The 72089-nt window shown below is 41.4% G+C and overlaps 1 protein-coding gene across 2 annotated transcripts; it reads right to left on the bottom strand.

Annotated features, from left to right (window-relative positions):
* Window positions 1-39518: 39518 nt before the first annotated feature.
* Window positions 39519-57701, bottom strand: LOC147462412 (uncharacterized). 2 transcript variants are annotated; one of them, XM_086526123.1, is made up of 2 exons: window positions 57275-57696; window positions 39519-39933 (listed from the first exon to the last, which is right to left on the bottom strand). In XM_086526123.1, coding segments are annotated over exons 1-2 (390 nt in total). In that variant the 5' UTR covers window positions 57664-57696; the 3' UTR covers window positions 39519-39932. The 2 variants fall into 2 exon arrangements, with proteins under 2 accessions (XP_086382249.1, XP_086382244.1); XM_086526118.1 differs by lacking the exon at window positions 39519-39933 and having other exon boundaries at window positions 57271-57701.
* Window positions 57702-72089: the final 14388 nt, after the last annotated feature.

Here is a 72089-nt window from a genome sequence, read left to right as displayed (position 1 = left end):
CCCAATCTAAGCCCGAAAAGGCATGTAAGTCTGGCGGCAATGATCCCCCCTTGGGATAAACAAGCCAAGATGTAAAGTGCCACTAAGGTAGCGGAAAATACTCTTGACAGCCTGCCAATGCTTAGACCCTAGGCTATGCATAAATCTGTTGACATGTGAGACTGTAAACTGAATATCCGGCCTCGTGTTGCATACATAAATGAGGCAACCAACAGCAGTTTGGTAAAGAGTGACATCAACAGGATCGCCAACATCATGTAGACTCAACTTCAAACCTGTTTCCATGCGAGTGGCAATATGTTTGCAATCCTCAAGTCCAAACTTACATAGCATGGCAACCATCCAATTTTCTGAATTTGTGCTTCATCAAAAGACAGAGGCTCCGCAACATCATGTAAGCTAGACACAGCTAAAGCATAACAATCTGATGCATAAGATGCATGGTGAGAGCCTGAACGAGTACGAATAGACAAAGGTGCATCCAATTTACTATCACGCAAAGTGTGCACCAACCATTTTGGCATACCTCTAGCCTGCTCATTTTTAGCCCTTTCCTCATCAAGTACATCATGTATATCTGTATCAGTAATAGGCTGATCTGTAACATTTTTGGAAACCCCCATAGGCTGTACATTTGCCTCATTGGAACTTACATTCGTGTTTCCACCACTGAAAAGAGGCAACAAAGTGTCATAAATGTCCTGTGAGCTTACATTACTGTCTCTAGTAGATGACCGCAAGGGCTGAACAGAATCTTCCACAAACACTACATCCCATGAAACCAGAATACATTTTGTTTGCGGATGATACAACCTGTAACCTTTGCTTTCAGCACTATAACCAACAAAAATACATTTGACAGTCTTATCATCCAATTTTCTGCGTTGTGTTTGTGGCACCAAAGCATATGCCAAATAGCCAAAAACACGCATGTGCTCAATAGAAGGCTTTCTATCATGCCATGCTTCACATGGAGTAATAGACTGCAAATCTTTCGTAGGACACCTGTTTAGTACATAAGTGGCACACATGATGGCCTCAAGCCAAAAAGAATGCGGCAAAGCTTGACTTTTGACCATACGTCATGCCATTTCCGTAAGTGACCTGTTTTCCCTCTTAGCAACACCATTTTGCTGAGGTGTATAAGGCACTGTACATTGGTGTTTTATCCCACGACTAGCCAAAAATGCACTGAATTCATGAGACATATACTCCCCCCCTCGATCAGAACGGAGGGCGCCCATAGTACATTTCGAGACATTTTCTGCCATAGCTAGAAATTGTTTGAAGCACATAAATACTTCAGACTTCGCTTTAAGCGGAAATACCCATGCATGTCTGGAGTAATCATCAATGAAAGTCACGAAGTACAGGTAATTGCCCAAGGACGAAGTTTGCATGGGCCCACAAACATCACTATGCACAAGCTGCAACCTGCATGTGGCCCTAGCCGAACCATCCTTTGGAAAGTTAGAACGCTACATCTTACCCAAAATACAGCCTTCACAAACATGTTTGATAGGTGCTTCAAGAGGCAGCAAAGAAGCAACCATATCAGATTTCTGCAAACGCAGCAATCTGGCCCTTGAATTTGCAACAGCATTTGCAAAGTTTTGCATCTGAAATAGCCCTTGAATTTGCAACAGCATTTGCAAAATTTTGTCCACACTTGTCATACAAAGTGAGCTTATACAGCCCACGGCACAAAAGGCCAGATGCAACAATTTCATCACCAAAACTGAGATCATGAACTGTACATCTGTCATCCACAAATTTGACTACAAGTCCAAGTCTAGCAAGTGCGGATACAGACAAGAGATTCTTCTTGATCCCAGTACATAAAGTGCATCAACAAGTGTGAAGGAACTGCCATTTACAACAGTAAGCACAATCTTTCCAACTCCCTGAATTGGATAAGAGGCATTATTGGCACAAGTGACTAAATTCCCATGAGGGACAGACTCGAGAGAGGTGAACAATTCACGATGTGAGGTAATGTGCTTTGTAGCACCACTGTCGAAATACCACACATGTGAATCTGCAGCAGCAACTGACAAGCATGCATCATGGACAGCAGGATTGTAAGTGCACTCTACGCTAAAAGCCCATTCTGCATCAACATCAGCAACACTATCTCCTTTCACAGAAGATTCAACAATGGCTGCATTTGTAGTAGAACCAGCATTTGCAGTGGAACCACCCTCTTCTTCTTAGCAAAAATATTGGCTGAATCCTCTTTAGTTTAATCTTTGGCATCATTTGTGCATTTCTCTGCAACCCTAATTCCAACAATTGGTATCAGAGCACGTTGCGTCCTCCCGGGCTTAGTCGCCAGCAGCTCTAGCACGCGCCTGCTCACTTTCTCCGATTTCAGTGAGCTTTGGCGAGCGTTCTTAGATTTTTGATTCGGGCTGAATCCTCTTTAGTTTAAGCTTTGGCATCATTTGTGGAAATCTATGTCCGAATTGTTGTGTTGTGGTCTCAAGGATGATTGGTGCACTCACACTTGGCTAAAATGACATAGAGATTGGAGTAACCTTATATGTATATCTTTCTAGGTTAATTGGATCAAAAAGTTTTTACTCTCATCCATATTTATCTACCATCAAAACTTGCACTCCTTAGGCATCTGTATATGTGAATGCATAGAGGTTCTTATGGTTTGTCAACTCTCCAACATTGGGTTCTACACACTTGTAGAAGGTATGTTGATCCCCATTTGTGAACCTATACAAGCCCTCATGAGTGTAATCCATTAGAAGTCTCATGAATTTGCTGGTTTTGATGAATCTCATGTTGGGTTGTTGATCAACGGATGATTCTCCTCTAGGTCTTCTCCCATTCCCATTGTTGATGGCATTGCAATATCGATTGTGATCTACATATCTCTGATTTGAGTAGAAAACCCTATTGGGGGATGATGTGTCATGGTTAAATCTCACTCAATACTCTCAAGATATTCTTTGACAAGCCCACCTTGGCTTAGTGTAACTTATCCCTTGTTGTCCCTGGTTAAGTTTCTCAATGACATGCCTTTGTGACCCTTTGGTTTATGGAAACTAGTTTTGGGTGCCCTAAAAGTTTGGAATTAGGAAACTTGAAAAAATTTGTCTTTTCTTCAGGCTTTACCTAACTCAATTTGGAGTTCTGTATCAAAAGTTAGAGAATTTTTGGTGAGCTGCACTTAAAGCAGTACTCAAATCAGTCTCAGGATCAGGACACGAGAACGTTTGCTTGTATCTTGGTCTCCAGAAGGTATTTTTGGCTCAAACTGCCGCTTGAGTGTACATACACAAAGTTCTTCCTTCTCCAAAAGATAAGCTTCCCTTTCACACTAAAGTTATTTTCTTTGATACCTAGGGCTTTCTAAATGGTTAGTGGCTCTCTCACATGGGCCTTTTACACATATCATGATATAATTACAACTCAAGAAATCGACTTTGAAATTAGATTACACCTAGTGTAGCTATACTAGCTCACAAAAATAACAAAGTACAAATACGTTAAAAATATGGTGTCTAGCTAGGTGGGCCCTCGTATGCTGAAATGGCCAAATAGTGTGCACCATCTTTTGGGCCATTCATTCTTGATGCAATTAGGATTGCAGGGATGCGCACACAACTTGGAGAAGATAAAAAGCTGAGGGAACATAACAAAGAGTGTATTGTTCAGTGTGCAAATAGAAAGATAAGTTAGTCCTAGAGTGATGGAATATATACAATGCACGAGGGGGAAATTGTCAAAATTGATGATGTGGAAGCATGGAACCAAGGAGAGACGCTATGTGTGTGTGTGTGTGTGTGTGTGTGTGTGTGTGTGTGTGTGTGTGTGTGTGTGTGTGTGTGTGTGTGTGTGTGTGTGTGTGTGTGTGTGTGTGTGTGTGTGTGTGGGTGGGGGGTGTGTGTGTGTGTGTGTGTGTGTGTGTGTGTGTGTGTGTGTGTGAGAGAGAGAGAGAGAGAGAGAGTTCTAAACTAAACAACCTTGGCAATGAAATTAGTATCCTTTACAATGGGGGCTAGGTGTGTTTATATGCTCACCTTAGCAAATTGACCTACCCAAGGTTTGACAAATAAGTAAATTATATACCTAAAGCCAAAATAAATATTGCAATCACATTGGGCTATTCACTTGAGATGCTACAAACCTTAACACGCTCTCTGAAGGTCATAGTGGATATAAATGGTGAGACCAAGTCGATGAAGAAGTGATCATGGACAGTCCAAACAATAGATGAAGAAGCGACCATGGACACTCCAAACAATAGATGTCATGCTAGTGGATACACCTCAAATTTTCTATTATCAATGTGTCACGTAAGAAGAATGCCATCTTGAGTACGATTTGCCTCATAAAAAGTTGAATTGTAGACCACACTATGTCCAAGAATCTCCATTCGTGAATTGTGAAAACATCACATCCAAACTTTCCTAGATAATGAACTTTGAACACGTCGTGTTTATAATCCAGCCACCAACAATAATGAATTGGCATGCACATATATAGTGTTTTAGATACAGTGCATTTGTTCCTTGCCAAATGCATGTGCTTGAACTTCGAGCCACGAGTTCAAACAATGATAACTTGACCTCCAACACATGGGTCCAAATCATTTATAGGGAGCACTATTTTTCCCTCTCTGCTACTCACAAGCCTCTCCCTTGCTACAGCTAGTGGTGGCAACACCACCCACTTGACTAGCAGGCTAGAGCCCTTACCACTATAGTCACACCAACATACTCCTTATTATCCTTCCCTAAGTCACTATCACTACTTTCCACATCATGATTGCCTTTGCCTTTGTCCTTTGTAGAGCTTTTGACTTTGCCTTTGGATCTGCAATCTTTAGACAAATGACCACGCTTCCCATAATTGTAACAGCGGCTATTGGACGTCTTTCTAGAATCGGAAGCAGTAAGTGCTTCACCACCTTTGTCAAAACTCAAATTTTAAATTGAGTCATTAACATGCTATCTCTTCAATGAGAAAAAAGTTGAGACCATCAAATTCTAGCTTTTCCTTTGTCATTTGTAGTCGTACTGTCTTAGACAACGTTTCCTACTCCTCATGCAATTGCATGAGTACCAAAGCAACCAATTCATTACTCATCAATGCACTTTTCATAGATGAGAGTTGATCATGAATAACCTTAGCCTTCATAAGAAAAGACTACATGGAACTTCCGATTGGAGGAAACTTGACGTCTAATAATTGTCCAAGAAGGGTGACCACTCGCATCATAGAATCTTGATCAAACACTTTGACAAGCCATAACCACATATCGTTGGTAGTCTTCAAAGTCTGTATGGCTAGATAAATTTTTTTTATAAGAGATTCTACAATGGGCGACATTGCCTTTGCATTGCTTGCATCCCAATCAACACATGATTCTTGATGCTCTCATCTGAAGGTGTGTGTACGTGTTTTTTTTGGGTCCCGTAAGCCTTTTCACGTGAACCAGAGTTGCATGATCAAATTCCAATCGGCGTAATTATCACCGTGCAGTTTGTCATTGGCACTCAAGCAAGGGGGGGCATGTTGCAAGTACAAGATCTGGAGAAAACTCGTCTACCTTCTTGCACTTCAAAAGGGATACATAATTCCCAAGCCACTGCACATCACTTTTACAACTCCTTTCCCACTTTTGGGTTTCACAACTCATCCTCAAGTCGCTAAAGAAAAACTTCCTTGATGCCTCTTTACTATTCTCCAAAGTCCCAACGCAAGCCCAGCGAGGTTTTGTAGTTTTTGGCTACAAGCAAGTGGAGAAGGAAAGTCACAATGGGGGGCAGGGGGTAGGGGTTGTTAGAAACACTGTTGGCAAGGGAAGCAAGGAAAGTGGAGCATTTTAAAATGATACCCACATGGAAGAAAAAATGCGGTCTCTACAATTTTGTGGAACAACCCCTACCATTTTAAAATGCTACCCACAAGGAAGACAAAAGGTGGTCTCTACCTTTTTGTGGAACAAGCCCTTGCATTTTAAAATGCAATCCTGGCGGGAATAGAATTCACTGCCAGTGAAGCGAAAAGGTGTTGCTTGCATTTCAAAATGTTGTGCTACTTCCTCCTTCAATGGAGCCCGTCTAAGAACACCACAAGATCATACCACACAAGGTATGCCTACATTTCAAAATGCTACAAGACATCAAGTAAGAAAACACTACGTGCAAACTGAAGCACCTCCTCTTCAAAATTTATCGTTGCTTGACATTCTCCTCCACCTCCAAAGCTTTGATACCGCATCAAAGTTGATGATATGGAAGTGTTGAACCAAGGAGAGAAGCATGAAGCATGAAGCATGAGAGAGAGAGAGAGAGAGAGAGAGAGAGAGAGAGAGAGAGAGAGAGAGAGAGAGAGAGAGAGAGAGACACTTTTGAACCAACCAATCTTAGCAATGAAAGTAGTATCCTTTACAATGGGGCCTAGGTGTTTTTATGTACCGACCTTAGATAATTGCCCTACCAAATAAGCAAAATAAATACCCAAATCAAAATAAATATTGGGATCACTTTGGGCTATTCACTTGAGATGCTACAAACTTTAACAAAAAGCTCTAGTGAGGGGAAATAGTGCCTTGATGGTCCTAAGTGTGTTCACATGCATCAATAACATATTTATGGTTACAAGTCCCTCTGGGAGTGATGTAGTGAACGAGAGCTAGCATATAGTGTATTAGAAAGTAACAAGCCCTAAGGACATATCAATCCACAAAGGGAAGCAACCCCAAAGTTTTTTGGAAAGCTTTGAAATTATTACAAGGCAATACATTCGTGAACAAATCTGCACGGTTGTCCTACATTGTCACATAAGTTAAGCTGATCTCTCCTGTTGAGAGTCTCTCCCTCATAGTGATAATGAGGTGATAATGTGCCTCAATGTTCTTTATGCGAGCATGCAAAATTGAGTTCCTTGTAGCTGCCAATGTGCTTTAATTGTAAGTGTAAATGATATTGATGGTGTCATGTCCAACACCCAAATCGGCCATAAGGCGTATGATCCATACACACTCAACCGTAGCTGTGAACATTGCCATGTACTCATATTTACGATTGGAAGTGTCCACGATAAGTAAGTTTCTTCTTCCTCAACCATGATATGCATGGATTTCCAAGCATGAAACAAAAACCACTTGTGGACATTCATGTGACATAACAACCAGCCCAATTTGAGTCCAAAAAAGCATGAAAATCTGGCAATTATGATCCCCTCTTGGGATAAAACAACCCAAGATGTAGAGTGCCACTCAACTAGCAAAGGATCATTCAGGCCAAAATGATCCTAAATCAAACTTCTGAGCACACACCGAGCTTGACAAGCTTTCCGTAGTAGTACTTGACTTTTTGAGGATACACCTTCTCTAATACCAAATGTTCGAATTAGGGTTGCATGGATGCACACAAAAGCTGGAGAATATGAAGAAGATCAAGGCACACAATAGAGAGTGTATTGCTTAGTGCGCAAATAGAAAGATAAGCTAGCCCTAGAGTGATAGTGCATATACAATGCACGAAGGGAAAGATCTCCTAGTGAGGGAAAAAGTGCCCAAATTGTGTTAAGTGTTTTCACACACATCACTACCACAATAAATGGTAACACTTTTTGCAATTCTCACTAATGTTGCAGAGGGGAGGAAACCCCCTCTTTTGGGCCTTTCTTAGGTGTTTTCCTCCACTCCGTGTGTTCAAAATAGGCAAGGTGGAGTCATTTCTTAGGTTTTATGGTGTTTTGGATGCAATGATGGTCTCAAAATCAGCCTTTTATTAACAAAAAAAACACCTTTGTCAAATTTATTCTAGTCATTCATACTATCTTGCATTAAGAATCTTAAATAAAGCACATCAATTAAAAAAATGATGGCTATGAGGATTGTATGCAAGCCATTCAAGCCACTATGGTGATTATAATGTAGAGAAAAAAAGGCAAACATAAGTCTATACCTAGATTGCATAAGGGTGTATAACCCAAGGGTGGTGTGGGTCTTTGAGTGAGCTTGATTTCCTCGTATGAACAATACAACAAGTAGTTTAAGAGAGGAGAGATATTTGACATGCAATATAGGAACCAATTGAACTTAAGAGAAAAATCTTTACAAAGAGTCATTGGAGAAACCCATTAGACATAGGGAACCAATTGAGCAAGGCCCTTTTCAAATTACTACAAGCTTCATAATATCTTAATTACTCAACTAAGCATGTTTTGTTTAAGTGGATAATTACTCCTTTGTTATCTTGCAAGCTGGGGTGATCAAAAGGATTCATTTGCACCCCTAATACACAAGAAAAAAACTTCATTGAGATAACAATCATGGGATAACACATCAAAAATGATGTTTTTGATAATGGAAAAACTATGACAATAAACTATAAAATTTTATTGGTGGTCTAATTCAAAAAACCGACATTCAAACACAATATTTTTAGAGATCACAATCAATGCAAGACTCTACTTGACTTGAATGGATCAAAAGGCCCATAGCTTCCTTGAACATCCCTTTCTAGGTGTATCCTCCTATAAGGACATTCCAAAATCCCATTGGGACAATCCTTATAGAATGATTTCCTACTTAGCAATTCAAAAAAGTTTTCCCTCTTAGCTCTGTCAAAATCCTCCTTGGAGAGAGGTCCTTGAGGCCCCCTAGTTCTCTTAGATTGCTTCCTATCTACAAGGATATATTTTAGCTCTCTCAAAATCGTCATTGGAGAGAGGTACTTACAGCCTTCTGGTTCTCTTAGATTGCCCACTATCTACAGGGAGGTATTTTCTCTTATGAATCCTATGATATGCTACACGAGAATATCACTTACTTCTTGAGCTCACAATCTAGACCTCTAGAAAAGACATGCATTTCTTATAATCCTCTAATCCATCAAGTTTGTCAATGACATCTTAATAATGAGAGTTATATTGGGTCATTGATAATGAGAGGTCCTCAAGGCCCCTTGGTTCTCTTAGATTTATTGCTAGCTACAGGAGGATATTTTCTCTCATGGCTAGTATAATATGATGCATGTGAGATATCACTTGCTTCTTGAGCTCAGGATCTAGACCTCTGCAAAAACCACAGACTCACTCAGAATCCTCTAATCCATCATATTTTAGAATGACATCTTGATAATGAGACTTATATTGGGTGAATGATGGATGATGTATCATTGAACATGTATCCCAATATGACCAATTTCTATCCTTCTCATTAGCATGGAGGAACTTCTTGCAATATGCACTCTCAAATGCAGCCCGCATCTTGGGATGAGTGTATGGTTTATATGTCATCCACCACTTGTAGGCCTTGCCTTCAAGTGAGAGACTCATTTGCAATCACATGATGGCATTTAGAGTATGAAATATGGATATATCTCCACTTGCTGGGAAATGTATTCATTGTGTCTTTGTTATTGTCTCTCTCCTCACCACAAAAATGAGGAGGCTCCATACTTGTGAGTAATTTAGCCACCTCTTTTGAGATTGCAATAAATCAATCTCATGGGACGAACCTACCCCTTGGGTGTATTATTTTGAGGAAGATTCTCCTTGCGCATTTACTCCTTGGCTACCCTATTTGCAGCTTCTTGATGCATAAAATTGTCTATCAAATCCATGAGATGAGTCATGTTATCGTTAAGTGTAGCTAGTTAAGCCTTTAAAGCATTTATATCCATGTCTTGCACATTAAAATCCTTGATTTTAATCAAATCAAATCATTGTCATATGTAGCATCCTTATTTTTTCTAGCTATGCAGGTATCAAATGGAGGATCAAACCACTCAAGAAGTGGTGAGCCTTGCTTAAGTTAAAATGGGGAGTTGAGACATGTGAAGCCATGGTGCATAGTGTACCGATAAATAGTAGAAAAATCTTGAAAAAACTGCTCCTTGAGAGATCTCAATCAACATGGAGTGATTGGCAGAGGTATCATCAAAGAAAGGTCCTCGTGCTCTTCTCTCTCTCTCTCTCTCTCTCTCTCTCTCTCTCTCTCTCTCTCTCTCCATGACTAAGTATATTGCTGATGCTAATTAACAACAAAACATGCTATTACTTTTATTAATTCTTATACATTTCTCTTTTCCAACCTGATTTATTAATCTTTGTAGATCTTATCACCCGCGAGGTGTTTAAGGCCTTGAGATTGAGTCATATGAGTTCATTGTTGATAAAGTATATTCACAACATGATGTCAAATTCTAGAGTCTCCATCTTGCTAATTTGATTAGCAAGAAGTGTGATTAGCATTGTAAGTAATCACATGCTCTTTGGTTAAAGTGAGTAGTTAATACAAAGTCCTTTCAAAGAGGGGGTTAGCTCGAAAAATTTCAACCTTGAACTAGTGTTGAATTTTGTGTGTGTGTGTGTGTGTGTGTGTGTGTGTGTGTGTGTGTGTGTGTGTGTGTGTGTGTGCGCGCGTGCGCGCGCGTGCGTGCGTGCGTGATTGAATATTGATGAAATTGTGCATGTCTTTGCAAAATGTTATGTTACAGCATGTTTAGTTATAAACAAAGTAACTAATCTACAAATTAATATATATTTTTCCATTTCTATATCATCAATACTCTAACATTGGTAACGCGCGCGCACGCGTGTGTGTGTGTGTGTGTGTGTGTGTGTTAAAGTATGTTTAGTTATAAACAAAGTAATTAATCTACAAATTAATATATATTTTTCCATTTCTATATTGTCAATACTCTGACATTGGTAATAACATATCTTTTCAAGGTTATTCTTTCTTTTTAAAGAAAGGAAGGTTCTTGCATTGAGCATGAGAGGTTGAGCCTATGAATAGACAGGATAAGGGAGACAAGGATCAATTAACTCGTACATAATAGATGCTTAAAAACCTCGGATTCTGTAGTCTTAATAGTGGACTTTACGGGGTACCTAAGGTTCTACCTCTATCGAGTTATCAGGAAGCTCAAAAGGATCTTGCTCACTAAAAATGGGAAATGTCATGACCCTCCTTCTCTAATCTGATTAATTAATTGAGTTTAAACCAAGAGTGTGTGAAATCCATATGTCATAAAATCTAATATCTAACCCACCAAATAATTTTCTCATATTAAACTGGGAGAGCTTACGGGTCTATCTCAACACGGGGCCAAAGGTAAAGGGGTCCAAATGACAGATGATTTGTCAAATAGAAAGGCTAGCCAATGGAGCTTAAATACCTTAGGTTAGCTTCATTAAAGACCTCCAATGGATTGTGTTAAAAGTCCTTTGACGTTAGGTAAGCTAGGGTTGAGCTTGAGGTGGGAACCGTGTCGAAGCTTGAGGTGCTTGTCATACTTGCTGACTAAGATGCTTGAGGTACTTGTCGTGCTTGATGACTAAGATGCTTGAGGTGCTTTTCGTGCTTGCCGACTAGGGATCTTGTGGGAATACTACCCAAGCTTGAGGTGCTTTGTCGTGCTTGCTGACTAAGGTGCTTGTGTTCCAAAAGACAACAAAATCCCTACAAAGGACAGGGCGAGCCCTAAAGCTAGGGGGATGAGAGAGAACACATACACACACAAACACAGAAGGTAAGACCAAGCCTCAAGAGGCAACAAGGACACAAGTAAATCCCCTACCCATGTTTCCCTCAAGGTGTGCCTGAATCCTATTGGATAGGCTTAAAAGGGGTCCAATGAGAATTTAGATTAATTAAATAATTATCTAAGCAATTATCAAGCCTCTCTCCCTCAAAGGGGAAAGAAGGACACTTGACCAAAACCTACCCTTGTTGTTTGATATGCCTCTTTCATGTGATTGGCTAGGCCTGGAGGGGTCCAATGAGCTTCAAGCATGAGCTACAAGGGGGGGGTCGACCAAAGAGAAGCAAGGGGTGTGCTTGGGGGGTATACTCCCTCATACTCTCTCTCATTTTCTCTCATACTTCACTTGGTTAAGGGCAAGAACTCCATCTCTATCTCCTCTCTCTCTCTCTCTCTCTCTCTCTCTCTCTCTCTCTCTCTCTCCCCTTCTTTCTTAGTGTGCATGTTGACTTCGGATCCCTCCTCCTTTTGCATCTATCAATGATAAGCAACCCGCCCACCTCCCTTCTCTCTGTTTGTTGTGCAGTCCCTACCTTTGTCCATGCATGCTTGACATCCTGCCACCTCTATTTTTTTGTGTTTCCTTTTTTATAAAGTTTATTCTTATTTAATTTTATTTCATTAATTTTTTAATATTTCTTGTTCCTTCTCTTGCTTCCCACATGTATCAGACACCCCGTACACGCACCATTCACGAGCATTTACGCTTGATTATGCACATTTATAATAGACATGTCCGAAGAGTTTGAATTTGCCATATTAGGTCCGATTTGATTAGATTTGATGAGACAAATTGCACGCACAGATCCTATTATTACACTGATTTTGATTTTTACCTACATTTTGCATGTTGATGAGCTTTAGAGCCCATTCACGTGCAAGATTTTGACTTGGTTTGATTCTAAGTGTTGATCACATACTTGTGTATAGTCAGAGCTTGATTTGGTACATTAATTGATTTCTTACCATGACTTGGGCCTAGATATGATTTTTAGAGCCAGTTCACATGTAGTAACTCCACGTTAGCCCTTGGCTAGCCTTTGATTGCTAGATTATGCACGCTAGCTAGTGCATTTGCTTATAGACTTCCTTGACGCTAGATTTGACCTAGATTGACAGAGTTTGGAGATCAAGATCTTGAGGCCCTATTTGACACGCTATTGTGGGTTCATGGTGAGCTAGATGGATTGCATATCTTCACAAAAGTAGACATCCAACATGGATATATCCAACTTTAGGCCACAAATAGTCAAACACCTAGGTTCCAGATACTTAGGGCCTGAGCACATCTGACATTACTAGAGCACCTTTTGATGGTTTTACTACATCATATAGACACATGACGGGGGATAGTCCAGAGCATATTACGTTAGCTCTTCATGAGGATCTCCTAGACACCCTTGATCTTCTACATACTAGATCTTTGCACTTGTTTGACATTGGACCCTTGTACTCTAATGAGTATTAGAGGATGTACATGAGAGAGACAGCCAAACCTGGAGAGTATCCTCCCTACGGCACAGTTAGCGCTATCCCACTAGGTTCCTTACGAGATTCCTATAGGAGCATTTATGATAAGGCTACCTATATGTTGTTGTTTGGACTACACTATTTTTCTTCTGGATTAGTATTGTTGAGCCTATGGTAGACCGATGAAAGGACCGCCAATAGAGCCGGCATGACTTAGATCACCTCCAGGATTCACATCATCCATGCCACCACCTAGGAGACAAACCTTTGTTGAGATCATGGTAGAGGCAACGATTGATATGGAGCACATGAGCCAAAGCCTTACCACTAAACCGCCAAAGTTACCATGCCTAGAGAGGCTATAGAGATCACACCACACACTATGAACACACTAGACACGGAGCTTTCTAGATCACATGCATCAAATATGTTGATGAGTCATAAATCACCACCTAGAGACACAATGCAGGTACCGCTTGAGGATAGAGTTTCCATGATGAGTAGAGAGCACCATACAGAGATTATGTTATTTTTCTTAGGCTATAGAGTAGTCATACCTTGGTTTGTTGACCTTGATGGACATAGGCACCTTCTCAGATAACATTGACCCTTCAATATAGTAAGGAGTCAAAGTTCATAGACGTCACATTTGCTCAACCAAGTTCTTTACTGATGAGCTCAAGGGCACATATATTTCACAGTCGATTAATCCCATATGATGTTGTAGATAGTGCAATCCAAATGATTGTTTGGACACCCAAGGATAGTGCAACTATGTAGATTGGAGCACACATTGACTTATGTTGATGATGTGGATGTAGATATCAACAACAACATACCACAAGAAATTTTGAGCCAATGATGAACCTTATGGTATATCTTGTTGGAGATCCTCGTGATAGGAGTTATAATAACATAGATGGTACTATTTATTCCATGATGATTAGATTTCCCTATTCTCTAGGGCATGGCCAAGATACCATAGTTAACGACCACACAGAGTCCATAGACACCTTCTAGACAGACTTCCCCTACTAAGTCAGCTCACAAAACTTTATCACATGGATAGATCTTGCCTCAGAGCACACTTGATCAGTTGAGATCTAGAGTGATTGAGATGAAGGAGACAAATGCCCAAATTGACAATAGGATGAGTACACCAGAGAGCACTAGGGTGAATATTCTAGAGGTTGTTACTTGTTCTCTAGAGGACACACATCCTAGTGAGATTACTCCTATGCTAAAGATGAGTATTGAGCCATTAGAGAAAGATAGAGTGTTGGATTCTACACTAATTAATGATTCTAGTGCACCTATCATAGAGGTAGATATCCCACTAGAGCCTATACTTGAGTAGATTGCATATGCATATTACCACAAGAGTGATGACCTTATAAGTGAGTCATCAAAGACTAAGATACCTATAGATATGATACAAATAGAAGCTTCCATTGAGACACATGCTCATGGGTATCAATGACTAGATAGATCTAGGCAAGAGTAAACCATTAAGGGATCCCGAGACACTTAGTTCATTGACCACACAATCACAGGATGATGTCATCCCTAGGCCCATTAGTTATGCTATAAATTTTACCATCCATATGGAGCCAGGTGCTAGTCAGTCAATGACTATTAGATAGGGAGCTAGGAGATTGCAAATTATTTTTTTTGGAGAGAGTTCTCTTATCCCTCCTAGTTGCACTAGACCCTTAACTTGTACATATTGACTATGGTGCACTAGAACTATGCCCATATACTAGAGGCACTTTTTTCCCTTTGGGTTTTTCCCTCTAAACATCCAGGTTTGAGACCTTAGTATAGCATTTATTTTTATTTTTATTTAGGTAATAAAACCTTCAATTCTATGTTGGCACATCTTTCTAGGTGGTAGTGTTTGGTCTTATGATTTTGTAGCATAGATGGACTTCAATTTTCATCGTGCAACATGGATATATTAAGCTTCAATAGAGCAGGTTTATTTCCACATCTATTGAGGAGATACATCATGTACCTCCAAGTGTACTACTTTATATGCTTCATGTTTGTGGACATTTATATTTTTTGATTGTGGTTTTTTATCGTTTGATTGATTTAACTTAACTATGTTTTGTTAATGTATAAATTGTCTTTGCTTTAGTTAATCGACCTAGAGTTTAGTCTTATCATTGAGCCTTGAAGTTAGTAGCCCGTGATTTTAGGTTAACACATTCACTTGACTTCTAATCATAGTTGGTAAAATTATTTGAATGTTTGAGACCTTAGGAGTGTTTTAAGCATAGAAAATCTTGCTCATTCAGACAACAAAGAAAATGATAAGCACACATTAATTACATTGGTGTTGGCCTCTCCAATCACAACATGCCAATCAAGGCACTTCATCAAAAGCTACACACACAAGGTGAATGGTGCTAGAGTTTCATAAAACCCATCCACACACAAGGTGAATCGTGCTAGATGTTAATATTGCAAATCGAATGCTCGTAGAAGTATAGGAGTGGTTAATAAGTAAGAGTCATCACACATACTCAAATCTAGAATAATGAGAAAGGTGAAACTACTTCATGACATAATGGAATAAAGAAGAAGTAGATTAATGAAAAAAGTAGAGACTAGATTAATAATGCTTCTCTAATTACAATGGATTAGCACTAGCTTCTTAAGCATGGGTATTAAGCTCAAAGCTAAGCTATCCATAGAGTGAACACTCAAGAGAGAGAGAGCTCTCAAAAGTGGATCCTCAAGAGTGGACATTCAAGAATGAAGCGTCCTTGCTTAAAGGCTTCCTTATAAAGGCTTTCACCACAATCCCTTCTACTATGGGTTTAAGTTTGAGCCCTCTAGCTAGCATATACAACTTTGGAACTCCCAATGAGCCCAAGACCTTATACAAATGTGGATAGGAATTGCTATGCACATCCATAGCATATCTCCCGCTTGATGTATCATTCGGTGTAGCCTGTGTTAGCGGCTACTAACATTCTCCCCTTCCTAATTTGGCACACGTCCTCGTGTGTCGGTGAAGCAAAACACGGTGACATGGTAGAAAGCAAGTCCGTCGAAGAATGTTGAGCTGCATATCATAAGAACAAGAAATGATCATCAAAGGCCAACAAGGATAAAAACATGAAGTACAATGAACAATCATGCAAGTGATTTTTTTCTTCTAAAAGATGGGTGAATCATAGTAAAAAACTAAACAACACAAAGAAAAAAAACACTACACTATTGTGAAGATTAAACCACTTGAAATTTGAGTTTTATGCATGAAACACAAGCAATCAATTATGACGCTAGGCTAATGCAAGTTCATAAACCTACTAGCCTAAAAACTATGTGACCAATATTAATAAATCATTTAAGTCTATCATGTCTACGGGCTATAAAAAAAGCTCATAATCTATTAGTTCATTGTCATAGATTTTTGAAGCTCATGGAAGTTTTTTTTTTTTCATCCATTGAAAAAAGTAAAACACGTCACAATGCTACCACCCAAGGCAAGTCTAGGCGCAACTCTCGGCTCCTTGAACCCTCAAAAAGGTGTTTCAAAAGCCTACTAGCCTACCAAGGCGACGGCTAACCCCTATCAGACTAGGGCATCGGTTTAGGGCCTTGACCAAGCCAGCCAAGGTGATTCCCCTCGCCTGCCAAGTGCCAATAATGTGCTAGGCCTTACAAGACACAACATAAGATAGAAATTTTCTTTTCATGTGTCTAGTAGCATTTTTGCTACTTTTTCTTGACACTTTTTTGCTTCATTGTTTCAGTTTTTAGCACTTTTTTATTGCTTCCAACATGAGAGTTTTTATGGCAGATGGACTAAAGGACTAAAGCCTAATCATAGCCCTAGGTCATGTTAAAAATGAATAAAGTATTAAGACTATCACTACGAGTATAGGACTAGCAAGAAATGAATCTACATTAACCTAAGGTCAAAGCCAATTATCTATGATTAGCACACATAAAACCTAATTTTTTGATGAGTTAATATTCACAAAGCAAAGTGTTGAAACTTTAGTATGCCTAGCTTTTGAACATGAAAGAACCATAGCTTAAAAGAAAAAATTACTTAAGCCAAGCATAGAGTATGGAGAGATGAACAAAAGAGAAAAATCATGGAAGGATTTCACCTATTCATGCTCTTTTGAGCATCCTTGAGCAATCATCCACTTTGTGTAGAGAAGTCTCTTGATCTATTCATTACAATCCAAGCATTTTGAAGCTAAGTGTAAACACAAGCTACAAAAGCCATTTATTGAAAGCAAAAAGCACACAAAAACAACTAATGAAAACCTAAAGCTATGGTCTTACATACTTGAATTTGCCAAAGGAAAAAAATCCAACGGAAAAAAATGCCTTTGGTTATGCACATGATGCTCTTTAGTAGCAAGTCTATGCATACATGTCAAAAATGAGAGAAAAAATTGCTTGTAAATAATCACATATTGCAATGTTAAAACCTCTCATGCGTAATTCAAAAGTTGATTAGATACTAGCTCAATTGAAATATGGAATTTAAAACAAGCAAAGAGCTAGAAACAATACAAATTGATGAAATAAAGTGACTCTTGAAAGTCAAATTTTACATTTTTAAAGCCTGCCAAAAGGGTTGGCTAACAACTAGCTCACATGAAATTTTACAATTTAAGAGCAAGCTATGAGCTAGAGATGACTTCAACTTTTAATGGAATGAAAGTACATGGCTCTTAATAGCCAAAATTTGTACTTGAAAGCTCTCAAAAAATTTGAGTAAATACTAGCTCCAAATGAAAACAATTAACTTTTGACCAAGCTATGAGCTAGCATGTATACAACTTTTAATCCAAAGAATTGGAATGGCTCTAGATAGCCAAGTTTTTACAATATATTGCACTGATGACCCCTTCTTGGATCAATGAATGTTTTTGTTGTCCACAACCCTTCAAAACAATTCAAATCATTAGTGCTCTTAAGCATTTGAACATCCAATACAAGCACTAAAAGCATGCTCAATCACAAGCCTGAAATTTTATTGCCCTCTCATGGTCATTCAAAGAATCTCAATTTTAGTGCTATGTAGGGGTACCGTTTTTCATTTAAACCAAGCACTAAAAATGTACACTCAATGCCAAGTCCAAATTTTAATGCACATTCTCGAACAAGCATCAATTTAGTGTCAATGTAGCTTAGGATGAATCCCACATGCATGCCAAAAAAGAATTTTTCTTTTTAGTACAAAAAATTCAATCAACATAAGCACTAAAAGTTCATTCTCAATCACAATCTCAACATTTTCAATGCCTTCCATGCACAAAATATCCATGAATCATCATAATGAATGGCATACAATTGATGGTTATATGCTTTTTCGTACATATCACATATGGCATACATAGGAAAGAGAGACAAAAAGCATATGATGACATAAATTTTATCTCTACAAAGGCAATCCGCCCAAATTTTGTATCATCGAGTAAATTGTTGCCCAAGAGCTCGATAATTAGTACATAAAAGCATATGATATGTACTAAAAAAAAGTCATGATTAATCACAAGCATCGCAAGTCTGATGTAATCCGTGCTAGAGTCATCACAACGGATATGCATAAAATTGATTCTTCGGGCTAGTCTCATGTAGGAACATACAAGTTAAGAGAAAGTGTCGTCGATCAAATCACGCATAATACAAATCAATTTTTTCTGGCACTAAAAGGGAATCGTGTAAGCAATTGTCCCTCGACCCCTATCTTTTTGCAAAACTCGTTTTGACATTGCCTTATACCTTTGATTTCTTCTTTCTCACTGAATTCAAACTGTCTCAAGTAGAATCTCATTGAGCTTGAAGGTAAGGAGGGTGTAAATATCCTTTAGTTTAAATTTTTCTTTTTCTTTTAAAAAAGATAAAATTCATTTTTTTTATTTTTAGACGGCGACGCGCTGCAGCCTGCGGGGATACGGGAGAGAGAGGAGGAGGGATAGCATGGGTGGGGGCACTGAGCAAGTGTGTGTGGGGGTGTGTATGAAGGTGTGGGCTCAATAAGGCAACAAGACAAGCAAGGGTGTGTGTGTGGGTGTGTATGAAGGTGTCGGCTCAATAAGTCAACAAGACAAGCAAGGGTGTGGGGTAACTGGGCCATGGCAACTCGGGTGTGTGCGTCAAATCAGGTAAGCGCAAAATCCATATGATGCCGCCATTGGCGCGTTTATGGACTACACGGGGTGGCCAGGCTGCACTGAAATGAGGGGTTTGGAGGCATCATGTGATGTGCAACTATGGTGGGTCAACAGGAGACCAAAACGGCGGTTCTTTATTGGTCAGTCGCCTGAGAGAGTGGGTGTCTGTGAGCTACTCGCTGGAGCAATTGACGATGTGGCCTCTTCACAAGCCTCCAAGGCAAGCACATGAGGGTTGGGTACTGAGCACGGATAATATTTGTGAGTGTTTCCATTGCTTGGATTGAGTGTAGGAACTGTGGTGCAGGTCGGGTGATTATGGGCACAAGGAAGTCGAGCAAAGCAGCTAGGGAGTGGTGGCACGGATTGTGCAAAGAATGGCTCATGAGCACCATACGGCACTGAATCAAGTAGTTGTTGTGGAATGCTTGGAGCCGGCTCATGACTTGTGTGTGAGCATTCAACTGAGAACGCGGGCAGGGACTGCACGTCTATGATTGCATTAAATTAATGCAACTAGAATCTCACAAAAAGTCACCAAAGCCTACAGTGTTAAGGTGGGCATGAGTTCTAATAATAGATATGCATCCCATGCTTGCCAACCAGCGCATCAGAGTTTGTGGGTGTGTGGTTGAAGTTGCGAGCCAGGTCGGCAGTCAAATACGAAAAAATGATGAGGTCAACAAGGCACGGTATCAATAAGGCGCAAGTGGCTACGAATAGCAAGGATGTGTACTATGTAGGACAGTAGGAGTGTGTGTGGATAAGCTTTTCATGGCAGAGGAAATGTTGGCCGCTTTTGATAAGTAGGCTGGACCGAATTAGTCGATATTGGGTGAGTGGGTCAGTGGACAAAAATAAATGGCATACACCAAGCTAGGTAGACAAAATGGCCAAGTCCAGTGAGTTGGTGATTTTGTTGTTTTTCTTAAATTGGGGGTGTGTGTTGAGGACCAGTGCCATAATCGTCAACTAGTGTACATGTGTGTATGGGTGTGACTCCCTCTTTTTTTTTTTGAAAAATATACCTCAAGAGGAGGTTCTCACATGGATAGTGACCAAAAGCAAGGAGGGTTTATATGCTTTGAAATTCATCAAAGTTTACTAGCGAGGTTAGCGGCTCAACCATGGCATGACACAAGAGTGTTTTGGAGCTCGTAAATTTTTCTTCTAGAGTTGAAAGTTGACAAACCAAACTCTTTAATTGGCCTTTCAAAACAAACAATCAAGCTATACACAAGATCAACTCAAATGTTTTGGCACAAGATATTTTAACAAGCAAGAACCCTGAGTGCACACCAGATCTCGACACCAAACCTTTGTAGCCCTCTCTTTTTTCTCCATCTCTAGATACGCATAAATTGAATGCACACACACATGTAATGCACAATCCAATTTCCAATTACACTCAATTGATCGTTGCCTCATGCACTCACTTGCAAGATCAAACCATATCATCAATCATTGCAATCTTGAGTCGCTCATTACCAAAATTTTCTATCATCCAAACCCAATTGGCTTGTCATTTTGGTCTGTGAGGCTACACACAATTGATTATGGCATTTTTCATGCACAAATTATGAAAATTTTACCATTTTCAATCAAATTGGCATACAACTCAATGGCAATACATAAAATCATTCTCAATTATGTGAAATTGAGTCATTCCTCTCAATTGATTTGATGACACACACAAAAATGTTTAGGTCTATTCAATCATTATGATTAGGGCTCAACACCAATCATTCATTTCAATTTGGATAGATTATGCCATTCCATAGGCACATACATTAGTGCATTTTTTCCATGTTCATCAAATTGATTCATCATTAGCATGGCAATACACTAAAAATGTACACAATTCAGTACCAATTGAGTGATCTATCTCAATCTTTAAGCCAATTTATGATCAAGTATTTGGCCAAATTTATCATCATAATTGGTAAAAATTACCAATTATTCATTCACACATTGGATTGCACATGCCATTGATTGGCACACGCACCCAAATTTAGGGCAAAATTTTATGAAAATAATCCATCAATTTATCAGTGCAATGCTAAAATTGCAAACTCGATCAAGCATAAATGAATGCATACATGCTCAATTTCTTAAAATTAGCACTATTTTGACCCAATCAAGCAATGAACACACACTCAAAAATTAAGCACAAAAGTTCAAATCTGGCTCAATTGGCAATGCATTTAGGCTTATACCTAATGATTGCACACACATTTTAAGAATATTCCATAATCAAATACCATTTGGATGCCCCAATTGACCATCAATCATTGAAAATCACGTGGTCTTGGATGGGTGCACACACTCAAATTTTGCCCTTTTTTTTGGCAATTATGCTTATTCAATGATTGAATTAGCCTAGCATACACATCAATTACATGATTACATACTCACATATCATCAATTCCATCAATTTCTATGCATGCACACACTCAAGATTAGGTGCACACACACTTGAATTTTTTGACAGTTTTTTTTCCCTCTTTGGTGCATTACACACACAATGATTTTCATGCACACACATGAATTCTTGATGAGAATTAAGCATTATCTTGACACACACAAAGTTCATTAGTCAAAATCTGACCATCAATTTCATTCCAAGTGAATCAAATTAGGTGCAAAGTGTAGGTCAATTGAGTTACACACCTAATTTTAGCAAATAATTAGCACACATTTAACCACATTAATCAATCAAGAACTGACATGAGCAAGTGAGTGCACTTACATCATAATCACACTCCAAGCTATTTCTTTGCTCCACATGAAGACACATCATTGCATACACAAGTGTGTGCACCATCAAATCGGCTTCAAAATTGACCATTGTAGGCCAAATATCAAACATTTAAAAATCATCAAATTAGGCATGGATTAGCACAATTGACTTGATAAAAGTGTTGATTCCATCTCTTGTAAGGGGATTAAACATATATTACACTTCAAATGTTACGGTTAGGTTAGCAAAGTTAGTCAAAGATTAGTAAAAATTAGCATGGAATTAGTACAATTAGCAATGAATGAAGCGAAATTAGTAAGGGTTAACATGAAATTAGTGAATTGGGGGTAGAATTGGGGGTTTGGGATATTCATAACTCAACAATTAGCTTCAATTTCTTGCACAATCATCATCAAATCAAACCAAAATTGAGTTACACACACTCAAAAACCGATGAAATTAGTAATGAAATTACTCTATGCTAAACATCCTATACTCATTAGCTTAGGTTATCGATCCCCGACAGCACCGCCAAATATCTGGGACAATCTTAGCATAGCCTTATCAATCCAAGACCAACAAAAGTATCAATTCTAAGATCGGAAACCCGGCTAGGGCATGGAACCATGAGCATCGGATGCATCGAATGAGAGGATTCAAAAGTATGCTCATCCAATACACACATTAAGTCCGACTTACCACATAGACTAGAATCCTAAAGCACACTAATGATAAGCACACACTAATTGCATTGGTATTGGCCTCTCCAATCACCACATGCGAATCAAGGCACTTCATCAAAAGCTACACACACAAGGTGAATGGTGTTAGAGTTTCATAAAACCCATCCACAAACAAGCAAACAATAGGGCGCATACACTAATTACAAGATTAAGAACCATCTTAATAAACCTAATTAGAGATGTTAAATATTACAAATCGAATGCTTGTAGAAGGATAGGAGTGGTAATAAGTAAGAAGTCATCACACATACTCAAATCTAGAATAATGAGAAAGGTGAAACTACTTCATTAAATAATGGAATAGAGAAGACGTAGACTAATGAAGAAAGTAGAGATTATATCATAATAACTAATATCTAATTCTCCTAAATGATTTTCTCATATTAAATTGATCATTTAATATGGGGAAGTGCCAAGGGAGAAAAAGCTAGAATATTTATTAAGCTGGCAGACCGGTCACAATAGGGATCCTAAGGATGGAAAATAGGGATCACACATACTCAAATCTAGAATAATAAGAAAGGTGAAACTACTTCATTAAATAATGGAATAGAGAAGAAGTAGACTAATGAAGAAAGTAGAGATTATATCATAATAACTAATATCTAATTCTCCTAAATGATTTTCTCATATTAAATTGATCATTTAATATGGGGAAGTGCCAAGGGAGAAAAAGCTAGAATATTTATTAAGCTGGCAGACCGGTCACAATAGGGATCCTAAGGATGGAAAATAGGGATCCAAAGGGGGGGGGCATCTGCAAAAGAGCAATGTGCATCAATGGGCTTAAAAGACCCTAAGGTTCAATCCATTAAGACTTCCAAAATGCTAAGGTTCCAAAATTCAAAGGTTGTGTCCAAAGGTCAATCACTAGGAAAATTGGATGCTTAGTGTGTGTACCAAAAATCTTCAAAGAGTCCTACTTAGGAGGGGGCGAGTCCTAGAAGTCAGGGATGAGGGAGAAACACACACACACACACTCACAAGCTTCCTTTACACAAGGGAAAAGAGAAACACATGCCAATTCCCTAGCCCAGATGTCAATTCCCTAGCCCATACCAATGAGAATTAGGCTAGAGTAAATCTAGATTAATTAATAAAAAAACACTTAATAAAAGAAACAATAGGACTTAAGCTCTCTAGAAGACTATTGGACAGTCGCCCAAGGGGTCCAATGAGCATTCAACAGCCCAATGGCTTGCCTGATTCCTATTGGCCAGGAGACAAAGGGGTCCAATGAGAGTTTAGTTGCATCAATTAATTACTTAAAGCTCTCACAAAAGGGTAAAGGGGGACACATGTGAGAAGGCTATCACTTATGCTCTTGAAATTCCATTGGCTAAGCCTGGAGAGGTCCAATAGGGTGTGAGCATGAGCAAATAGCAAGAGGGATCGACCAAGAGAGAGAGAGGGGACTGATTTTCTCAAGGCATTATTGCATACACACTCACACTAGTCCATGTGTGGAGTAAGAAGACTCTCTCTCTCCTTCTCAAGCTTTAATAGAAAGCTTATCACCTACTCCAAGCTTGTGAGAAGGGAGGCCTACACCAACAACTCTTGGCTTTGTGATGCAAATCCAACCAAGAGCCAAGCTCAGTGCATGCTCATTTCCTCTACCATGCTACTTACTAAGTTAAGCTATGCTAATATGAGTGATTATGTGAGGATATGTACATCTTTCTCGTAAGACTACTCCTTCTTCCTCTCAATCTACTCTCATACCCCGCTAGCTCTCACCATCTTCGAAGATGTGTGAGGTCTTGTGTCTGAGACCGTGAGGGAATTGATGTTGTTTTTAATAAGTGTTTTGCTTAGTGCTTGAAGTTTCCATCTTCATTGCACTAGCTAGTATTGAAGGAACACGAAGAATTGTATTGTAAAATGTCTCTCTTGATGGGAGAAACCATAATACAAAACCTTTTGGAGGGGGAACCGGCTCCATGTAAATCGGGTCCTCAACTGTTGTCAATAGCTTAATTTCTCTCTTTTTTGAAGTATTCTTCATGCTATCTAACTAGGTGTTATGCTTTTTGTTGCTCTCTCCATCCAAGAACTCTTGTTATTCTCGTTAGGAATCTATTCTAATGAAATGCTCAGTATGTTCTTGTTATTTTCCGCTACACACAAGTTACTAGGCCATTAAATGTTACAGAGTAGATTAAGAATGCTTCTCTAATGACAATGGATTAGCACTAGCCTTTTAAGCATGGGCATTAAGCTCAAGGCTAGGCCATCCATAGAGTGAACACTCAAGAGAGAGAGAGAGCTCTCAAAAGTGGATCCTCAAGAGTGGATACTCAAGAATGAAGCCTCCTTGCATAAAGGCTTCTTTATAAAGGCTTGCACCACAATCCCTTCTACTATGGGTTTAAGTTTGAGCCCTCTAGCTAGCATATACAACTTTGGAACTCCCAATCAGCCCAAGACCTTATACAAATGTGGATAGGAATTATTATGCACATCCATAGCATATCTCTCGCTTGATGCATAATCGGTGTAGCCTGTGTTAGCCGTTGCTAACACGGCATTCTTCAAAGTGAGGAAATGTTGTTCTCCTCCTCCCAAATTTGGTTCCAGGTTCCACGGATATTTTTCTTTTGGATTCACCTACATCAAGTGATCCACTTACACAAGTAGAGATTTTTAGAGAGTTATGATAGTTATCCATGGTTCATATGTTCTCCCTTCAAAGGAAGATGTGGATCCATCTTGGGAGTCTGGTTTCAAGACTAATTCCTTACAGTTGTAGTGATTCCATGTGCATCAACCAAGATTGGCAGTCTATTTGGTGGTTTCCTATAGCACCTTGTTCCTCTCTTACAAAGATTGGGTGCAAGGTCTATTGATCTTGCCGTATTAGCTATAGTCTCAGTATTGATGTGTGTTCCTTTTTTGTTGAATATATGTTCCCAATTCCCTCTAAGAGTGGGGTGATACTCTCTCAAGTTGCAATGCAGACAAATGAATATCAATTTTAGTTTCACTCTCAGTTCCTTCAAATACAGTTAATAGTTTGCAATTTCACTCTAGAGATGTGTTTGGATAAAGTTCCTTCATATACAGTTTGCAGTTCATCATTGTATATGGTGGTTGGTGTAGGTTCTTTAGTTCTTCATCATCGAACATTGATTTCTTAGTAGCCTCAGTTTTCACATTCATTGGACTTCCTGTAGAAGCTTGGAGATTCTAGCATGTGGTATATGACCAGAGGTGTAGGTTTTCGATTGTTTCCTCAAGGAGCACTTTAGAGTTGGAAAATGATCTACATACTAATAGTCTATGCCTTTACCCTTAGCTTTAATGCATTCTCTTGGAGAGACCAAGCATTAGGAGAAATATGAACCTTGCATGGGCCTTGTAAGGAATCCTAATTTTTAGGGATTAAGGCTAATGTTGTGTGGGGTTTAGGGGGCAAGGGCATTGAAAAAGGTAGTTTTGAGTAGGCTTTTCTAGCCTTTTTTTTAGACAAATGTAGGATGTGGACCTAAAGGGTTACTTTCTCTCTCTAGCTTTTTTTAAAGTGAAGGAAGCATAGGGGTGTGTCCACATCAGCAAAAACGTGGGTCACAAAGATACAAAATTTGACTTTTTTTTTAAAAAATCATTTTTATTTGTTTCTAACTTAAAACTCCCTCCCAACATATATACATATCCAAAAATCATTTTTTGACCCATTTTTTAACCCACAAGCTTAGAAAGTCCATTTTTTCAAAACTCTTTTCCCCCAAAAAGTAATAAACATTTTGTTCTCTCCTCCTCCTCCCTCCTCCCTCCTCTCTCTCTCTCTCCCTCCCTGCCCCTACCTTCCTCCTCCTCCCCAGTCTCTCCCTCCCCCCCTCCCTCCTTCTCTCCTCCCATCTTCCTCAACCTCTCTACCCTTCCCCCTCTATCTTTTCATCATTTGCTTCCTCACGCAACAGCTTCCATGGTGCTCACGGACATCACAAATGGTTTGCTTCCACCACCACGTACTCCGCACACCAAAAGCATACATATTCGCTTACCCACAGCATTTGCACCGAAGACCACTAGTGAAGGTGATCAAAGGTCATCACAGGAACGTCGCACCGCTTGTGAGACCAGTGTTGACATTTGGGTGGATGGCCATTTCTACCCTTACGATCCTATAAGCCGCTTCCATCCACCGTTTAATAGCCTTTCCACATTTCTTCAATTTCTTGGGAGGGGAGAAGCAGGTTTGTTAGGCTATTGCAAGCGGTTGTGTATGGGTGCAGGTGCTTCTTTGCATATGTGGATGCACGAATGTCAAGCTCTTCACCTCAAGACGACGGCATTACAAGAGAGTGTTGCCTCTTTGGAGAGGGTAGTTAAAACTCTTGAACAACAAATGCAAGAAAAGGAGTCCCACATCCAGAAGCTTACCAACACCATCACATACTTGAAAGAAACACCCCTTGGTGCAAGGGAACGCAAACGCACGTATTCATCTATTGAAACTCTTGCACATTCGGGAGGAGCACGCAAACGACAAGTTACAGCCACAAGGTGATTTGGTCTTTACTTGCATGATGCATTCTTACTTTACACTATTTTCTAACATTTATGTTTATTTGTTGCTAGAAACTTCATCCAGGAGGCATGCGGTGGAACAAGCCAAGATGATCGAGTCAACCTTCTCACTAGTTGTCTCAATACCCAGGACGTGATTTCTATCTTACAATCACCTGGTGGTAAGCACATTAAGGATGCAGTCACCAAGGACCTTATGCGTAAATTAAGAAATGTGGTTAGTGATGATGACGTTCAACAAGCTTGTGATGAGGCTGGAATCAGCACCAAAGCCTATCAGGCTATTTTCCAACTCCAAAAGGATGCCCTCAAAGAACATGGCATTGTGGAAAACCTATTTCCCGTTCCTCACAAGGTCAAGCTCGCAAAGAAGGCCACAAACGAAGATGTGTTCTCCCGCATTGAGACATACCTACACATTGAGGACACAATGCCAACTTCCCTTTATGCTTCGTGCGCAACAAAGACAAGGGGAAAGGTAAGAAACAATCCATAAGACCTTCGGAGAAGGGCTTTCCTTACACAATGTGGAACAATATTTTCGTGGATCTTAGAAGGCTTCAAGAAGCCATGCTTAGATTTTACGAGTTACCTGAAGAAGGTGACAAACTTTACTTTTTTCTTTGGTATTATTCTTATCATAGACTCTGAAGTTTAAGGTCTTAGCACTATTTATTTTGTAGTGCTTGGCACAAAAGTCGCTTTTGTGCTGAAACTTGATGAGTATCAAATAGTGAAAGGCCGAAGGTTAGAGAGGCTAAGTGTCACTCTAATGAACGAGGCCCTTCTGCAAACCAAGCGAAGGGATTCAGTCGAGCCATCTCCCCACCCTATCTTTTAGCGTGCAATCAGAGAAAGACATTTGGTGGTTGGGTGCTATTGAGGTGCCCAAAGAGACCAATGGAGTACTTTCATGGATTTCTGAGAGAACTCCATGGATCACAGAAGTAATACACTCCCAAATTGCAGGTCAGAAGTTGGAGATTGAGGGTTTTGGTAGTTATGATGTGGAGTGGCACTTAGGTGGGGATTTGAAGACCATGAAGTGTTTGCTTGGCTGCAAACAAGGGGCTTCTTCTCTCATGCCTTGTCCATTTTGCACTCGAGGGTACAAACCTAATGGAAAAAAATCACATATCGAAGCACTGCAAAGGCCGGATCCATGCTTCCATGGCAAGGGCATAGAGAACAAGGGTTAGATTGTCGTGATGTCGGAGATGAAGGTAGAGAATGGGAAGCATCTATTCTGAGATGTCCCATGCTCAATGCCCCAGACCGTGATCAAAAGGACCACGCTTGGAATCCAATCTTTCGATTTCCTCTATCGAATGTACATTTTTGTACATTACACGCATTCATGCGCATTCTTGATAGGCTATTGAAGCTCCACATTGACTATGCTTTCACGATGAAACCGTTGGAAAACTCCCAGGAAGAGATCAAAAGAGTGGAGGTACTTTTGAATTCCATTGGCTGTCACGGTGGAAATGTGTCTATCGTTGCTGCAAAGAACACAAGGGAGGCCCATGAAATTGCTCAACAAGTGTCAATGAGTGGACAAAAAGCTAGACACTTTTTGAAGAAATTTTCCCAAGGAAAGCCAAGTTGATATGATGCTCAAAAAAGCTCCAACCAGCAGGCAGGTAACCTTTGGGAGCTTTGGAAGGAGTTATGCAAAGCTACTATCGACAATGATTCAAATGGCGAGCTTGTAAACAAGCGCAAGCAAGTTTCGGCACATTTTGATAAAATGGTCAAGCTTATGGGCCTTAACAGCACAACAGAAGAACAACGCCAATCATTTCAAGAAGCCTTGGCGGATTTTACCAAGGTCTTCACCCTTTCTTGGGGTGAAAATAACATCACACATTACATGGTAAGTCATTTTACATGGTGTATTCATTACAAGGGATTGTTTTTATTTAATAATGTGGATAGTTTACTCATGTAAACAGCATATCTTGTTTGCGCATGGTGCATTTTTTATGCACAAGTATGGATCGCTTGAAATTTTTAGCACTCAAGGCATGGAGAAGTCCCATTATCGAGCAAGGGGGGTGTACTTCAAAAGTACTCGACATGGTGGTGGAATGGTGCAATCCAATTATTTGGAGGAGACGTTCAATTGGTTTTTTCGCACAACATTTGCTCGTAAGCTCACAATGGAGCGTGCGCGACAATCCAAGATTGCTATTGAAGTGCGGAAATGGAGTCGTCAAGAGCATAGCAACAAGTGGCAAATGTCGCAAGGTCCCACCAAGCATGCTGCATGGCGGCGATGCAGAGTGCGACAAGGATCAAAGTGGATATTGCGCGAGTCACTAAACGTGAACGTAGGGTCCAACTCTTAGCGACATTTTATTTTAAAAATAATACTTTTTAAAAAAAAATTAGTGTGAACAGGGCCCTTTTTAAATGGGCCCTTATAAATATTGCATGCTCTCATAAACCACTCATTTCTTAAGAATAGGTGAGCTCTTACCAACGAAATGGCGCGCACCAAACAAACCGCGAAAGACCATCCACCTGCCAACAAAAACACCCTCCAAGGATGTGAGAAGCCGTCATGGCTTAAAGGCACAAGAAAACGGCCACGAACTCCTGGCCGTTCCAAGAACTCATCTGGTAGTGGGCATGGTGGTAGGGCACGAGAGTCATCGAGGACTGTTGAATCTACCTCCTCAAGATATAACACCTAGAAGGAGAATGAACCACGTGCCCAGCGCTGGAGAGAGGAAGAGGGCCAGCAAACAACAAAGTCCGATAGGGAGCAGACGTCGCGCCACCAATCACAAGCAGGACCATCCAGGACTCAGGTGGTCCATACAGACACTGAATCAGAGAGTGAGCCATCATGGCTGCGAGAAAAAATACCGCGCACACACCGGGTGGCCGTTGGGGGGAAGACATTGCCTGGAGGCCAGGGAGCTCTACCCACACAACAAGATCGGCAGCCAAGGGAAGAGGAAGAATCAGAAGAGGCTGCTGAACCAACCCCTAAGCATGTAAACAGGCGCAAGTCTAAGTTTTTCAAGAAGCCTAAACTCCGCCCGCCAGGAAATGTGCAAGTGCCCCCAAGAAAACCGCAGCGGCGCCGAAAAATAGCAAGGGCATTTGCAGAAATCCGCCACTACCAGAAGACGACGGAGCTTTTGATTCGACGCGCCCCCTTTGCTCGCACTGTGAAGGAGGTGCTTCAAAGCTATGGAAATCAGTATAGAATGCAAGCAATAGCACTAGAGGCTATTCAAGAAGCTGCAATGGCCCACATCATTTCGGTGTTGGAAGATACCAACCTATGCGCCATACATGCAAAGCGAGTGACAATACAGCCAAAAGATATGCAGCTTGCACATCGACTGCGACGAGACTTCGAGCATTAGCCGAAGTTACCCCTCTTTTTGTATTGCACACCCTTATCTTTGTAATGATTTGACTTTCCAATGACAATATGATCAACAGTTGTGTCTATTGTGTCTACTATCTTTGTAATGAAATGACTTTGTAATTTCAAGTTCTGTATGTAATTTCAGTCAATTTCAGTAAATTTGTGCTTTTTAAGTACCCTTGGGGGTAGATAAGCCTATAAGGGGCAATAAAAAGCCTGGCCACAAGGGCGCGCAAATGGCCCATCCATCAGTTTTGGATGGGCCATTTGCGTGCCCTTGTGGCCAGGCTTTTTTTTGCCCCTTGTAAGCTTATCTACCCCCAAGGGTACTTAAAAAGCACAACTTTACTAAAACCTATTGGTTTTGCAACATTTTTTACATGGATCCTTGTGGACACCCTTTTTTGGCCATTTCAAGCTTTGAATTCCCTATAGGATATCAAAAAAAATAACATATTGTGAAACCAAGTGTCTATGCAACATTAATTTGGATTTTTCAAATGTCCAATGTAATTGGACTTTTTGGTGCAGGGGTGTACTAGGTAGAGCTAAAGCACGTGATAGTGTGCTGGAAACTTCATTTCATAATTGATTTCACCTTTTCTAGTGTCCTTGAGTGTGAACATATGCTGGAATTGCCATAGAAAGGGTGCATCTAAATTAATGATGCAAAACCAATTCATTTCAATAAATTTGTGCTTTGTAAGTATCCTAGGGGGTAGATAAGCCTAAAAGGGGCAAAATAAAGCCTGGCCACAAGGGCGCGCAAATGGCCCATCCAAAACTGATGGATGGGCCATTTGCGCGCCCTTGTGGCCAGGCTTTTTTTGGCCCTTGGTAGGCTTATCTACCCCCTAGGGAACATAAAATACCTAAATTTACTGAAATTGACCGAAACTACATACAGAACTTGAAATTACAAAGTCACTTATCAAAACAATTTTCATATCACCAATTGAAACAATTTTCAAGATTGACAAATCACATTCAAAAGAATTTGCAAGATAGAGAGACAATTTCAAATATTTTTTATTACTTCCAAAACAGTGATTTTACATCATGTATCTGAGGAGTTCATAATTTTTTTGACCATTTCCTGGCGCCTATTTTGCGCGTAAGGCAACTCCCCAGTCAAGAGGGAGTGCGCTATGGCCTTTGGGTCAGTTGAGCCAATGGAAGCATGTATCCCTATCTGGGCAAGCACTTTACCACGAAAGCCAGTGCCAAACGTTGTGCATACAAGGGATCTACGCACTAGGAACACTTGATGCGCAGTTTGAGCAATGGTGCTCAAACACAAAAACTTGCTCAAATCTTTTAACGACCAAGTCATAAAATGGGCTTGGGGAGTAAATTCATTATGGATAATGGCCACATCGCCAGGGGGGAGTTGTCCTAGGTAATGCGCAAGGGAAGCTTGAGGTCCAAAGCCCGTCCGCTTGCCACCCGTCTTTGCAGCAAAATCATCAACCTCCATGACATCCTGTCATAAACCGATGAAGGTTGAGAAAAAAGACAATGAAGGATAAAATAGTAACATGAAATTTAGGATACAGTTTACCTCCTGCTCCTTGTCGTCCTCCTCCCTGTTGCCCTTTGCATCCAAGTCAATGCTCTCATGCACCACAGATACGACCTTTGGATCATCAGATGGGAGGTTGCATAATGGCATAGGCATCCTAGCAGCCTCAACCTTGGCTTGCGTGGCTTGGAATTCTTCATCAACCACGTGCAACTGCTCTGCTGCGAGGACCTCCGCACATACAACTGCAATAGTGTCAGCAACAGAGTCCCCATCTGGCAAGAGCTTGCTTTCTAGGGCATCTGGCGTATTGTCTAAGGGACATTTGGTGTTGTTGCATAGCACGCTCAAGCATTCATCCATGCGCAGGCCAAATGCTTTCTCCAAATCATGCAGGAACACATACTCCTCCCCATCCACTAACACTGAGAAGAAGCGGCTGATTTCTACCTCTGGAATAGCCACATCCGTCAGTGGTAGTGGCACTGGAGTGTCACTAGGGCCAGCCGCAACTATGGATTTCTCAACCAGTTCCTCAGGACCCCTAGGGTACTCGAGCCAGTGTGCCTTTCCTTCCGCTGCAGGGTTCATGGGGATAATCTGCTGCTCCTTGGTGTCCTTGATAAAGGACCCAACGTGAAGGTGTGGTAAGCGAAGCTCCTCCAAATCAGGTTCCTCGCTCACCAAGAAGATAAATGTTGCGAGCCGAGAAAGGTGCTCCACCCCCAACTTGCGCTTCTTGAGCACTGACACCCCTGGGGCTTACTCGTCCAAGTAATGGCCTGCATCGGTTGCAATTTCTTGGCATCGTTGCAACCGCTTGGAGAATGGGCGATCACCTTTGTGTATATAGCGTAAAAGATCGCAAGGCACCCAGATCCCTACATGTGGGGGGATAGATACAAAATATTTTATGATGTGCTCCTCCATGAACGCAAAAATCTCAACAAATGCATCCATGTGAAGGGCAACTGTGGCATCAAGGTCAGGGAGACGAGTAAAAAATGTGTGGAGATCCAACTTCCCTTTGTATTTGGTGTCCTCGAGGAAGAGGATGAAGCGTGACAAAGGGGTGGATGTGGCTGCAGATGCAGAGGCTATGGAAGCATCCATGTCTAGCCTGGGGTGTAGACAGAGAGTGGAGGAGCTCAAGAGTTTCAAAAGTGAAAATAGTGAATGAGTTAGGTGGCCCCCCTTTTATAATGGACCCTTTTTTTAAGACATTAAAAAAAGGCACTTTCACCAAAAAATGATTTCTCATCCCAATGCAAAAAATTATATTCAAAGGCATGATTTGCCGAAGCAAATCATGTTGATTACAGCGGGGATCAGTTTGAAAATTGCAAGAGTCACAAAGTTATAAGATCGATAGCATAGTTCCATCCATCCCCCAGTCCTCCTCGACCTTCAGTTTGTCTTCCATTCTCTTCCCAATCTGTGGACATTCATTACAATAAGCATCCAATGATCGACAAACCATGATGTATTGAAAATGTGGTGGAAGGATTCTCACCTTGTGACCTTGTAAACGAAATTGTGCTTGTTGAAGGGCCTCAAAACCCATAATAACCAAATGTTCTCGAACATTACTGAGAGTCCAATGCTTGTTCACTTGGACTGCCTCCAAAGCATCGTTGGGCATCTTCACTGCAATGTCAAAGCTTGCAATAGCGCCGTCTACACTTTGTAAGGGAGTCCACACTCCAAGCTTGCACATCCAATAATCATAGTGAAATCGTATGTACAAGGAGGTGCGGGATTTCAAATAGCGCATTCCAATACCTGAAGCTCCAACCTTACAACGGTGGAGGGGTTGGAAAAAGGGGGTTCTAGAGAGAGAAAATCACTTTTTGCCTAAGAACTACTTTTGGGGGAGCTCTGGATAGCAAAAAAAATATTTTTCAAAAGTTTTTTAAAAATTTTGAATTTTAGGGTTTTTGGGTGCACGTTTTGACTTTTTGAGGTCAAAAAATGCTTTTTTGACCATAAAATAGTTTTAGGGGGGTTTTAAGAAGATGAAATTTGCGTTTTGAAAATTTTGAAAATTTTCAAATTTTTGGGATTTTTTCAAAACCGGATAAAAAAGGAGAGAAGTTGGAGGTTCCATATGGCCCACCCCCCCCCCCTCCCCGCCCCACCCCACCCCACCTTCTCACTAGGTAAAAGCCCATTTAAGAAGTGTAAGACTACTTTGTCCCCCTACATTTTTGAGGGCATAGAGTGTGTCCACCATCCTCTTCTCATTGGCTGGCCTCTAATTAACCTTAATCCCAAAGGGCCCCTAGAGGGTTCATATTTTTCCTAATGGAGCATTCTCTTTTTCAGATGTTGGTAGTGGGACTTGTGAGTCGGTTGAGTTGAGGGTATTCTTGACAAAGTTGGTTAGTAGACAGCATTGTTACTTCTCTAACGTCTTTCGGGGGTAGCGGTTGGATGGTATACTGGCCAAGTTGACCTCGAAGTTCTATAGCAAATATCCTTGTTCACAAAACCCTCTCCTTTAAAGTTGCATATTTCTCATTCTAGCTTTCTTATCTGTGTTCCTTTCAAGGAGCTGAGAGGGGGTGTTAGAGTTCAGGTACCTCTCTGGACTCGTTAGGTCGGTCCCAATTTCTCCCAAGGACAGGTGTTACAGATAGAGGGTTGTAATGTGGTTGTGCTTAGCCACTATGAGGTCTCATATCATGTTGTGTTTAGCCTTGGGTTTTTGCTTGGTTCTATGGCCACATTGGCTTTTGTAGTCTCTCCTATTTTTTCCCATGAGCCCTATGGTCATAATGTGCCCTCTCATGAGTTCCTCATGTTTCTTCCCCGTTGTTTCAAGGTCGTGGAGGTCTAGGATTGGGCAAATTGAGATTACGCCTACATATCTCGAGGGGTTCAATATGTGTAAAACTACCATATCACGTGCGTTCAAAACATGTTTGTAAAACCCCTTATCTGTAAATTTTGTTAGGAATATAATGTACCCTTTTTTAAAAAATCTCTAAGTTTTTTCAAATTTGAAAAAAAAATGTCCTTTTGTATATATATTTCTATACGTTTCAAGAACTTCAAATACCCTTCTGTTGACACTCACGTGATACATTACATTTTTCTTAGGTGACCTCCGCGGGCTACATATGCATGGGTTTTGGAAGGGAAGAAAGGGGGTGCGAGGGTTGAGAGTTTTGGATTCTCAAGTGAACTGCCCAATGTGATCCCACTATTTATTTTGGCTTTTAGGTATTTATTTTACTTATTTGTCAAAGTCTAGGTAGGGCAATTTACTGAGGTTGGTATATATGCAACCCCTTGCCTCCATTGTATTATACATTCAGTTATTCATTGCCAAGGTTGATTGGTTCAGGAGACTCTCTCTCTCTCTCTCTCTCTCTCTCTCTCTCTCTCTCTCTCTCTCTCTCTCTCTCTCTCTCCCCCCCCCCCCTTCTCCTTGTTCTCTACACTTTCGCATCGTCCACTTTGACATGGTATCAGAGTCGTGTTCTTGAAGAGATTTGGAGGTAGAACTGCACATAGAAGAGATTTTGAAGATCACCTTGTTGCCGGCAACCTGCTCTCTCAGTGTTTCAAAATGTTGCTGCTCAGTGGCACCGATGATCCCTATCGTCTGCGTTCTAAAGCGCTGCCTTGCTCCCTCATTGCCAACAACCCTCCCTCTCTCTCCACTCTTCATCCGACCCATTAAGGCTCCTTGTTGCTAGCACTTTCAACTGCTACAAGTGGACTTTCTTTTGGAGTTGAAGTTGCAAGAGGGGAACTGAACTGCCTACTTGTTCGATATTGGAAGGAACACAAACGGCTTGCAAGGGGTAGTACAAGAGTAAAATTTGCGGGAGCATAGTTTTTTTGAACCACTTGGAGATTTTGCGGCTTGGTTAGTGCGGCCACCCTTGGAGTGCAAGAAGGATCACCAAATTTCTAGATCTTGCAAATTCAACATGGTCCCCCCTTGCTCGAGCTCCAGCGACAATCAAAACGGCAATAACTACGCTCATTGGAATTTGATCATGCGACTCTGGTTCTCACATAACAGCTTATGGGATATTGTCGACAGCTCGAAGCCCCGTCCCACGAGGGATCCCAACAACAGGTACACCCGCCTTCAAAATGATGAATATCTCAAATCGTGTGTCGATTGGGATGCAGCTAATACGAAGGCAATGTCGGCCATTGCAGAATCTCTTACAAAGGACATTTCTCCAGCCATTCAAAGTTTAAAGACTACCAACAATTTGTGGTTCAATCTCGTCGGAATGTTTGATCGGGATTTAATGATGCAAGCACTCACCCTTCTTGGATGCAATCCAATTTCCACGAGGGGGTTCCATGCAATCATTTCTAATGAAGGCTAAATTTATTCATGATCAACTATCGGCTATGAAAAGTGCATTAACAAGTACTTAGTTAGCTGCTTTGGTTCTCACGGAGTTGCCTGAGGTGTATGAAACCGTATTGATAACTCAAGGCAAAATTCAGATTTTTTAGATAGGTGGGGAAGCACTTGCTGCTTCGGATTCCAGAAAGAAGATCAAGAATCATTGTTACAATTGTGGAAAGCGTGGTCATTTGGACGAGGATTGCAGATCCAAAGGCAAAGACAGAGATTTTACAAAGGACAAAGGTAAAAGCAAGCATCAGGAGGAAAGCAGTGATAGTGACTTAGGGAAGGACAGCAAAGCGGCTGCTCGTGTAGTGGAGTCTACACTAGCAAGGACTCATGCCCTCTAGTCACATGAAGACCAGTGCCACCACCAGCTTCAGCCAGAGAGAGGCTTGTGAGTGGCAAAGAGGGGCAAACAGTGCTCTGTATAGTTAATTTGGACCCTTATGTTGGAGTTCAAGTTATCAGTATTTGAACCCATGGGTTGGAGTTCAAGGCACATGCATCTGGCAGGGAACCAATCATACGTATCTAAAACACTACGAATTAGTGCACCAATCCATTGTTGTTTGTCGGATCATGGATAGGATGTGTTCCACAGTTCATTATCTTGGAGGAATATTTTTAAATGTAATGTGTTCATAGTTCATGAATGGGGATTCTTCGACGTGGTGTGGTCTACAGTTACATTTTCTAAAAAGGCAATTGATGCTCAAGATGGAATTCTTCCAAGGTACAAAGTTGAGGGTAGCAAATCCGAGGTGTATCCAGCTAGAAGTTGTTGCTAGGGTGTCCATGGTAGCTTCTTCATCGACTTGGTCTCACAATTTATATCCACTATGAGTTGCAGAGACGGTGTTAAGTTTTGGCATCTCAAGTGAACTACCCAATGTGATCCCACTTTTTATTTTGGCTTTTAGGTATTTATTTTACTTATTTGTCAAAGTCTAGGTAAGGCAATTTACCGAGGTTGGTATATATGCAACCCCAACATGCAATAGAGCCCAGAGGGGAGCGTCCTCCCTTGGGTGCCCCAAGGGGGCTTATGGCTTCAGGTTAGCCAACGTTTTGTTGTAGATCATCCTTTTTTTTCTTAACACAACAATCCAGCGTTTTTTCATGGGCAACAGATGTAGTGATTGGAGCCCTGCCTAATGTCTCCTATAATGAAGAGATTGTTTTGGTGTGGACCAAACAAATGGGATAGTTGTGACCGAGGGCCCTTATGAAACAGGAACTTCTTGAACCATTATCGTGCAAAACTGTCAGTTGTCGATGAGGGGTAATGATGATATCATTCACTAGATGTCATCCTCATGCTCCCCTGCGATAGGATTTCATGCCCATTATCCTTAAAATTTGCCCTTCTCTGACGAAGGGGAATAAAATAGGGTACTTGCCAATGGAATGGGAGCACATTAAGATTCCCATCTAATTTAGAAAACACGGGCATGCTATAGTATTGAAAAAAAAGGAGAGTTTGTGTAACATAGGAGTCTCTTTAAGTCCATGTATTTCCAAAACTCTAGTGGAGAATGTTTTGACTCTACTAACATAGCTCATATTCTTCACCAAATGTGTAGCCAAGATAAAACTTGACTTGTAATTTCTTTGATATTTTGTCATTAGTAGGGCAAAATGAAAATATGCCCTTCCATAGAGAAGGGTCCTACTTCCAAGTGCATGTCTTCTGAAAGAATAGGGAGCCCTTCAAATCCTAACACTATAGCTAGCTATTTTCATGAGTCTTCCTTTAAAAGGGCTTGTATAGAAATGCCCTTCTCTAAGAAGGGGAATAAAATAGGGTACCTGCCAATGAACTGGGAACACGTTCAGATTCCCATCTACTTTAGAAAACACGGGCATGCTATAGTATTGAAGAGCAAGAGAGTTTATGTAAAATAGGAGTCTCTTTTAGTCTCCATGTGTTTCCAAAACTCTAGTGGAGAATGTTTTGCCCTACGCAGAGGCTTCTAAACTAGAAACTCTACTAACATAGCTCACTATCTTTTTATATTATTCACCAAACGTGCAACCAAGATAAAAATTGATTTGTAATTTCTTTGATATTTCGTCATTAGTACGGAAACATGAAAATGCATTCTTCCATACAGAAGGGTACTACTTCCCAATGCCCGTCTTTTGAAAGAATAGGGAGCCCTTCAAATCCTAACACCGAACTATAGTTAGCTATTTGAAGAGGTGACATTTTGCTTCGACTTTACAATGATGTGACTTTTCAATCTCTCACGAGTTTTGATACTCAAGGGACTTTGCACCTCCCGAGTACGAACTTCCACAACAAATTATCTACCACCTTTGTCCCGCTTACATTCTATGGTTCAAGGGTATTGTTTCTCAATAGACATCTCCACATTGTGACAAAAAACATGAGAACAAGTGGTAAAGTCAAGTGCAGTACTACATAGCTCTCCAAGGAGTGATATTGGGTAAAATGTAATGGTTTTACCACACAATTAGATCTTACAATGCATCAAAAGTATGATACATGCTTGTTTGACCATCACAAATTCCTCAATCATGCTATTGTTTTCAATGCATCACAAATTCCTCAATCATGCTGCCATTTTCAATTGTAAGAAGAAGACAGCAGAAGATTGCATATATAAACAAAAGAATTTCATAGAGCAACCTTTTCTTCATGTACATATATGAAAAGGAAACTGACTTGTGCAAGTCGCCTAAAAATTAGGAGGACAAGACTATGACATGCCAACAAAAGTGTAAGAATGACTCCATAAAGCACAACTGCAATCAAAAGTATTATACAAGCTTGTTTGACCATCTACAATGCATCAAAAGTATTATACAAGCTTGTTTGACCATCACAAATTGCTCAATCATGCTACTATTTTCAGCTTTAAGAAGAAGACACAGGAAGATTGCACATATAGACAAAAGAATTTCATAAAACAACCTTTTTCTTCACTTACATGTATCAGAAGGAAGCTACATAGAATATGCAAAAAAGGTAAAAGACCATCATAAATTCCTCATCATGCTGCTATTTTCAGTTGTAAGAAGACAAATAGATTGCAGATATCAAGAAATGAATTTTATAGGAAAACCTTTTCTTCATTCATATATATCAAAGGGAAGCTGCCTCATCGCAGTTGGTGGTAGACAAACAAAAAGAGTATGACCCCACATAAAGGGTCGTGTCAGATGTATATGGTATAACCTCTTTCATTGAGGTCTCTTTACAAGGCACAACCTGTCTAACATAAAAAAATATGTATGACCCCGCAGGAATGAAAAACTCAAAAGGGCCATGTCACATAACCTCTTTCATTGTTATCCCTTTAAAGGGAAGAACATGTCTAGCATACAAAAAGTGGTATGACCCCACATGAATAAAAACTCAAAAGTTGAGGTTTATCTATACAGACACTTCCGCTTCGGGCGCTAGAGGAGCCAAAACCTGACAGCTTCTTTCTTTGGATCGCCTCTGAACTCTGCAAACAAAGTAAACATGATTAGTTACGACCACACAAATTTTAAAACAGTAGAGCTGAGCTGCACAATTTTAAAGTAAAGTAAAGACAATGATGCCAAAGTTAAGGTAAATGCTTAGCCAAACTCGAGGATCTAAAAGCCCCCCCGATCCAAAGTTCCAAAGAGGTACAACAGGCTAAAGGAAGTCATGTCCATGAAACTAGGAACAACAAAAACACGAAGGATAGTACACAATACCACCTCCCACAGTGACTCCACAATCAGCAGAAAAGATATCATAGGTATATCCTCCATATAGATGTCAATGCCACACACCAACATAGAATCAAATAATAAGGCGAAAGGAGCACTAAAACCATGGGTCTCAAACCTGATTATACAGTGAGTGTAAACACACCCTCCTCCTGGAAAGCTGTATCACACACACGTACTATCACAAACTGCTGACATGTCAAGCCACTGAAGTGTCAATGGTGTAGCGGAAGATGCACTGAAGACAAGAACTCGCTCGTGATCCGATGGACACCTCGACTCCGATCTAGAACACCTACAATGCCACACACATGAACAAGGCACCTGTGGAGAAGAGGACATGAGAGAGAGAGAGAGAGAGAGAGAGAGAGAGAGAGAGACCTGGGAAAGGCTCTCCATGCTAATAGCAAGCTACTCATACAAGTGACCAAGGGTGGTCCGCGGCAGGCATCCGACATGCCTTGAGGTTCCTTTTAGTTCTTATGGAAGGGAGAACCTTCCGTTCTTAATGGAGAGTGCTATGATCACGAACAAAGTGAGTGGACACTGTGCGTGCAAGTGTATGAGACTGAGAGATAGAGAGAGAAGAGAGATACGACATTAGAGACGTTGTAAAACCCTCCTCCGAAGGCCACACTCTCGTTGGCGAGAGTGGTCTACGATTGTTGCACAAACTGGTACAATGATGATGCATGAAACTGATGCAGGTCTGGGCTATGTCGACGATCACGACAGGGATGGCGAGGCCGACTATAGCGCTAAAAACTGAATGGTTTTACCTGCTGTCCAAAAACGCTCAATGCTGAAATCTGCTGCGAATGGAATGCTGAATTTCGGGGCTGTTTTTATGCTGCTGAAAAACGCAGGTTTGGCTGCTAAAGACGCTGATGTCACTGCTGCGTTTTGGGCTGAAAACGCTGCTTTATCTGCTGCGGTCAATGCTGAAAAACGCTGAGAGGACAGCCCTGCTGGCGATGGTGAAAAACGCTAGATGCAAAGGGGGGATGCTGTCCGGTATCTGCTGAAAAACGCCAAGGCAAAGGGGGGCTGGCGATGATGCAAAATGCTAGGGCAAAGGTGGGTTGGCCATGATGCAAAACGCTAGGCATCTATGAGGGAAATCGCCAAGGGTTTCTTGGAGAGTCTTGCTGAGAGAGGGGGGAACCTGTGCCAATGGCCTGCTGTTCTCCTTGCTCATCTGCTGTTTAGTGCAAACCTTGGTTTGCTTATATATTTTCTTACCAATTTTGCCCTACCTACTTTCCAACAAAAGTCACTTAAATTGATAAGTGAAAAAATGTCAAAAATAGGTAAAATAGGCTAAATGCAGTGGAAAATTCTCCTAACTGATTCTAATGGATTTAGATGTGTCACGTGACACGTCCCAACCCTATGTGTCCGTGGACAAGCTACACCACAGCAGGGTTCAGTCAATCCAGTCAGTCTAGATTAGCAGTGATCTAGCACTTTTGTGAGTCTATTCGTAGACCGTGCATGCCCAGTCACTTAGCATAGATGCATATCCTCTGGTTGCACACAGCATGATCATCGGAATTCCCATCAGAATCCATTAGCATCAATTAGGGGAATTTTCCAGTGCTTTTAGCCTATTTTCCTATTTATTGGTATTTTCACTTATTATTTTTAAGTGACTTTCCAACAAAAAGTTAATATATAAGCAAACCCAAGTTAGCACTTTCTGGCAGAAGAGGCAGCAAGAGCTTCCCGCTCAACAGGCAACTTCTCAGCAGTACCCCCCAGCACCCCCAGCGTGTTTGGACTCCATCCTCGCCGGGCAATCCCCATCCTCAACATCAGCCATCGCCATAGAAGCTTCCCTTTCTTGGCAGTTTTCCCCCAACATGTAGCATCGTCAGAAGGCATCAAGCATAGCGTTTTCCTCCTGACCACCTCAACGTTTTTCAGCTTTTACTAACGCTAGCATCCACAGCGTACCCTCAGCATTTTCAGCCAAAAACGCCAGCCCACTCCAGCAGATCATCAACGTTTCCATCCTCAGCAGACCCCTACTGACATCAGTCAAAAACGCCAGCATATCTCAGCTTTTGGTAGCGTTTTTGCAGCAGGATTTCAGCCTTTAAAAGACGCAGTTTTTCAGCAGATCAACAGTAACAAATTCCCCCCAGATTGGTTGCAAAAGTTCCCTCAAATTTAGCCCAAGAAAACGCAGCCAAAACAGTCATTTTCAGCCACCGAAACAGTCCCCCAGAATTTAGCGATTAGAAGATCTCAGATTTCAGACATCAAGTCGTCGTCATAATCTCCGTCGTCGTCATCGGCATAGTCCCATTGCATCAGTCCATTGCATATGCATCGTACACCTTTGTGCAATCAAAGTAGACCACTCTCGCCAACGAGAGTGGGGCCTTCGGAGGAGGGTTTTACAACCTCTCGGGTGTCGTATCTCTTCTCTCTCCTCCTCTCAATCTCATTCACTTGCACGCACAATATCCACTCACTTTGTTCGTGATCATAGCACTCTCCATAAGACGGAAGCTCTCTCTTTCCCTAAGAACTAAAAGGAACCTTGAGCAAATAAAGATCACTAATCTTGAGAAAATACAACATTCATTCCGCTGCACCTTACATTGGTATCAGAGCTTTGGAAGTGTTCTGCATTACTCAAGGAAAGAACCACAAGAATTTTTTTGCTTGTTGCAATCGCACGAACCCAAGTTTACTTGGGCGTGGCGATTCCTAATCGTGTTTTGTTGAAGAGTGACAGGAATCCCAAGAAAGAAGGACTTGTCCAGCCTCCCCTTGTGTCTCTTTTCACTCATTGAGAGCGGACCGTGCACTTAGCGGCCGGCCAATTGACGTGAGGTGGGAAAAAGCAACCTTGGTGTGAGTGCAAAGCCGCCAAGGGGTGCGCCCGCAGAAAGGAGTAGAACTCGGGTGAAGAGAAGATCCTTCTCCAACGCGATTTGCAACCCTCAAAAACCTCAAGAACCCAAGATTCTCACGAATCAAGGACCTCAAGAACCTCAAGACCCTCAAGAACCCAAGTTCCTCGCGAGCTTAAGACCCCAAGATCATAGTGCATGGTCGTCACCCGAAGCGGAATGGATACTTCGCATACAGGTGATGAGCATGAGAGAGGCGACGGAGACTCATCCCCACCCGGAGATGATTTCTTCAACTCTCCCCCTTCGCCATCTACACCAGACCCTATAAAGGCAATGATGACGTAGATGATGGCCATGATGGATAGACAGGAAGACAAGCGCCTTGCTTTAGAAGGCGAGCGCGGCGCAAGAAAAGAAAGAAAAGAACTAAGGAAGGAAGAAGCGGCAGCACGAAACGCAACATTGGAGGCCGATTGTGCCGCTCATAGATTGGCCTTGGAGGCCGAGCGTGAAGCTCGACGAGAGCTACGCACTCAAGAATTGATTGCCCAAGTCCTAGCCTCAAAGACCGAACCACCCAAAGATCGTGGGAGTTCGTCAAGTAGCCCAAGCCACGACGCGGATTCCAACCATCCAGTCACAAAAAAGTTGACTTTCAGTAAGTATGACGGTAAGATGGATGCTACTGTTATTCATTCTTGGTTGCATCAATTTAATGCTTATTTTGCGACAACTAAGAAAACAGGCAATAGCAAAGTTTTGACGACAGCTATGTACCTTGCCGGTGATACCATTAATTGATACCAGGCATGGCAAGAGGCACAGCTAGCCGCGCACCTAGAGGCAGCCGACGATTTCACACCCCTCTCTTTTAGTTGGGCTGATTTCCAAGACAAGCTCAAGGCGCGGTTTATGCCACCTTAGTACCTTGCACGATTGAAGGACGATTGGCGAGCTCTCAAGCAAAACGGTATACCGGTTATGTCTTTCTCTAATCGTGTTTTGCAGCTCGGCACTCAATTACGCAAATCGGATGCGAAGCGCAAGGAGGCATTTCTTTACGGATTGGACGAGTATATCAAGTATGATGTCGAGGTACTCGATCCAATCGATCTCAACAAAGCGGTAGTAATTGCTCTCGCCCACAAGATGAAGCACAACAAGGAAAGCCCAAGGAGAACAAGACTTCCACAAGTACCTCGCAGACTTCTCAGAACCCTCAAAACGGTAAGAATGGTAAGAATGGTAAGAATGATAACTCTTCTAACCAATCTTCCAACAGTCTCTCATCAAAGAATTCTTCCAATGAATCTAAGGGTAAGGCTAACACAATTGCTAAACCTAAGCTTACTCCAGATGAAAAGGTAGCACAAGAAATTGTAGGAGGATACATCACTTCGGAAGAACAAAGCACGTATTCTAAGGAAGGTCGTTGTTTTCATTGTCACATTAAGGGTCACATAAAACGAACATGTCCTAAGCTTGAATCGAATGAATCTAAAGAACCCACAGCACCCCACTACATCTGTCAATGCAATGAATGATAACACGGATGTGCCCAAAGTTTCTCAGGACCCTCCCATTGATGATTCTCTCATTAAATGTTATGGTCGTACGTCGGGGCACCGTTTTGTCATATTGTTTGACCCAGGTAGTATACATGATGTGATCAGCCCCTCTCTTGTTGAGAGAGCCCGCCTCGAAGTTAGTCCGAGATCTCCTATCGAGGTCTCCGGCTTTCGTCCTGGTATGGAGGCTCTCATCACGAAGGAGTGCCTTGATGTGTTGTTTGCAATTCAACAGACTGCCTTCACTAGAAGATTTGTTGTTTCTCCTCTCTCAAGATGTGATATGATTTTAGGCATGAAATGGTTTCGGGAAATAAACCCTCTCATTGATTGGGAGGCTAATACTTTAACTCTCAATGCCAAAAGTGATTCTCCTACTGTCTTTCATGGAGTGGACATTGCTCCTTCTCCATCTCTCATTGCTAATATGCAGGACAAGGTTGAAAGGATTCGGGATAAGGAGATTCTCTCAATCTCTTTTTCTCCACACCATGACACATAGAACTTGCATGATTATGAGAAGCATGATGATTTGAATGATAATGATTTGCATGATGATATGATGAAATGCATGAAGATGATGTGATTGTTCACGAGGATGATGTGTTAGTGGATGCTTTTCCTAGCGAAGCTAACCTCGTTGTAGATTCGATCAATCACGAAGATCCGATCTTGGCTTCCGAGTCGAGGTCCAAAGAACCCCCACAAGACGATTCGATCATTCAGGACAAACCGATCTTGGCTCTTGAGCCTTGGTCCAAAGAACCATCACAGGAAGTATTATGTGTTCGCATGATTGATACACACGCATTGTTCGAGTGTTTCATTCGTGAAAGTTTCCTGTATTTTAGTCAGCATCGTTATGTGATCCCTTTTTCTAGGCATGACATATTGTATGTTGAGCACGTTTCTCTCATGGATGAGCACGAATGTATGCAGATTGTTCATGAAAAGCTAAAAGGTTTGTATGTAAGGAAGTCACATTCTATGTTTCTTCCTTGGCATGACACAGTTTCCGAAAGAGCACATGATAGTATGAGCACCAAGCATGGGCATTTCGATTGGGATTTGCCACAGTTGATTGATTTTGATCAAACAGAAAAGATTCGATCTCATTGTTTGCATGTGTTTGACGAACGGGTTGTCACTCCGTCTCTATGTTCATCTACATTGCATACACGGTCTTTAGCGAAGACAAGATTGTTTTCCTTCACTTTACATGGAATGGGTATGTTCATGGTTTTGTGTTGGAGATGGTTTCAGGAATTTTCAGCCATGGAGATTCTTGAAGACGAAAGAAGCAGGACTCTAGACGAAGTTGAAGCAAGAAAAGAGATTCTGAAGACTTTGAGTCGCTTTCAGCGCGGCCCAGAGAAGCAAGCGTTGCAGACCTTTATGAAGTTCAAGTACCGCGCGATCCACACATCAGAGTGGGCCGGCGAAGAGTCTTTTCCAAGATTCCGGATGCTGTTGGCGATCTCCCTCGACGCCATACAGTTCGGTACCAGTACCTCACTTTGAAAAGGAGGGGATGTCACATGACACATCCCAACCCTATGTGTCCGTGGACAAGCTACACCACAGCAAGGTTCAATCAGTCCAGTCAGTCTAGATTAGCAGTGATCTGACACTTTTGTGAGTCTATTCGTAGACCGTGCATGCCCAATCACTTAGCATAGATGCATATCCTCTGGTTGCACACAGCATGATCATCGAAATTCCCATCAGAATCCATTAGCATCAGTAAGGGGAATTTTCCAGTGCTTTTAGCCTATTTTCCTATTTATTGGTATTTTCACTTATTATTTTTAAGTGACTTTCCAACAAAAGTAGGTAGGGCAATTTTGCTAAGTTAATATATAAGCAAACCCAAGTTAGTACTTTCTGGCAGAAGAGGCAGTAGGAGTTTCCCGCTCAGCAGGCAACTTCTCAGCAGTACCCCCCAGCACCCCCAGCGTGTTTGGACTCCATCCTCGCCGGACAGTCCCCATCCTCAGCATCAGCCATCGCCATAGAAGCTTCCCTTTCTTGGCGGTTTTCCCCCAGCATGTAGCATCGTCAGAAGGCATCAAGCATAGCATTTTCCTCCGGACCACCTCAGCGTTTTTCAGCTTTTACTAACGCTAGCATCCACAGCATACCCTCAGCGTTTTCAGCCAAAAACGCCAGCCCACTCCAGCAGATCATGAGCATTTCCATCCTCAGCAGACCCCTAATGACATCAGTCAAAAACGCCAGCATATCTCAGCTTTTGGTAGCGTTTTTGCAGCAGGATTTCAGCCTTTGAAAGACGCAGTTTTTCAGCAGATCAACAGTAGCAGATTCCCACCAAATTGGTTGCAGAAGTTCCCTCAAGTTTAGCCCAAGAAAACGCAGCCAAAACAGTCATTTTCAGCCACCGAAACAGTCCCAGAATTCAGCGATTAGAAGATCTCAGATTTCAGCCATCAAGTCGTCGTTGTAATCTCCGTCGTCATCATCGGCATAGTCCCATTGCATCAGTCCATTGCATACGCATTGTACACCTTTGTGCAATCAAAGTAGACCACTCTCGCCGACGAGAGTGGGGCCTTCGGAGGGAGGGTTTTACAACCTCTCGGGTGCCGTATCTCTTCTCTCCCCTTCTCTCAGTCTCATTCACTTGCACGCACAATATCCACTCACTTTGTTCGTGATCATAGCACTCTCCATAAGACGGAAAGCTCTCTCTTTCCCTAAGAACTAAAAGGAACCTTGAGCAAATAAAGATCACTAATCTTGAGAAAATACAACATTCATTCCGCTGCAACTTACAAGATGGGAATGCTTATGATCATGCTGTGTGCAACCAGAGGATATGCATCTATACTAAGTGACTGGGCATGCACGATTTACGAATAGACTCACAAAAGTGCCAAATCACTTCTAATCTAGACTAATTGGACTGACGGAACCCTGTTATGCTGTAGCTTGTCCACGGACACGTAGGGTTGGATGTGTCACATGACATCTACCTTTCGGTGTCTTCCTTCAAGTTGATTCCCTTAAGGACCAGCGTGAGCAATATATGTACCATTTGATTGCTATCATCATTACAGGAGTATTGTCTGTCCAAGCAAGTATCAATTATGCAAGAGCTTATGGACCGCACAACGGTCGGCTACAAACTTATGAAAGGGAAGCTAGAGTTTACTACCGAAACAACTCCGGCAAACAATCAGATTTCCTAGCAACAACGACCAAACCCACGGGACTCTAGTGACATTCAACCACAAAGGCCTCGTTTGACACAACATCAACGAGAAACCCTGTTACAAGAAGGCCGATGCTTTGAATGTTTTTCAAATAGGGCATACTTTCAATACATGTCCTCATAGAGCCTCCACGTCTTCAGAGCAACCTTCCGCTCTGACAGCAGAAAGATCCCGAAGGCCACCTTCGACTAAGAGAGCTAGACCTGTCATTGGACTTGTACTTGATCTTTATGGCATAAACCTCGAAAGTTCAAATGAATTGTGCAGAGCATACGGCAAAGTCAACCGCTTGAAAGCCGTGATTTTCCTTGACCCATGCACTTCCCCAATTCTTCATGCAGATGGATTTTGACTATGATGTACAGGGTGGAGAACTTGAGGCCGAGCTAGCCACAGGCCAAACTCAAAAGATGGTTCCCCTTATTGTGCTCTTCCAGTGATCATTCAAGGATCCCATGGAAAAGCCGATTTCCACATTATGAAGTTGGGCAATCGTGACGTTCTCTTGGGCATACCTTGGCACAACAAGAATAACGCGACACTCCATATCCAAAATCACGCCATCACTTTGATGCAGAAGAGCAAGCCCGTCGACCTCAAAGCTCTGTTGTCCGAACAAAAACCCAAATGAATTTTCTAATTGCTTTGTATTTAGCTACTTTTTGAATTATATTTGAGAAAGTAATGTCAGAAATTTGTTTGAAATGGATTGTATATGTTTTAAACCTGTCTTGGTGCCGATTTGAGATTTGTTTGACTCTAGTTTTAATAATGGTTTCAATGATTTGTGACTTAGTCTCGGGTGGAGTGATGCTCGATAATGTTTGAACCTCGGAACAACGCAGGCCAGGTGTATGGGAAGCGTATCGTTGTATGCTTGAAAACTTCGGAACAACGCAGACCAAATGTATGGGGAGCGTTTCATTGTACGTTGGAAAACCTCTAAACGACACAGATCAGGTGTAAAGGGAGCGTTTAATTGTGTGCTTGGCACCTCTAAACGACGCACACCAAGTGTATAGAGAGCATTTCATTGTACGTTGGAAAACCTCTAAATGACCCACACCAGGTGTCAAGGAAGCGTTTAAGTGACGTACGGTGCTGTCTGGGGAGCGTTTGGTTGTATCAGTCCTCTAAGCCTCATGGCTCAAACCTTTTAGGCTATTTACGAGTGGCATGACTAGGTAGTTGTTGACATGCACTCTACGGACTGGCACAATTTGCGCTGACAGTTTGCGAACATCACAGAAATTCAGCTTTTGCCCTAGCTTGCTTTTGGAGACCAGATGCTTTTAGGATCAGATGCTTTTGGATGTAAACTGCTTTTCATGGCCAAGGGCCTTTAGATAAGACCCATGGGCTCTCACTCTAGCATTCTACCTAACGAAAGATGCAAAACAAAGCCATGGCGTTTTTCATCAAGCATCGCCATCAAAGACTCCCTCAACCTTGGCGTTTTCCTTAGCAAGAACCATCGCCAGACCATCCCAGTCTGCTAGCGTTTTTCCTCCAAGAAGGCTACAAGGCTTTGCAGCCTGGCGTTTTTCAGAAGCTCTAGCGTTTTCCAGATTTGCAGCCTCAACTAAAGCGTTTTTCAGCAGATAAGCACTAGCAGGTGTTCAGCCCTTGAAGCCCTAAAGACCAGCAGTTTTCAGCCATTAAGAACCAGCCCTATCAATGTTTTTAGGAGCAGATTCTTCAGCGATTTCAGCCAGTAGAATTCAGCCTATCAGTGTTTTTGGACAGTAGATAGAAAGCCTCAGTTTTCAGCCCTTAGATCGGTCTCGCCATCCCCGTCGTCGTCATCGATCTAGCCTAGATTTGCATCAGTCACATGCATCAATTGTACCAGTTTGTGCAATGCATAGTAGACCACACTCGCCGACGAGTGGGGCCTTTGAAGGAGGGTTTTACAACGTCTCTGGTGCCGTATTCTCTTCTCTCTCTAACTCTCAGTCTCATACACTTTCACGCACAATGTCCATTCACTTAGTTTGTGATCATTGCACTCTCTCATTAAGAACAGAAGGCTCTCCCTTCCATAGGAACAAAAAGGAACCTTGAGCACAGTTCGAAGCACTCATCTTGAGCAAAGTTCAAACATTCATTCCGCTGCACCTTACAGTTACGTTCGTCACAGAAATCTGCACCAAAAACTCGCACTGATCACCAATCGGATTTGAGAGCACGCCATGGCTCTATTACCATGTCAAAGGTGCAACAAAAAAGGGTGAATCGGATAATGATTTCGTCTACAACCGTGAGCAAACCTCCTGTAATAGACTTAGACACTCCAAGTCGAGAATCTACCGCAACACCACAAATAATCACTTCAAAACAATTCACAGTTCACAATTGATTCGACACTGGCCCGACGGAGTTCCGTGCCTAGAGATATTGGCCCCAAAGACTGGCGCCCCTTTCGGTATTTCTTTTTTTAATAATCTGTGTTCAAAGTACAAGAGTGCAGGCAGGCACTCACTCTCAAACTCTGCGTCCAGATGCTCTGAGTTGTGAGAGGCCTGCTCACATATTTAAAGATTACAAGCAATCCTAAAAGTAGAGCCCAAAAGCTGAAAATCAAAAGCCCTGTAAAAATAAAGCAAGAGCTTTCCTTTTCTCTCTCAAGCCATACTTGGCACAATAAAAGCAAAGCTTTTTAAACAAAAGCTCTCTCTCTCTCTAACTCTCAATTTGCGTAGAATAAAGCAATGCCCAAAAGCTGTGCCAGCTTCCGCGATTTGCGAGCGTCCGTACAGCTGCCACGTGGCATCATTTCCGCGAATTGCAGGCCTGTCCGTACTGTTGCCAAAGAGAGTGTGTGTGTGTGTAATGGGCAGCCACGTCACAGGTTTGTGACATACCCCCCTCTTGAAAGCATTGTAATCGCCCTCGATTACACCTGCAAAACAAACAAAGGCCATAAACTATCTTAGCAGGCACTAACTGTTAGTACCAACGCACTAGGAACACACATCTAGCACATGTACCAGTCAGGACAGTCACATCACACGACATCACAGGACATCACTTGACATAACAGAACATCACATGACAAACCACATTCAACATTCATTCGGATCTCAGACCATGATTTATCGGCAATGCAATTAGCAATCGCATCTAGATCCACTCGGGACCTCATAGATGCAAGTCCTCATGCCCTAAACACCCCTGACATTGCAAACGACATTTGCCAATGATCGGTGTAATGGCAACAACCCGTCTAGGTGCCGCTAGAACTACCTCCGCCTGTGGCCTCAGCTTGTCGGGCGTAATTCCAAATCGAGCCGCCAATTCAAGAAGTTGGCCTTGGCTCCTTCAAAAGAGCTTCCTAATCTTTCCCTTTGCCCTAAAAGCGACAAGATTTGTACTTTCATTCATTTGATTTGGTTGGGGTCCCATGCAATGTGGTACCAATTCTGCCTTTTCTGCCACGTCCCTCAGCTGCTTTGAAACTTTCTGGCCTTTCTTCATCCTGTTCATTCGGTGCCTTGTTAGGGCACTTCGCGGAGATATGTCCAGTTTCCCCGCATTCAAAACACTTCCCCTCTTTGATACAGTTGATCCTCTCTCGACGAGTGAGCTGGGATCGTGCATCCTTTTCTTTTGGGGCAAGTCAAATTGCCTAAATAAATTGCAAATCCCCATTTCGCATGACTCATCAATTCCTAAATGGAATCTAACTTCTGCTCTAAGCAATGGTCTCGGGTCTCTGTAGGAAGACCCAAGGTAAACAGCTCAATCTGTTCTTTGAACAAGATCTTCTTAACTGTTTAATGAAGAGGCTGGTAGAAAAGAGCTCCAGAATCTCTCGCAATAAGCATCCAATGTATCTTTCTTGGTCATCCGAAGATGGTTCCAAGCAGTTCATATGTCACGTTCATACTCTCGAGTCAACCTAGAAGAAATAAAAAGCCTTTTAAATTTCAGCCATTTAACTGGCGTTGTCTTGTTCAATAGAAGCGTGGACCACTAAGTTCGAGCATTCCCCTTAAAGTAAGAGGCAGCTCTCCGAATCTTAGAGTGCTCTGAGTAACGTCCTCCAAAGAAAGCTATGTCAAACTGCTGTATAAAAGACAAAGCCTTCGAAGCATCTCTATAACCAGAAAACGTGTCAAATTTAATTGATTGTCCACCTTCCTTAAACTCTCGAACTTTCTTGCTTTTGTCTTCCAGAAAGTCATACTGGTTGGCTTTATAAAAATTCTTCTTTTTTGCATAAAAGCTGCTGTCGTCAGAGTCCGAACTATCTGAAGACGAGTCCTCTGTAGAACTGTCAACCACGAGGTGAGATTTAGGCTTCTTTGCCTTTTTCTTGCCCTTCCCGAAGCTTTGCTTTTTGCTTCGCTTTTTACCTTTTCTGTCTTCTTCGCTCAAGTTAGAAGAGCTAGAAGAACTTGAAGAAGAAGAAGAAGAAGAAGAAGAAGAAGAACTGGGTACTCCTTCAAATCGAACACGCTTCTTTTGCTTTCTTGCCGATTCAAATATCGACTAACGACCCAAATAACCCGGGAAGTCAGCACCCTTCTGCTTTTTGTCGTGCTTCTTAGCTTTGTTCTGCGCGTTAAAAAGCTGAGCAATTCGTGTATTAACTACCTCTTCTAATTCTTGCTCTCTGTACATCCTAGGAGTAGGAGGTTTCTTCAGTGTCGATTTGGGTCGTTCTGTGGTCTACCGCCATGCACCTCGTCGAAGGAGGTCTAGCTCTTAAATTTCGCAAATTGTCGGTCCTTTGCAAAATTTAGCATCATCTTTGTTGGGTCGCCGATCGATCGTTCTCTTCGAGCTCCACCTCAGTAGGCGGGGGCGGGCCGTACTCCTCGTGTGAATCCTCGTTGTGATCTCTTCCAGCATCTCCGGATGCAGAGGAAGTCGACTGATCTTTGTCTGAAGCCATAGGTGCCGCGTAAAAAGGATCGGATTTCCCGTAGCAGAGAAATCGGCCGCGCTCTGATACCACTGTAACAGACTTGGACACTCCAAGTCGAGAATCTACCGCAACACCACAAATAATCACTTCAAAACAATTCACAGCTCACAATTGATTCGACACTGGCCCGACGGGGTTCCGTGCCTAGAGATATTGGCCCCAGAGACTAGCGCCCCTTTCGGTATATCTTTTTGTATTAATCTATGTTCAAAGTACAAGAGTGCAGGCAAGCGCTCACTCTCAGACTCTGCGTCCAGATGCTCTGAGTTGTGAGAGGCATGCTCACATATTTAAAGATTACAAGGGATGCTAAAAGCAGAGCCCAAAAGCTGAAAATCAAAAGCCCTGTAAAAAATAAAGCAAGAGCTTTCCTTTTCTCTCTCAAGCCATACTTGGCACAATAAACACAGCTTTTTAAACAAAAGCACTCTCTCTAACTCTCAATTTGCGTAGAATAAAGCAATGCCCAAAAGCTGCGCCAGCTTCCGCGATTTGCAGGCGTTTGTACAGCTGCTGCGTGGCATCATTTCTGCGAATTGCGGGCATGTCCGTACTGTAACGTCACGTCAGTATTTCCAGCCCGCCATTGCCAGAGAGTGTGTGTATTGGGCAGCCACGTCACAGGTTTGTGACACCTCCTCTTGAGACCAAGCAGCCAATGGACAGACCTCTTCGTAAACGAACTCTTATCACGTATCACCCACCGAACGAGCACGGGGAGCAATCTCCAAGTGCCCGCATGCACGTAGTGACTCTGACACTGAGGGAAAGAGGAGCGCTCGAGAGACGAAAAGGTATCGTTAGCAAAAATTGAGAGAGAGAGAGAGAGAGAGAGAGAGAGAGAGAGAGAGAGAGAGAGAGAGAGAGAGAGAGAGAGAGAGAGATGTTGATGGCTGAAAATGAGCCAATATAAAAGCTCCAGAGGGGCATTTAGGCCACTCAAGGGCATCCACATGGGCATCGCGTCAAAAAGCTGAGCAATTCGTGTATCAACCACCTCTTCTAATTCTTGCTCTCTGTACATCCTGGGAGTAGGAGGTTTCTTCAGTGCCGATTTGGGTGGTTCTGTGGTCTGCCGCCACTGTGTATGCACCTCGTCGAAGGAGGTCTAGCTCATAAATTTCGCAAATTGTGGGTCCTTTGCAAAATTTAGCATCATCTTTGTTGCGTCACGGATCAATCGTTGACGCTTCATCTCTTCGGACTCCGCCTGAGTAGGCCGAGGGGGGCCGTACTCCTCGCGTGAATCCTCGTTGTTATCTCTTCCCGCATCTCCGGATGCAGACGAAGTCGACTGATCTTTGTCTGAAGCCATAGGTGCCGCGTAAAAAGGATCGGATTTCCCGTAGAAGAGAAATCGGCCGCGCTCTGATACCACTGTAACAGACTTGGACACTCCAAGTCGAGAATCTACTGCGACACCACAAATAATCACTTCAAAACAGTTCACAGTTCACAATTGATTCGACACTGGCCCAGCGGAGTTCTGTGCCTAGAGATATTGGCCCCAAAGACTGGCGCCCCTTTCGGTATTTCTTTTTGTATTTATCTGTGTTCAAAGTACGAGTGCAGGAAGGCGCTCACTCTCAGACTCTACGTCCAGATGCTCTAAGTTATGAGAGGCCTGCTCACATATTTAAAGATTACAAGGGATGCTAAAAGCAGAGCCCAAAAGCTGAAAATCGAAAGCCCTGTAAAAACTAAAGTAAGAGCTTTCCTTTTCTCTCTCAAGCCGTACTTGGCACAATAAAAGCAAAGCTGTTTAAACAAAATCTCTCTCTCTCAACTCTCAATTTGCGTAGAATAAAGCAATGCCCAAAAGCTGCGCCAACTTCCGCGATTTGCGGGCGTCCGAACAACTGCCACGTGGCATCATTTTCGCGAATTGCAGGCCTATCTGTACTGCAACGCCACGTCAACATTTCCAGCCCGCCATTGCCAGAGAGTGTGTGTGTGTACTCGGCAGCCACATCACAGGTTTGTGACACCTCCTCTCGAGACCAAGCAGCCAATGGACAGATCTCCTCGTAAACGAGCTCCTATCGCGTATCACCCACCAAACGGGCACGGGGAGTGGGAGCAATCTCCAATTGCCCGCATGCACGTAGTGGCTCAACACGGAGAGAAAGAGGAGCGCTCGAGAGAGAGAGAGAAAGGTATCGCTAGCAAAAACTGAGAGAGAGAGAGAGAGAGAGAGAGAGAGAGAGAGAGATGTTGATGGCTGAAAATGAGCCGATATAAAAGCTCCAAAGGGGCATTTAGGCCACTCAAGGGCATCTACATGGGCACCAGGTTTCTTTAAAGTTTATAGCCATAAATCCATAGGAACTCTCATTAGATTAGAGGATACCCTATGGACCCTTAGTCCACAGGGGCATGTAGAGGCTCTAAAGGAGCATTTAGGCCACTCAAAGGCACCTTCATGGACACCATGGCAGCCGTGTGACTCTAGGGCCATAGGATCTCTCATTAAAATAGAGATCAATCTAATCTAACGAGACATCCTATGCCTCCAAGTCCATATGGTGGCCTAAGTGCCCTTATAGAACCTTTATGTTGGCACCCTATGGACCTAGGGCCACAGAGTGCCAAGGGAGAGGAGAGAGAAAAACGTTGGTGGCTCTACATATATAGAGAAATAGCGAAATTGCCCTACCGAGCCAGAAAACCCCACAATTCTTTAAAAATGGGCAAAATGCTAATAAAGTATTATGTGTACACATGATAGGGTATACACAGCGGAACACATTTCAACCATTCATGAGTCAATAAATTCACAAGTTAATTCTTGAATCAAAAAATTTCATATACTCGCATCAAATTCAACTAACACATACACAAGGTAATTCAGGCCTTAGGCTTACCTAGGCATAGCCAACTGCCAATTTAGCACTCTCTCTCTCTCTCTCTCTCTCTCTCTCTCTCTCTCTCTCAATACAAACGAGAGAGAGAGAGAGAGAGAGAGAGAGAGAGAGGAAGAGAGAGAAAGAGAGAGATGTTGATGGCTGAAAATGAGCCAATATAAAAGCTCCAGAGGGGCATTTAGGCCACTCAAGGGCATCTACATGGGCACCATGGTTGCTTTAAAGTTTATAGCCATAAATCCATAGGAACTCTCATTAGATTAGAGGATACCCTATGGACCCTTAGTTTTTTCCTTTGATTGTCTAGTTTTGCTGTTCATTGTTACGGAACAGAGGCAACGACACAGTTACATTCTTACCAAGGTAAGATCGGCGGGAAGAGTGCTCAGGTAACGGCCTCCACAGGGGCATGTAGAGGCTCTAAAGGAGCATTTAGGCCACTCAAAGGCACCTACATGGACACCATGGCAGCCCTATGACTCTAGGGCCATAGGATCTCTCATTAAAATAGAGATCAATCTAATCTAATGAGACATCCTATGCCTCCAAGTCCATATGGTGGCCTAAGTGCCCTTATAGAACATTTATGTTGGCACCCTATGGACCTAGGGCCACAGAGTGCCAAGGGAGAGGAGAGAGAAAAACGCTGGTGGGTCTACATATATAGAGAAATAGCGAAATTGCCCTACCGAGCCAAAAAACCCCACAATTCTTAAAAAATGGGCAAAATGCTAATAAAGTATTATGTGTACACATGATAGGGTATACACAGCGGAACACATTTCAACCATTCATGAATCAATAAATTCACAAGTTAATTCTTGAATCAAAATATTTCATATACTCACATCAAATTCAACTAACACATACACAGGGTAATTCAGGCCTTAGGCTTACCTAGGCATAGCCAACTGCCAATTTAGCACTCTCTCTCTCTCTCTCTCTCTCTCTCTCTCTCTCTCTCTCTCTCTCTCTCTCTCTCTCTCTCTCTCTCTCTCTCCACCCACATTCAATACAGACATTAATTCAAAGAGACGAGAGAGAGAGAGAGAGAGAGAGAGAGAGAGAGTATTATGTCTGGGTGGTGACCCCTTGCCAGGGGCTGGGGACATGAAAGTCGGCACTGCTGGCAGCTAAAATTGATGCGTGCGAAGCCTCCTGGTCGCAGGGGCAGTGTAAATTACCCAAACAACCTTAGGACTAAGTTTTTTTTTTAAAACCCAATTTTTTGCCCATTTCGCCTACGGGAATTTCACCTAGTGACTGAAACGTTTCAACCGTTTTGGCCATTTCACGTTTCAACATGGTGTTTTACAATTACTGTGGTTCTCTGAGGTACACACCCACCTTTTGCAAATATACCTCTTAAGCTCTCCTTTTACAGTAGTATTTCTACTTAGTTTCTTCTTTCTATTCCGACCATGTATCTGATGTGACTCTTTTATGGCCTTTAAAGGACGTTAATATACATTTCAATTCGTTTTCATCTCTCTCTCTCTCTCTCTCTCTCTCTCTCTCTCTCTCTCTCTCTCTCTCTCTCTCTCTCTCTCTCTCTCTCTCTCTCTCAAACTGTTGTTGTTGAAATAACTTCGTGAAGATAAAATAGCACGTTGTTTTGCTTACCAGAAATGGTAAATCTTCTTGTAGCCACCTCTAATTTCAGCGCTCCCCTTACCAGTGACCCAGTTGTAGTGGAGCTTGAGCCCTTTTGTACCAGCCTGCTCAGCAAGATTTACACCACACTTGCTAATCTGCACACCTTCTTCCATGGAAATAAATGCTCTTTCGGCAAGGCTCAAACCAGCTTTGCTCTCCTCCACTGCTTCCTTAATTGAGCCGCTCAGTGAACGGAGATCGCGTTGCGCACGTGACAGTACAAGCAACAGGATGCCTCCGCCGAGGGCTAGCAGAGTTTTCCCTACACCAAAGCCACGCTGTGGTGGTAATGGAGGAGGAGGAGGAGGAGGAGGAGGGGCGAAAACGATGGTGCGAGCTCTCGGTTCTTCCTCCATTACCTTGTGTGTGACGAAATCTGGAATGAAGAATTAAAAATCATAAGAGAGCAAATATTAATTGACAAAAATTTATAAGGTCTTCCTAATGGCTTCAAAAAAATTAAATCAATAAAAAACTCAAAGATTCATAATAAGCAAATTTTTGAGTTGGTCAAAGAAATTGCAACATCCTAACATGCCGCTTACACGCGTGTTGCTTTGAAATTCAAGAATGTTAGTTAAGAGCAGGAGGAAACGGAAAATTCCCACTTAGATATTGAGGAAAATAGTGTAAAAACCTAAAAGAAGACCAAACATTTCAATTTTCCACTTGGAAAACTAATGAAAAAGGTTCTTAAAATGTTTTTTCTTGAAGAGTACTCTTTCGACGCTAAGGTCAACCGCTCAAAAAAATCTAGGTTTAGTGTAATCCCACCCACAAATATTAGCTTTTACCTCTAAATTCCTTGAATATGAACGTGGAGAAAATCAACAAAATTTATAGAAATTTAATCTAGAAACTTTAAAAATCATAACAATAAAAAAACTTTCAGAATTTACACAAATTTAATGGAGATGCTTGTCTTCAAATAGAAAAGCGCAAATTTGTTTGCATGGCTAGACTATAATGCAGATACAAATGATATGAGGACAAATTCATGTGAAAAATGGCTTGTAGATTTGATAACAATGTCTATAAAGATACACATAATCATACGATTCATGAGATGGAAACCATCGTCATGTGTATGGTGTGCATCCACACCATCCAACGCATGCTCTGTCAGCATGACTCTCCTACGGTGATGTCATCAGCCTCTGCAATAGCATTCACATGACGATGAGGATGTGATGCATTGGTGTAGCTAGAAACATTGACAATAGCAGGCAGATTTGATGTTGATGAAAATAGAATAGCGCAAATTTGTTTGCATGGCTAGACTATAGTGCAGATACAGATGATATGAGTGAGATTAGCACAAATTCATGTGAAAAATGGCTTGTAGATTTGATAACGATGTCTACAAAGATACACATAAGCATGCGATTCATGAGATGGAAACCATCGTCATGTGTATGGTGTGCATCCACACCATCGTCAGCACATGCTATGTCAGCATGACTCTCCTACGGTGATGTCATCAACCTCTGCAATAGCATTCACGATGATGATGAGGATGTGATGCATTGGTGTGCTAGAAACATTGACAACAACAGGCAAATTTGATGTTGACGAAAGAGACAGATTTGCCATCGTTGCCTGGCACGTCCTTGGGGCTAGTCTTTTGGGTTGAATGCAGCACATCTTGAGCAACAACTTCTAGAGCTCCCGACTCTACTACACTTGCCGATGCAAGCAACTTTAGAGTTGCAATGGCTACAACCGGATGCAAGAGAGAAGGACAAGAAGCGAGAGCATTAAAGGATTGAGAACAAGAAGGTATACACACCAAAAGCACATCATTGTGAGAGTGTGCAAGTAGAGAGAGAGAGAGAGAGAGAGAGAGAAGAAGAAGAGAGTTTTAATGTCGTAGTAAACTATCCCGAGAGAGAGAGAGAGAGAGAGAGAGAGAGAGAGAGAGAGAGAGAGAGAGTTAGTTAGTTCTCTACATTGCAAGCTCCCACAACCATTTACTTAGCTTCACCACAACCATTTACTTGTACACTTTCAAAACCCAAGTTTGACCTTCCAAGTTCTTCACCGTAGACCCTCCAAATTCTTGACTTTCCACCTACCAATCTTAAACTCACCCTTAACTTATGTATATGACATGTTCCCTTAACTTATGTATATGACATGTTTTAAAGGAATTTTTCTTTTTTTGAGATTGGGGGGACCTACTTGACAAGAAATAACATAAATTGAGAATTTAAGGTCACTATTACCCTAGCAGTATGTGAAGTTTTGAAAAGACGCTCAAAAGGTCTCCAAATTGGTGCTCATGGAAGAAATCCACAGAGGAATGCATAGTACAAGCAGTTCAAAGGCTCTAAACTTGAACTTGCAGAAATGGTTACAAGAGTAGAGTTTTTGTGTTGAAACTCCTAACATATACATGAAACATGTTCATTAATTGGAAAGATATAGAATAAAAGCAAGCAACTACAATGAGATAAGAAAGGTTGATAGAGTTTAATTTTTCTCCACTCTCGTAGCAAGAAATAGTAGTTTCTTTATCTACTCTTGTTACCTTTTATGAAATCCATTGATATCCATCTTTCCTAGGCTTGCAATTTACCATGGTCAATTGGCATCTAGTTTGTAAATTTATCGAAGTTCCATGAATTCACTAAAAAACAAAAATACCAATCTTACCCAAGAATGTTATTTGATGAGCTCTCTGTCACTAAATGCCTCGTATTTACCTCATATCGACTCATATCCCCCTCATGCCTCTCAATTACTCTCTATTAGAAAATGCCTCGTATCCCCCTCATAACGCACAAATATCCTCTTCTCATGTGTGCACGTGAAATAAACAAAGGATCACAAGACCTATTACTCTACATGTAATATGATACAAACAAAAGTTCAAACTTTAGAGCTGAAGGAATCTTACATCAGCCAAATTTTATCGAGGCTCATATGTCGTTCAAAAGAGGGTCTTAGGTCACATTCAACCATCTCAAAAATAGGTAACATAAATGCAAAATATAATTCGTTAAGATTCGTAAGGAAGAGTCTACTTGATGCCTTCCTCCTCCATCTTTGAGGCCAAATACTTCTCAACCTCTATATCGCTGCTACTAGCCTAATTCTTGCAATCATCCGTGTCACCCTCTCCCACAGTTGTTATACCTTAAACAAGGGCATGAAAAGTCTAGCATAAGTTCACTTATGAAATCTCTAGCATCCATTTAGCATAAGTATTCCTCTACCTAGCTACAGATATATGAATTTTGATGCAACATAATTTGATTTAGAGGGAGAGAATATAGTAGCACAATTTGTAACATAGATGCCAAGTGTGTGTATGTGTAATAGAAGCAGACTACAAGATGACAGGTAGTTCAGAGTATGGCAGCCGACTTATATATGTAAACCTTATAGGCCACTAAATGGGTTGAGCCATGTATAGTAAGAGTCGATGAGCTATTAGATAAGGTATCCACATTCACAGCTTTGCGCAAGACCTTAATATAGAACTCATTAAGCTCGTTCATTTAAATGGCCATAGACTTGTAATTGCTTGGCCAACCCTCCACTTTCTAGATATAACCTTCAAGCATACCCTCTACTCATGTTAAGTCAAGGTATAGCAGCTTGGGGAAGCATGTGAAGCACTTACCCCTCATATCGACTCCCCCCATGCCTCTCTATTACTCTCTATTACTAAATGCCTCGTATCCCCTTCATATCAAATGTGATTTAACTATCCTCTTGCCATGTGTGCACATGAAATGAACGATCATGAGACCTATTATTGTACATGTAATATGATACAAACCAAAGGTCAAACTTTAGATCTTAGGGAATCTTACATTATCAAAATTTCACCAAGGCTAATCAGTCGTTCAAAAGAGGGTCTTAGGTTACATTCAACCATCTCAAAAATAGGTAACATAAATGAAAGATATAATTCATTGAGATTTGTGAGGAAGACTCTACTTGATGCCTTCCTCTTCCACCTTTGAGGCCAAATACCTCCTCAACCTCTATCTAGCTGCTACTAGCCTAATTCTTGCAATCATCCATGTCACCCTCTTCCATAGTTGTTATTCCTTTAAGCAAGGGCATGACAAGTTTAGCATAAGTCTACTTATGCAATCTCTAGCATTCGTTTAACATAAGTATTCATGTGCCTAGCTATAGATATTGAACAAAGGAGAGAATGTAGCGGCACAATTTGTAACATAGAGGGACCTTACATGCCACCAAATGGGATGAACCATGTATAGTACGGGTCGATGAGCTACTTAGATAAAGTATCCACATTCACAGCTCTACACACGACCTTATATATAGAACTCTTTAAGCTTGTTCATCTAAATGGCCGTAGCCTTGTAATTGCTTGGACGACCCTCTACTTTCTAGATATAACCTTCAAGCATACCCTCTACTCATGTTAATTTAGGGTGTAGCAGAGTACTTTGAGAGAGGTTGTTAGTTGGTCACCGCCGACGGACGGCTATAGCATAGCTTTCTGGCACTAACATAATGTCAATACTTGGGGAAGCGACTAGGATGGGGCACGGAGACTCTTTGAGGTTGTCAATCTCAAGAAGTGAACTGACAAAATAACTCTATCACTATCACATGCAAATTTCTCGCTCTTAGTCCTGGCAATGTGCATATGTCCTACATCACCGCACTCAGCCACCAGCCTGTTGCGGCACTCGAACGGATTCCAAATTCTACAAAAATTTAGGAGGAGTTCAAGGATACTTAGGGGTATAAACCTATCAAGTTCGGTCGTATTTTGACGAGGTACCAAAATCATGATCCATCATAATTTAGGTCTCAAAAACTGCAACAAAACACATCATAATGGTCGCCCTAGGGTCTAGGATCACTCTCTTATAGTCGGAATCTAATAAAACACTCATTAACGCATTCAAATCAACAGATTTGATCTACTAACTCGTAGTCAAAAATCACAGCAGAATCAACATTAAGCATACTTGAATGCAAGAGCATCAAACAAGGAACACATTGTAAGTTTCAAAATTGAAATGTCATTACCAGAGCTCAAGATATGCGGATTACAAGTTGTAGGAAACAAGTCACTCTTAGTCGTAAGCTCCAAAACTTTAAAACGTGATGATGATAATGGTCCCTTTCCCACTTTACAACTTATGCTTTATACGTAGGGCTCTCTTGGCCAGTGGCTGACCATACATGACTCAAATTCATCACAAACTCTATAATTTAGCTTCTCAGAGTTTGTCCATCTTTAATCAGAGACGATCAAAATAATTACAAGGCTTTTTGAAAAAAGAATGGGAGTACATCAAAATTTTAGGCTCAAGGAAGAAGGGATCGACTTGAAGGGTGTTCGTCTAGCTTGACTGCTAACATTCCCCCCTTCTAGTCTTTTCACGCCCTCGTGAAAACTGGTTTGGTTTTCTTTGGATTACTTTGTTTCTTTTGGACATCTACTGGATTGATGGATGTATTTGCTTTAGTAGTCCAATTCTTGCTTTTCTAGAGTCCACGTGAGCTGCCTGAACTTCTCTGCCCTTGCTTTGATCTCTACTTTTTCTGCTAGCTCCCTAAATGGGTTGTTTCTCAAAGTTCTTTGGTATGCAACATGACGAGCCGGTAGACTCTACGTCATGGGGTTGAATATGGATGAATCTACTTCAAAGACCCCAGTCATGAACTCCTCTTCAAATGTTTGCATGTAGTGCGAGGGCAGAAACATGACGCGGGCGTACAAACACATGATAAAGTTCCTATCGGGAATCTCCATTTCTAGATTCCAGCATAGCCCTCTGCTTCCTTCCGCAATACTCGCCAAGGATGTTCCATTGCCTCTATGTCTTCAAATGTTGTGATACATGTGATGATCATTTTTGAAATTTTCACTAGCATTTGGCAAGCCAAGTCTCCGGAACATCCTTCATCTGATTGATTATGTCTCTTAGATTATGGATCATAAACTTTTCAGTTGGGTGAAAGTTTCCTACCGGCTTCGTGAGAACTGGGCAGTTCAGTACTGCATGTCCTTTTCCTTGCCAGTTGTAGAAGCTATCCCAGGATTGCCTTCTATTGATTAGACATAAGTCGGATCGATCCTTAGATGTTGAGGTGCGTTTTTGTAATATGTCTCATATATTGGGTGCTTTTCAAACCATTTCTTTCTCGACAGGGGTTGGTTGTCGAGGATTGTCTAAATCTGTGTTGCAGTCAAAGGGACATCCCTGTAATCCCCTTTGTGGTTGGGCTTGAGACTAGGCAACATTTTCTTTTTTCATAAGAGGGCATCTTGTCTCAGTAACAATAATGAAATCATATCATGCATGTAGCTCTTGACTACTTCGTCATGTGTGATCATAATAAGTGTGGCTGAATCTACCTTGAGTTCGTACTGCATATATTCTTTGTGAGATGGACCATGCACTTTTGAGATCCACCATTGAATTTCCTCTCGAGCATCTGTTTGATCTTCTCTTTCATCTGTATCTGCAAATTCATGGAATCCTACTTCTGTACATGTGCAAGGTAGTTCTACAGAAGGAAGATCCATGGTTCTTTGATCCTGCTCGGTTGCTTGAAGAGCTCCTATTGTGGTCGACTGGGTTTTAACTTTTCATGGCACTTGTGGCGAGATCTTGCTTTTGTAAAGTCGTAGCATGTTCGGCACTTTGGGTAACCATCTATTTTCTAGATTTTTCTAGTGCTATCTCCTCATCTTTTTGTTTTTGAATGGCTTTATGGCCTGCTGTCATGGCTTGCCTGTCATACTACTCCTGAGCTAGGGTTGCCTTGAGATCTTTTAACTCTTATAATGATGTGGATGGCGTTGTTGAAGTCAAAGCAAGGGCTGGATAATCTTGCGTTGCCAGGAGCTGTGTAAGTGTTTTGCTGATCACCCCAAAGGATTCTCCTAGTTTTGCATTCTTTTGTCGCTCTTTTTCTAGCTCTTCTTTTAGGCGTTGTTTCTCGACTTGTAAATTTTTGTTAGCCTCATTAAAGGATTGAGCCTGTTGTTGGTAGAAATGAGTAGCATTTTCCTGCTCCTTTTGTAGCTCAACTTGAAGCTCCTGCTGGTTACCCTATAACTCTTTTATCTTCTGTTGTAGCTCTTGATTGACTTTGAGTGCTTTAGCTACCTCTTCCTTGGTATCTTCCAACTCTATTCCTCATAGGTTGTGAAGTGCTCTTTGACATTGATACCATAACTTGATTTGTTTCAGATGATCGTCAATGTCAAAAGAGTCTATCAACTGCCTTCCTTCACCTATTATGATATGTGAGCGCGACAACCTCGGCTTTGGTTGTGTCATTTAAGGTTGGTTGGAGGTGTTGGCTTCTATCGTGTTTTTTGCATCTGCTTCTTTACCCTTATCATCTTGTCCTTGAGGTGTAGGTGGAGTTTGTCTTGTCTCTTAACCTTCAGCTTCATCCGTCTTTTGAGTTGTAGGTGTTGTTGGAAACACTTGGTTGTTTGCTTTGGCAATTTTGTTGTCTACTCGACCTTCTCTTTATCAACTTCATGGTCAGCTGATTCTTGAGTCGGAAGAGGGGTGGTTGGTTGATTTGATGTTTATGGTATATTTTTGGTGTGAATTTCCAAATGATCCACACCACCCTCCTCTTATGTCTCTTTCTCTTCATTATGAGTCATGTCGGCCTTCTTTGATTTGGTAGATTTGTCAAATGATTTGAGATCATGGCCGTGTTGTCGCTTGGACTCTTGCTGTTCCCTTTGCTTGGATTTACGTTTGAGTTATTCTCTAATCCTTTGCTGCATTTTTCCTGCAGCTTCTAAATTTGCTTTAGCCGCCCATCTTCTGTATTGCTTTATTTGCTCTAGTCTTTATGCTTTTTTTTGCTCTATCGACTTATCTTGATCACTTTCTCCTCATCATCCACATCAGCTCCCTGCTCCCTCTTTTCCTCCGTTCTCTTTTTGTAGAGCTTCGCTCTGAGTTCTTGAGCTTCTTCCATGGACCTTCACACTTGAGAGATCGGGATGGGATTTCTATGCTCACTTGATCTTATTTTTAGTCAAACCTTGTGGATTGTATAATCTTCTTTTTCTCCCTCCTCCTTTTCCTTGTTATCTGAAGATTTGTATTCTGATGGTGCATCCTGGCTCACCTTTATATCATACTTAGTTGCTTCATTGTCGGACTTATTTCTCCTTGAACTTTGTCCGGATGTTTTCTTCTTTGGAGGTGGTACTGCAAAGGGACATGCCACAGGTTTAACCACCCTTTTGGATTTGTGTATCAATTCCATTTGCGTCTTTGCAGAAGGTGGTAGCTCATCGATCATGCCTAATGCTTGGTATGCAATCCTTGTCAACACTAAACCACCATTCATGTAGTCCTGTTTTTTAAAGTTTGCTTCCACCAGATTTTCTAAGATATAGGTGCCTAGATCACACTTTATGGTCCTTTGCTTGGATAATCCTATGGCCATTACCATCGCAATGTGCAGGTTAGGCTCTATGTATCTTGGTGGTTTTTGTACTTTCAGATTTTGAGAAATTAACCGCAATGGGAACTTTGTCTCTGAATAAACCAGGTCTTTATAAGTGAACTTGTGCCTCTGTTGTTTCATAAAACCTTTGTCATTATCAGTAGCCTTTGTCTTTTGGAACACGTTATGGTTTCCTAGTGGCAGATGCAATGCCTGATTTATCATATTTGATGTGATCTGGACTTTGACTTTAGCTGCATCCTTGTCTGTCAATATGGCCTCACTGTTGTACTGAATTGAGGACATCAGCTCATGGGCCCTTTGGAAATCTGTTCCCATGGTTGAAGTTGGAAAAAGGTGTCCATTTGGAGGCATCTTGATCTTCTATCACTTCTTAATGTCTGTGTAATCCCATAGCTCTTTAGGTAATATGGTCGTCTTTACCTTAGTACCATCGGCATCTTCAAACATTTCAATGAATATATTTGTTGGGATTTGTGCCAGCTCTTCTTTTGATACATGTGACTTTTCATTCTATGCAATCTCTATGACCTGGTAGGGTGGGGCTTCCCACTGCTTCTTGGGTCGTGTTCTGCAATGCATTTTGTGATCAAGAATTCCAAAAACTAGTTCCAGAATTTGGCCAACAAGTTAAGGAAAGTCAAAAAAACGCAACTTTGACCATAAATTGAAAAATGAGTATAACTTGCCCAAAACAAGCCCAATTTGGTCCAAACTTTATTAGTGCATTCAGGGTAGCTACAAGCATTAGGGCAAGCTGCTACATGTCAAATCTGATTTAGGGGGTCATGGATCGCGATCCATGATGATTTGGTGATACCATCTGATTGAGCATGAATTGGGGATGCTATGGTTCACTTCTATCACTGGTTGGGATTTTATGCCAAAATTTGGAATTTTTCTCAAACTTAAGGGATTTTTGGCATTTTTTCAAGGATTTGAGATCCAAATGACTTGTAACTTTAGGGTTAGGTTGTCGCTCTTTTTCTTCAAGAAGGGCATGCCATAGCATACAAAAGTAGGAGATTGGATGACCAAGAAAAGAATCTAGGCATATATGAAAAAGAGCTTTTAGCTATCTTACATGCCTTAGATGTCTCATAGGCACTCCATTTGTTTTGTGGACATACCATCACAGTCTTAAAATACTTTTTGATGCAAACTACACTGAGTGAGAAAATGAGGTGGGAAAATATTCTCTCACAGTTTAATTTTCATATTGCTCACATAGCTGGTAAGCACAACCAAGTGACTGATGCACTTTCACGAAGGCCAAGTAATGTCAGCTATTCCACTAGGAAAGAAAAAGGAACTATACAAGGTGCAAGATAATTGTCTTCTCTATGCCAATAGGCTATGCATTACACATAATCTACGTGAAAAGGTTATGCGCAGATCTCATGTTCCACCTTATATGGGACATAGATGGATTCACAAGCTACTCTCAAGGGAGTAGAGATGTACTTTTATTGGCCAACAATAAGGGCAGACATACCGGATTATGTTGCCAAATGCATTGTATGTCAAAAGTCAAAGTATGATAGAGAGAAGTAGCGTGGCTTGCTTCAATCAATTCCTATACTTGATTCCCCGTGGGAAAGTATATCCATGGATTTTTTCGGATTATCCAAGTCCATACATGGGAATACGGGAATATGGACAATAGTAGACCGGTTTAGCAAGCAAGCGTATTTTATACCAGTCAAAAAGACTCTCAAAACACACCATATGTCAACCCTCTTTATCTCACAAGTCTTTAAGTACAATGGCTTACCAATGTCTATAGTATCTGATAGAGATCCAAGAATGACTGATAATTTTTGGAAGGGTCTCTTTGAGAATTTGGGTACTAAGTTGAATTTCTCCTCGTCCTATCACCAGCAAACGAATGGCCAAAGTGACATAGCAAATTCAACTATCATTGATCTACTTAAAGCCTATGTTACAGAAGTATATCAAGAGATCAATGGAAAAAAGTATTTACCCTTAGTACAATATGTGTACAATAACATTGTCCATACTTCTTCAGGAAAGGCACCCTTCGAGTTTATTGAAGGAATTCGTAGTCAAGACACTTGGAGACATATTTTTTGATGATGATTATTGCAAAGATCTTAAAAGAATCTTTTTAAAAGATCGAAGAAGCTATATCCATCACGTAAGAAAAAGGCTTTGCTGATAAGCATAGAGGAGCCTTGATCTTCAAAGAAAATGATTGGGTTTTGCTCAAGTTTCCAAAAGCACGCCTAAGTCACACTACATGCAAGGGAACACAAGGACGCCCAACGGGTCACCAAAATTATTCTGCTAAACTAGCAAAAACATATTATGGCCCATTTCAAATTATCAAGCCTATCAATGAAATGGCTAACAAGTTAAGGTTACCAAATACGTGGCTCATTCAGCCTTTCATGTGAGCCTCTTGAAACCTTTTAAGGGTGAGCCGCCAAAGAACCAGTGATTAAGAAACCACCTAAACTTGAGGGTCAAGAAGACATTTTGCAGCAAGAAAGCTTCCTACGACATGAAGACAAGATTTCAAGAAGTGGTAAGACTATCCGAACTATCCGACGATATCTTGTCAAATTTAAGAATTATCCTTTTGAAGATGCAAGGTGGATGTAAGACATCAGTATATTTTAAACAAAATTTTTTCTTGTTTTGACTCTAAGATTTCTTTTAGAAGTTCATAAGTTTTAAGTGTATGCATACCATGAATCAAGCTTGTGGCAGCTTAGTCTCTCAAGCATCTAGTAGACCTTGCCAATATACTATGAAAGATGATTAGGGCTAAGTAAAGACATGCTTGCGATAGGTAAGCCTTCCAAGCACCAAGTGGAATAAGTCTCCCCACTGTGGAAGAATATCTACGGATAAAAAAGGATCCTCTATCCAAAGAAACATGACTACCTATAAATTTGTTTCTCCACCCCATTGTTGAGGATGACTATAATTTCAAGGGAGAGGTAATGTCATGAATATTAATTTCTAACCTTCTAAAAGTATTTTCCAACTTAAATTGGCCACTTAAGTACAGGGAAAATAAAAAGAGAGCAAGTGAAATTGATTAGGTGCTAATGGACCAACCCGGTCAAGGCTTGGGACCAAAAGGGGAAAGTCCATAAAAGAGCAAGGGTAATTGCTAGTTAATCATCTCAGTCCATAGGTACAAGTCAAGGAAGGATAAATGTATTCCGAGCAGCCTTGATCAAAGGTACTAGACAAAAGAGATGACCGAGATCAATTATAAGAGTCTAAGAATAGAATGTGACTGTGCTAAGCTCAAGTCATTAGAATAACTCTTTAAACTCCAAGTATGAAGTCTAGGAATCCTTAGGCTGAAGTTTTAACTTGCCATGAATTGTCTAAATTTAGTAGGTTCAGGGATAATATTGGCGACGCCTCCAAAGCATTGTGCTAAGGTTTTGCACAAAAGGTGAAAGTTCAAAATCCCAAAGGGTGAGTTTTATTTTTACCAAAGATTATCCTGATTTAGCATTTCCTAAATTAGCAAGTAGGATGTAGCCTCGGGTCAGCTTCATATAAGCCTCCAAGGCTTGTGCAAAGGTCTTACATCCGAGATAATTAGTTAAAAAGTAAGCTTATGGTTTTTATTGAATAAAAGGGAAAAGCTAAAGACTAAGGTTAGATCAGCCTTTCCTTATTTTTCAGGTTGACTCTAGTCTTGGTTTATTAAGCTTGACTAGGCCACATGTCCAAGGTAGCACATGCTTGCTTTGTATGAACCTAAACAAGTGTGTGTGGTCTTTCCACTTGCCAAAATGAATTCCAAGAAGGGGGGGGGGCAAGTTTTATCATGCAAGGCAAGAGGGGACAAGTGTCGTGCATGCTTGAGTTGCATTAGGAGGTACTCTCACCTCATTGGTCAAGTGTGAAGCATTCTAATCTAGTTGCACATTAGCATAGCTATATAAGAGAGGGCTCGTTGCATTTTTGAAGCTCTTGCTCCTCTCACACACTCTCTCAAGTACCCAAGATTGGCAAAGAAAGCTCTCTCTCTCTCTCATGGGAGCTCTATAGACAGATTCTATGATCAAGCTCTTGCTATGGATGCAAATCCAAGCCAATGAAAGTTTTTCTTCTCCATCTCTATTACACTATTACTAAACTATGCTAAGATCTTTCTCATGAGCAATTGTAAATGGAATCTCAATTCTCTTGCTTGAAAAATACTTCTCTCTACCTTCATCTTCCTCTTTTCTTGCAATTCCTTTCTCCTTGCTGGGGTGTTTAGGGTTTGGGAAGGAGGGTTATACCATGGAATCTTGAAGACACCATCTTCTTGATTCAAACAACTCTTTGCAAGATCACAAATATGTATTGTAACAAAGATCTCTTTGAGGGGATTATAATACAAGTCCTTTTGGAGGGGGGACCAGCTTAAAGCAAATTCGGTCATCATCGAGTTGTCAATCTTAATTGGTTATTCTCTTTGAATTATGTGCATGATTAAAGAGGTTTTGATGTGTGTTTGTGTAAAGAATTCATCCCGGCACAACCTATGTTCTCCTTGCTATCTCTCTCCTAAAGGAAAGCTCTCTCCTTTCATAGTAAATTTTTGTTGAGTCTCCGACATATAGGTTCAAAGGTTCGTTGACCATCACAACCTTAGCAATATATAGTTGGAGCACAACCCATTGGTCCATGCAAGGACAAAGCACGTTGAGGTGCAATATCACTTCATTAGAGGAGACAAGGTCTTGACTCGCGGATCGACCTTAGGTATGTGAGGATAGATGAGTAGGTTGCATACAAATTTAAAAAGGCCCTAGGAGTAGAGAAGCTGGGTGATCTTGGGCTATGCTTGGAGTCAAGAGACGGTGTTGAGCTTGAGGGGTAGTGTTGAGATATGAATCTTAACATGTGGCACACTTGGATGACTCCTAACCTACATTTATCACTTGCATGAGATAGTAAACACTAGGATCATGGCCAGTGGTACGATCGTTGGACTTCACTGACATGGTCTACCTACCAAGATTGATAGCCACTTATCTTGCAAGCTCTCATTGACCGCTTTCAATAGTCTTTTTTATGTTGTATTTTTCCACTTATGCTTTCTAGAACTTATCACCATTTTGAGTAGTGAAGAAGCAGCATATTTGTGGCTCAGTCTCCATTGTGTGCTTGCTTGGTTGTGTGCTTGCAAGAGATCAAGCTCTCTCCTTCTCTCTCTATATCATTACTATACTTTGTTGATATCTTGCGCATTGACAACCGCATTGTGACCACAATTCTTCCTTGCCAAACATGCCATCTATGTTACTAACCTCACCATAGATGATAGCAATACAACATTTCAAGTGAAGTACCAATGAGTACCCCTTTTATTCCTAGAATTGAAGATCCATCAGGGGAGGTTTCAAGAAGTGCCAGATTAGGCTTCCACATTACCATGCAAAATCAATCATATGTGTACATATGGGAAGGAATAGGCCAATTGCATGGATCCACAAAATCATTACCTCTTACATAAACCCATCTTGTATTGTAATGCAGACTCAACAATGCTGCTAAAGATATTTAGCAACTAATCAAAGTGTTCTACATCAATAGCTTTAAAAGGGTCAGATAATGGAGGATTCTCAAAGTCAACGTATGTAAGGCCAACAAAACCCTTTCATGCAGTCAACCAAATAGTAAAAAGGTAACTATCCACATGGTCATAGGACCCCTAAGGGGGTCTAGTGCCACCATACATCCCTCCTCTAAGTCCTCTAGTGCCCAAAAAGGAGGATCTCTTCTATATTTGTTACCTTAAGGAAGAACAAACTAAGAAGCCCAAAAAAATAATGCTAACTCTTCCACCTCTATTAGTAGTCAAGCCAGACGAGCACCCTTCAAGTTGACCCCTTCTTCCTTGAGCCTAAAATTTTGATGTACTCCCATTCTTTTTTATGAAAAGCCTTGTGATTATTTTGATCATCTCTGGTTAAACATGGACAAACTCTGAGAAGCCGATTTATAGAGTCTATGATGAATTTGAGTCTTGTATGGTCGGGCCACTGGCCAAGAGAGCCCTAGGTATTGAGGCGGTCCGGGGCGGGCAACAAGAAGAGCAACCTCTAGACACCCTTCAAGGCTCCCGTGCTGCTCAATTGGGTTGGGGTTGGAAAAAAACAACAAACACACACACAAACCCGCAACCTAACCCTACACAAATTTGGGGCACCACCTAGTTTTGGATGCGAACTAGGACGCGTACAGAAAGAGAGAGAGAGAGAGAGAGAGAGAGAGAGAGAGAGAGAGAGAGAGAGAGAGAGAGAGAGAGAGAGAGAGAGATAGTGCTCGGGCTGCTTTGAAACGTATC

The sequence above is a fragment of the Adiantum capillus-veneris genome, chromosome 2 (genome assembly GCF_014529385.1).
Source record: "Adiantum capillus-veneris isolate H3 chromosome 2, ASM1452938v2, whole genome shotgun sequence".
NCBI lineage: Eukaryota > Viridiplantae > Streptophyta > Polypodiopsida > Polypodiales > Pteridaceae > Adiantum > Adiantum capillus-veneris.
The sequence above is the reverse complement of the archived record's forward strand: the minus strand, read 5'-3'. Positions and strand labels throughout refer to the sequence as shown.

Coding starts and splice junctions, on each gene's coding strand:
- LOC147462412 (XM_086526118.1), bottom strand. CDS start 57,663: ATGGAGGAAGAACCGAGAGCTCGCACCATCGTTTTCGCCCCTCCTCCT.